At 39.6% G+C, this 72,089-nt stretch overlaps 1 protein-coding gene and 1 non-coding gene across 2 annotated transcripts; both read right to left on the bottom strand.

The window, feature by feature from the left end:
- Positions 1-30,657: 30,657 nt before the first annotated feature.
- LOC121983037 (receptor kinase-like protein Xa21) lies at positions 30,658-34,088 on the bottom strand. Its single transcript, XM_042536028.1, has 2 exons — positions 31,634-34,088; positions 30,658-31,165 (listed from the first exon to the last, which is right to left on the bottom strand). The coding sequence occupies exons 1-2, from the start codon at positions 33,738-33,740 to the stop codon at positions 30,786-30,788; spliced, it is 2,487 nt and encodes an 828-aa protein (XP_042391962.1). The 5' UTR covers positions 33,741-34,088; the 3' UTR covers positions 30,658-30,785.
- Positions 34,089-44,822: 10,734 nt separating this feature from the next.
- LOC121994338 lies at positions 44,823-44,928 on the bottom strand. Its single transcript, XR_006115687.1, has one exon. It is a non-coding gene; the product is annotated as a small nucleolar RNA R71 (small nucleolar RNA).
- Positions 44,929-72,089: the final 27,161 nt, after the last annotated feature.

The raw sequence follows: 72,089 nt of genomic DNA, 5'->3' as shown, positions 1-72,089 counted from the left end.
CTATTCTTGATGTGGGACAAGAATAGATGTTTGGGAGATTATTGGTGCAACCGTAGGTCAAGGTTGACCTGGTTGACCTGATTCGGGAAAAGTCCAAGTATGAAGACTTGGCACGGAAAAGTCCAAGCAGGGAGCTTGGCACTGGAAAAGTCCAAGTATGGAGACTTGGCACGGAAAAGTCCAAGCAGGGAGCTTGGCACGCGAAAAGTCCAAGTATGGAGACTTGGCACTGGAAAAGTCCAAGTATGGAGACTTGGCACTGGGAAAGTCCAAACAGGGAGTTTGGCACGGGGAAAAGTCCTGGTGAGTGAAGCCAGGCAGTCGGGAAATCCTGGTGAGTGAGAAGTCCTGGTGAGTGAGTGAAGCGTGAAAATCCTAGTGAGTGAAGCTAGGTGAATGAGAAAGTCCTAACTGGGATGTTAGGCGGTGTGGAAAGTCCCGTGAGTGAAGCCAATGGGAAAGTCCTAACGGGATGTTAGGCGGTGTGGAAATCGTGAGTGAAGCGGTGAAAGTCCCGTGAGTGAAGCCGGAGGGAAAATCCAGATGGATCGGGGATGATCGGACTTTTGGTGTTGGAAAGTCCAAGTAGGTCAAAGGGATTGACCGACACTTGGCGGGGAGTTCTAGCAGTCAAGGGAGTGACCAGATGCTAGGGATGAAGTACCAATAGGTCAAGGTTGACCGGATATTGGTTTGAAGTCTTGGGACTTGGTTTGGGCAAAAACCAAGCTCGGATCGATCACCGCACCGATCCGGATACTGTTGCTCGATCGGTCGGTGACCGATCGATACCGAAGCTCTTCGTCGATTCGATCGGCGGTGACCGATCAGATAATTCTGATCGGCCGCCGCATCGGACAACGATCGAGGCGCAAAGAACCGGAGAAGAAGCTCGATCGGTCTCACGACCGATCAGAGGTTCCCGACCGATCAGGGACGACCAGCTTCTGATCGGTCCATGGACCGATCGGGACAGAAGCGAAGTTAGGGAATGGATCGGTCCGTGGACCGATCCACATGGAGCCCGATCGGTCCACGCATCGATTCAGTACCAGCCGCATGCGACACAACGCCAGATTTCTTCTGTTTTCTTCGCTTTCTTGCAGTTATAAAGGAGGGCCGCGAGCCTCCTCCTTCTTCAACTTCTTCTTCCTCCTTCCTGTTTGTTCTTGTGCTTGAGCTTTGTTGAGCTCGTCCAAAGCTTCGCGTGAGCTTCCCGACTGGAACAACTGCTGCTGTTAGAGTTTTTCCTCCAGTCGACGAGAAAGCAAGATTGGTAGAGTGCTTGAGTATTCTTATTGTATTTCTTGCTTATTCTTTGTACTTGTACTCTTTGTTTGCTGTTGCAAACGTTTGTGGCGAGGTTTCTCCACCCACAAGGAGTATATTGTATTAGCCGGTTCTCCGGGGACTCATCCACCGACGGATTGACTGGACTCGTCCACCTTACGGACACGCCGAGGAGTAGGAGCCCTAATCTCCGAACCTCGTTACATCCTTGCGTTGAGGTTTGATTTCTTCTCCTGTTTTCGTTTCTATTTCTATTTCCGCTGCACTAACCTAATCGTAGGAAGAAACGAGTAATTTGGGGTCGGCTATTCACACCCCCCTCTCTAGCCGCCTACGAAGGATCCTAACAACGACCTCTAATGGTCCTACTCAATACACTCTAAGTGTACTAGTGTAATTATATAGTTAAGATAAACTACTACCTAATTACACTACGACCTTCCAATGGTTTGTTCCTTTCCATCTTGGTCGTGAGCTACTGTTTATAATTTATAAGGAACCGATAACATGATCTTCTGTGTGTGACACCACACACCATGTTATCTACAATATAAATTAATTGAACAACTACATTTATCATAAATGTAGACATTTGACCAATGTGATTCTTATTTCTAGATAAATGTTTATACCAAAAGCTAGACTTTTAGTATACATCCTAACAGCTTTCACTTCAAGTGTACTTCAAAGCTGTAATTCTTCTTGCGATACTATAGTTGCTGTCCACTAAAAGCGGTCAACGACCGCGGGCCTTCGAGTAGGAGTCGAGATAGGCTCCGAACGAAGTAACCTCTCGTGTCTTCTATGTGTTTGTGCATTTTACTATTTCCGCTGCTTTATTACTTGTGTTTTATGAAATCGACTGTGAAAGCCACGAGCGCTATTCACCCCCCCCCCCCTCTAGCGCTTTCGATCCAACAGATTTTAGAGATCTTAACAAGGTCTTCTCAAAAGACTATTATATGCTCTCTCGCATCGATCAGGTGGTGGATTCCACTTCTAGGTGCAAGTTTATCTGTATGTTGAACGCATACCAGGGATATCACCAAGTTTCACTCACCAAGGATGACTAGGAGAAGGTTAGTTTCAAAACTACTGAGGGCACTTATTATTATAATGTTATGTCATTCAAACTGAAAAATGCAGGGGCTACCTACTAACGGCTCATGAATAAGGTCTTTCAGAAGCAGATCGAGTGAAATATAGAGCTGTACATGGATGACTTTCTCATTAAGTCTGTTCGAGCGGCTGATTTATGTGTGGATGTAGAAGAAACTTGTAAAACTCTAAGGCAGTATGGATTGAAGCTTAACTCCAACAAGTGCCTATTTGGAGCCAAGAGCAAGAAGTTCCTGTGATATATTATGACTAAGCGGGGATAAAGGCTAACCCGAACAAGGTACAGGCACTTCAGGACATGACTCCTCCATACAATCTGAAGGAGACACAAAGATTGACCAGCTGAATCACTGCTCTATCTCGCTTCATCTCCCGATCAGCCGATCGAAGCCTACCTTTTTTCAAGATATTTCACCGAGCGACTAAGTTCTAATGGGATGCTAACTGTGATAAGACTTTTGAGGAGCTGAAGAATTACCTGTCTGCCATGACTATACTTATAAAGCCCATAGCAGGTGAGACACTATGGGTGTATCTATCAGCTAATGATCATGCGGCCAGGTCAGTATTAGTAAGACAAGAGGGGAAGGAGTAACAACCTGTATATTTTTTAAGTCATTTAATGAAAGGAACCGAGTGTCATTATACCACACTTGAGAAGTTAGCCTATGGATTAATTTTAGCTGCTCGGAGGTTACATCATTATTTCCTTTCTCATCCAATCATAGTACTCACTAACAGCGCTTTGGGTCGAGTACTTGTCAACCCCTAGGCCTCTAGAAGGTTGATCAAGTGGACCACCGAGCTCAGTGAGTATGATATATAGTATCAACCTCGAACAGCCATCAAGGCTCAAGCTTTAGCAGATTTTCTAACAGAGGTTCAAAATCCTGAGCTAGAGGAGACTTGAAAAATATATGTGGATGGATCCTCCACTCGACAGGGTAGTGAAATAGGTATTCTTATGATATCCCCCTGAGAAGATAGAATACAGTTGTCTGTTCGGTTGAATTACCAGGCCACCAACAATGAGGCTGAATATAAAGCATTGATAGATGGCTTGTAAGCCACAAGGCATGTGAGCATTGCTCGGGTTTTAATTTATTCAGACTTCCAACTAGCTGCACAACAGTTATCGGGCAATTTCAAAATTAATAACGAGTGGCTTAAGCTCTATGTGAAAGCATTTGAGAAACTTAGAGTCGAGTTCCAGGAGGTAGTTATCCAGAAGGTTTCTGATCAGAAAATCAAACGGAGGATGACCTGGCCAAGCTATCTTCCGCTATCATTCCCTGGAATATAGATAGGCCAGTAGAGCAGATACTGTTAGTAGCCTGCATTGAAAGATAGGCCGACCTAGAGCTACAGAGTGATTGGAGAACTCTAATTATATTATTTCTACAGCAGGGCAGTTTACCAGCCGAGGGTGAGCATGCACATATGATTAAGAAGAGAGATAGTTAGTTTGCTTTGATTGGTGATTATCTTTATACGTGGGCTTTTTCATGTCCCTTGCTCAAGTTCATAGGGTCGGAGGACACACAATATTTTATAAGAAGTGCATCAAGATTCTTGCAAGAGTCATGCGAGCGATCAGTCTCTCGCTCGGAAGGTATTGTTAGCTAGGTATTTTTGGCCCACTCTGCAAGCCAACACTACTAAGCTAGTAAGAACCTATTTATCTTATCAGAAGCATTTGAACATCACTCATCACCCCCATAGAGTTGTTAAAAACTTCCATTATTTCCTGTCCATTTGATCAGTGGAGCATGGATATAGTAGGTCCTTTCCCCTTAGCATCTGCTCAGAGAAGATTTCTGTTGGTAGCGGTGAATTATTTCTCTAAATAGGTGGAAGCTGAGCCATTAGCCAAGATAATCGAACAGATGGTTATCAAATTCTTATGACAGCATATTATTTGCAGGTTTGAGATTCTACATAAATTAGTTTCAGATAATGGAAGACAATTCCAGGGCATAAAAAATTAAGAAATGGTGTTCAGGTTATGGTATCACACAAGCTTTTACATCTGTGGACTACCTTCAGAGTAATGGCCAGGCAAAGGTAGCCAACAAGGAGATCATCAGAGGTCTTAAAACTAAATTGGACCATGTTGGAGGAAGCTGGTGTAACGCCCGAAAATTCTCAAACTTGCATTAGAATTATTCTATGATTTTTCTGGAATTTTTAGATATTTTTCCGGAATTTTTCCGAGTAGCAGAAGTAGCAAAAATAATTAGAACCGCAAAATAGCTTAGGCGGGAATCGAACCCGAGACCTATGGTGTAAGGGATAATGTTAGTAACCAGTTGAACCCAGCAGGGCCGTGCTGAAAGAAGAGGGAATCAATTATATTTATAATTGATTTTTGGATGAATTAATTAGTAAATATAAATAAAGATTTAAGTGAGAAGTTTTAGATTATTTCTCACCGTAGTTTTTCCTCACCCGAAACCTAAAACCGCCGCACCTCTCTTCTTCCCCTCTTCCTCACGCACGGCACACCAAGCCAAGGGTCAAGGGAACATCTTCCGGCGACGACTCCAACACGAAAAAGGTTCTTCTCCGCGAGAGGAACGCGAGGACGTAAGCGGTTCGTCGAACGGAGCAGTTTTCCGGAAAACCTAGCGGATAGAATCGTAAGAAAATCTTGCGATTGAGGTAAGAAACCCCTCACCTGCAGTATAATTGCTCTCGCTTGTTAGTTTTGGCGTTAGTTCAGTAGTTTTACAGTTTTCAGTTTTAGGGTGTGCTTTTAGTGCACACCAAGCATTCGGTAGAATGCCCAGTTCAGAAGGATGCACCAGTAGGCGTCCTAACAGCATGTAAAATGTATTAAAAACATTTTACTCAGTTTATTATCAGTTATTACAGCTATATGGATCAGATATCTATTGGGTGGGCTCCCACAGTAGCCTCTAGGTTCAGATAACCTAGAACAGCAAAGTAAAATAAAACAGTATTCAGTATTTTACTTTTATTCAGTTGGCACTATACTTGGATCAGATATCCATGGGCTGGACTCCCACAGTCGTCCCTAGGTTCAGATAACCTAGTAACCCTGCTGGATTCGGAACTTGCAATCCCGGGTCTCGTAGGGATGCGCGCACAGTAAGTACAGTTGCCAGGGCCCCAACGGCATGTTTAGTATTTTCATCTATTATATGTATAGTTTTAAAATTTGAAACTAGTGATGAGAACACTAATTTAGCTTTCAGTTCAGTTCAGGTTCAGTTTACATGATTTGAGTTCATGTACAGATTTAGATATATGCATGACTAGTTCAGTTTCATACTCAGTTTATAAGTATGACATGTTCAGTTTAAAGCATGTCCAATTTATATGCTATACCATGTTTCAATTCCAGTTTATGCTTTTATATGCCATGCCATGTTGCCATGCTCAGTTCAGTTTTTCAACAGCATGTTTTAAAAACATAATCGCATCGTTGCATGTTTTTGTGAGGTAGATGGTTTCTTACTAAGCTCTTAGCTTACAGATGCTACTTTTCTTATACTGCAGATACCGGTAAAAGAAAAGTGGATTAGCGGAGGCTGGAGGGCGATGCTACGATGATGTGTGTGTGCAAGGGGTTTGGAATAAAGATCCTTGGGATCTATACACTTTTATTTCAGTTTTAGTACTTAACATGTCTAGTTTATAATTTAGTCTTGTTACTAGGTGTTACAGCTTAGTAAACTATGTCTTGTTTAGTTATCATGTTTAGAATGTTAGTATTTACATGCTAGAGTGCTTTTCATGTGTCTGGAGTTTGTGTATGTGATTTTTGGCACGAATCAGTGTTGGAAATCAGAAGTTCTGATTTCGTATCAGATTATCAGAACCTGGATCGGTCAGCAGACCGATCCAGTGCCATTCCTCCTCCTGGATCGGTCAGCCGACCGATCCATATGGATACAGTAGCCTACTGTATCTCCCTGGATCGGTCAGCCGACCGATCCATCCGCGAACAGAGAGTTCGGGACGAAATCAGCAGTCACTGATCGGTCAGCCGACCGATCAGTGAGCAGCTGGATCGGTCGGCAGACCGATCCAGCCAACGTTCCCGTGCGTGCCAGTGGATCGTTCCACGGACCGATCCAAAGCTCCAGTTTCACCTCCCCAGCATAGCTATGAATATCTAGAGGGTAGTTGAATATGAAATCTCACTCTCACAGTGTTAACAGAGGCAACTACAATAGTTTAGTAAAATTTTATTCTACCCAGTTTCCGCACAGTACAGCACAGTAGTTTCAGTAGTTAATGTAGTGATCCGGCTCACAGCTTAGTACCCAGGAGTTGGGTCGTTACAGCTGGGTCAATGAACTCCCCAGCGTAGTATGGGCATATCGCACGACCCCCTTGAGAGGTAACAGGTATCACCCATTTTCACCTGGTTTATGGTGGTGAAGTAGTGGTCCCGATTGAAGTGGGTGTGGAATCCGATCAGAGATGATTGTATGATGAAGATAATATCGGCCGACACTTAATGGAGCTCGATCTGAAAGAGGAAGTCAGAGACAAAGTGAGGGCTCGGTTAACAGTGTACCGGCAAATGATGAGATAAAATTATAATAGAAGAGTTATTCCTTGATTTTTTTTCATATTGGCGATCTAGTCTAGAAGTGGGTTAAGCTAGTTGGGAATGTAAATAAGTTAGAGCCACAGTGGGGAGGACCCTACAGAGTGGTGTAAAAACTCACCTCAGGCTCTTACTCCTTAAAGATGCAGAGGGTAAAAGATTAGACCAGCCTTGGAGTGTAAATCATTTACATCCCTACCGAAATTGACAAGTACGCCTATAATTTTCTTGTGTATTATGTAAAATTTCTTACAATTAATGAAGATGCAGGTAAACTTATCCGAAGATTCTTATAAGTTATAAATTATAGCCTCCGGCTTAAAGACCAGGTGAGTCCCAGATTCTCGAACCTTTCGGTCGAGTTATAAGCGAGCATGCTCTCGCGATTCAATTAAATCCAAATCGACTTAAAGGCCGAGCAAGTACTAGACTCCCGAACCATTTGGTATGGTAATAAGCGAGCATGCTCTTGCGGCTCAAATAAATCTAAAGCGGCTTAAAGACTGGGTTATAATAAACTTCTAAACCATTCGATCATGTTATAAGCAAGTATATGCTCGCGGCTCAGAAAAATCCAGAGCGGCTTAAAAATCGGGTTATGATAAACTCGTGAACCGTTTGGTTAGGTTATGAGAGAACATGCGCTCACAACTCAGAGAAATCTAGAGCAGCTTAAAGACTAGGTTATGATAAACTCTCGAACCATTCGGTCAGGTTATAAATGAGCATGCGCTTGCAACTCAGATAAATCTAGAGTGGCTTAAAGATCGTGTTGTGATAAACTCCCTAACCGTTTGGTTGAGTTATAAGCAAGCATGCACTTGTGGCTCAGATAAATCTAGAGATTATAACCTCTGGCTTAAAAATCGAATAGGTCTTAAAACTTTCAAATCGTCTAGCCTTGAATTTTCATTTAATATTAGTATCTTGTCCGATATTATAATTTGGCATGGCAAGTGAGGAAAATTATTAGTCCTTATGCCACAAGTCTCTGAGTCATTGTCTAGGTTATAAGTGAGCATATATTCCAGATAGATTTCAACTATAAGAATTTCATTATATTATCCGACCTAATTATTTTGCTCGATGTGGTTAAGTCGTCTGGCTTGAAAGTGCATTATACAAAATCATTCAGTGCCTTGCCTGGCTTATTATGCTGATCAATATATATTATATAGCGAATGCACAAAGAAGTTTATTCTATGAGAAGTACGGGTGGTTCTGAAGATATGCAAGAAAAACATGTGTCACTTAAACTTATTTAAGGCATATCTTGAAACAATCTAAATTCATATTTTAGAATATTTCAGTGATTAACTTTCGTTCCTTTCAACAATTACGTACGGTTACATGTTAGGGAACATAACATGGAAGGTATCAGTTAAATTTACTTAAAATATCCGTTGGAAGCTCGTTAAGAAATCAGTGCTGGTCTATAAATTCTCTAGAGGGTTCTGTTGATAAATAACCACATTCCCATAGTTGTTGAACAACTCCTTTGGCCGCATGATTGAGCGTACCTGAAAGTCACTGAGCTAAGTTTCTTTTAAATCCGATGGAATCTAGATATGCTCTCCTTCCAACTTCATGGCGTTTAGCTTCTCCTTCCTTATAATTGGCCAGCTCGGTCTGTACAAAGTTTAGTTGAGCCTGTAATGATCCTATATGAGTCACTCACATGTTTAGTTCCCCTTTTTGCTCCAGAAGCAATAAGTTCTTCTAGGATAGCTCCTGAGGCAAGTCCTCTGCCTAGTAACTGGCTAGTTCAGCTTTTTTAGAATTTAGTTCTGCTTGCAATAATCCTATTTGGGAGTTTCAAGCGCCCAATTCCCTTTGTTGTTCCAATATCAATAAGTTCTTCGCAGACAACTCTTGGAGCAGTTCAGGAGATTTGGACGTGAGTGAAAGGACCAATTCTTCTAGTAGAGTAGTTTTATGGGCTAAGTCAAAAAGAGTTTTGTCTCTCAGTGCGCTCTCTACTTAAAGCTTACACTCGATTGTAATAGGAATTCCAACCATTACTTATCTCTCTATTGAGAATCCACCAGTTGTTGAGACTCTTTCAAGGTCTGCTCCAATTATGAAAGAAGTCCATTTTAGGCTTCAACTTCTTTCTACCCAATTTCAACTTCTCTTTATAAGTTGATCATTACAGTGTTCGGAATGGAGGCGGTTGCCTCTAGCTCCTGTACTTGACCTTTTAGGATCTTCTTGGCTCACTCCAAGTCCATGACCAGTTGGCCCAAATGTAACCCAGAGGCATAAAACTAAATAGAATAATGATCAGTTATTGTTCACAAAGGTAATTTAAAAAGACTTAGTCATGGACTCACCACAGTAGCATTTTGAGTGTGTTCGTCAACACACTCTGATATGGTGGTCCCTTGTATTTGTCTGTGTACTTGCACCCATGACTCGGCTAAGGGACCCTTTAACTTAAGTATCCTTTAGGATGGGAAAGAAGTGGTATCCAGCCTTTGTTGGGATGGTAACCCATAAGATTGCTTGAAATGACATTGAGAGCTAGGTGAAGAAGTGGGCCTTGAAGGAAGAGCAAGAGGGATCCTAGGCGACTATGAAATGGGTAGCGATTCTGATATTTTCCTGACCGACCTAGGACTTTGCTCAGGTATTGATTGTTCGGATGCATGGCCGGTCGATATTGTACTAGAAGTCTGTTTGGATCAAGGGGTGGTTAAAGAAACACTCAAAGCTTGTGGCAGAATTGGTTGAGTAGGTAGAAGGGCTGGCATTGTCTTGATTGGCCTGATAATTAGGGTGGGGGAGGGGGGGTCGCATGAGACATAGGTATAAGAATGCCTAGCCTCATCATGACAATTGTAAAATGAGAACAACTATGTTTTTGAGATCCAGGCTCTTTACCTTGAGCTAAAGAGATCTCAGCCAAAGCAAAAGGATCCCGCTTGGTGATGGGTTACTCAAGTATATCTCGGCCTGCAACCTCTGCTTAGGGCTTTTTGTGCTTAATTATGAGAGGAGCATCTGAATTTGTAGAGATAGAGGAAGAGCTACCAGAAGGTTCTCCTGGAGGGAGTATACCAACAAAAGCGGAGGCTTGTTCAAACTGATGCTCTTTTAATAGGTTCTCGCCTATTCAGTTTAAAGCTTCTTTTGTTAGCTGAGTGTTTTTGAAGAGAAATGATGGAGTAATGATCTCCGCTATAAAAATAAGTGAGCGATTAGAAATCTTTATAATAGTTGTCTAGGAAATAATAAATGACTAAGGAAAGACAAGGATCTTTTCTTATCAAAGGTGGCGCTTAGCTCGAGATTAACCGGAGTGAGTCTAAAAATATATAATAAACCTTCTATAGTCAACTCGGGCAAACTAAACTTCAAACCTCTCAGTTGATCTAGGACTTGGTGAAGGATTGGGTCTGCGCGAAGGTTACCCAAGTCGGGAATAGGAGGAAGGTTTGACTGCTAGGTTGTGTGACAGGACAGAGAGTTCGGAAAGTGTATGAAAAAATATTTATCTCTCCACTCCTCTTGGGCTGGAATTCTATTGAACAAAATCGCTATAGGGCAAGCTTGAAAGTGAAATAGACCTTCCTCTACTTATCGAGGGAAGAAATTATAGTGGAACAGATGAGGAGAAAGAGGAACATTGAATAAGCGTAAAACAATGACCGCGCCACTTAAGATCCGAAGAGATTGGGGAATAAGTTGATTGAGTGATATGCCAAAATAATGGCTAACGTCAACAAAAAAAGAATGAAGGGGGAAGCAGAGTCCGACTATGACTTGTTCTCTGAAGATAGTAATGCTCCAGTGGGTGAAGATGAGGGCGAGCTTGGCCGGTAGGAATAACCATATAAGAAGGAAGCCCATAGTTGATGGTGAGGTAGTAGACATCCTCAATAGTAAAGTTGGAAGAGCATTGAGTGTACCACGAACAAGCTTCAACCATGGTGAACAAGAATATGAAAGATATAGTAAGTGTGAAAATACTGAGGAAGGAGAAGAAGTAGAAACCTTAGGGGTTTTCAAAATATTTTTATAGGAAGTTGTTAAGCTCACCTATCAAGCAGAGGCATTAGATGGTAATAGCAAAAAGGCGAACTATATTCTGGATCTTTGGATGATAAAGACAAAGCGGTAGGTATAGGGAAAGACACATACAAGTAATGATGATTGCACATGTGACACCAATCAGAAGCTTTCTATCGTAACTAATTTGACAGGCAGTTCTCTCGAAGCCTTGTTGCTCTTATCGAGGTAAATTTAGTTTTTTGTGCAACCTTTTTTATATCACGGCTGATCATAAGCATGTGTGAGCTTTTACGACTCTTTCAGGAGGATAATGAGTAGAGCAACCAGTTTGAGACTCTGAGTAAAGTGAGTATCGACTGACTTTCATTCTAGTCAGTCTGGCCTTAAAATTTAAACTCAAATGAATTTATGCCCAGTCGGTCACAAAGGTGGTCGGGTTTAGCTAGAAATGATTTATACACTATAATTCGTTCAGTCTTAAGGGTCGGACAAATTTTACTTAAAGGGGATCTAAGAGGATTAGTTTGCCCCTGACGTAGTTCTTGTTTCATCCTGCCTAGGTTCTTTCAGTCGGACTTATGTAATCTTTAGTATACACATAAATTATTTGACAACCAGAATGTATAGTAAAGACATTGAGAAGAAAGTCAAGCTATATTTAGGATGGGTATGCGCATCTGGTTCAGTAATTGGAAATAACACAAAAAAAACAACGTAAATTACACAAGGTTTGGAAATAGATCAGGTGGACCACTATCAGCTATCCTTTTGAGATCCAAAAAGTCGACGAGGCGATTGGAAGTTAAGTATCCATTTTCTATTAATTGCTCCATTGCACCCTTCACTCCAACGAGAAGTGCTCTGGTGATGGAGCGAGAGGTGCATTGAATTCGTGTGTCCCAAAGAGATCTTTTTTCTTCGCCTCAAATCGCTCATTCTCCCCAGCCTGATAGGTAGCCAACTCTGCCTAGGTAGCTATTAATCCAGTTTAAGTAGTCGCCAGATCCGAGCGTAAAGAGTCTCACTCAGTACACTGAGCTGTCAGCTTGGACTCTTTAGTAGCTAGCTCAGCATTATGTGTCGCTTGTAATTCTTGTAGCTGAGCAAACAATTGCGAGATCTTAGTAATTTGTTCATCCTGCTCCATTTGTATTTTCACTCGGAGAGTCATTTCTGATTGGAGTTTCTCTTCAGAAGTGTCTAGGGTGCTTTTTAGTTTAGTCGCTTTCTCAAGTTCAACTTTGGCAAGCTTTGGAGCTTCTTGAAGTTTAGCTTCTAACTCCTTGATATGCTCAGAAGCACACGTGGTAGCTGCTTCAGCAGCCTGCTGCTTTAGTGATTCATTTTCTTGTGCTAGGGTATATAATTGTTGAGTCACACTCATACTTATCGCCCAGTGCTGAAAGACGAACATCAATATGAGTATTTAATATGAGTGAAAAACAATCAAGTAAGTAACATTACCTTGGTTTGCTCATAGCAGTATTCATCTGCCATGTTCTTAGGGCCAAGTTCACAGAGTTGGTTTCCTGTATCCGCCCGTGTCTTTTAAACGGCCCTCCAGCAATATGGGGATGACAGGTGAATAGGGGGTCGTCGAAGTAACCACATCCTAGGCAAATGGTAAATTAAAGGTAACGGAGGAATGATGAGACCAACTTCCTGTAGTAGTAGTAGCCTTTGTACAGGGCGATGCAAAGAAGGTTGGCTCTAGAGAGTTGCCTGGTTGAGAAAGGGCCTCCTAAGTCAGGCTTGCTTCTAGAGTCGGATCGATAGAAAGACGAATAGATAAAGTTCATTCAGAAGATTACGCCTCCTCTCGGATGGTTTCTTCTTGGGCCGACGATGGAAGCAGAGAGGGTGTTTCTAAAGAAGACGCTCGTCGCTTAGGAGATGACGTAGGGGCGAGGGTAAGATTGCGCTCCTTGCATTTTTCTTGGGGGAAGCATCTTTCTTTGAAGGAAGATCCTCCAATATTGGGAGCGAATTAGGAGGTAGCTCCCCATAAGTGGTAGCTACAATGGACTCTACTGCATGACTTCGGAAGTCTCCCCGGATGAGGCGGTCAGGGGGAGACCTCGCTCGGCCAACAATTCTCGCTCCTTGGTGCGAAATTTTTCCCTAGTTAGTATAATTTCTTCATTGACCATGGATTTTAAAATAGCATTCATTTCACAAAATGAAAGAACACTTTAGTTAGCAATAATATAAGGATTAAATTACTAAAACTTACCGACTTAAACCGAAAAGATACAGAAAGCCTTCATTCAACCACTTATGGATGCGGGCATGTTGGTTGCTCAATTTGGGAAGGAAAGAAACAAAGGTAGGATCCCGTTTAAACTCTCCAGAGGAGGAAAGGAGGATTGTCATTCGATCGATCAAGTAGTCGGATCAGGCATTTCCATGAAGAAGAAATGGGATTTCCAGCCTTTGTTTGAAGCTGACATGTCTTCAAAGAAGACTGCTTTTGGTTGAGACTGGAAAAGAAAGGGCCCAGGCTCTGATTTTTTTTAGTTAAGAAAACGGATAAAGATTGCAAGGAGTAGGAGGAATGTCAAATAAATGAAACAACATAAACATCCCACACATATACTGAAAGACATTTGAGATGAAATGTTGTAAAGGGATATGGAAGTATTCGATTACTTCCAATAAAAAGGGATGGATAGAAAAATGAAGGCTGACTGCTAACTGCTAACTGATTGGAAAATAAGTTGATGTGATTAAGAGGGGGATGATGAGGACGATCATCCGACAAAGGAAGAGTAATATGGTAATTCTTGAGAATTGCATATCTAGAGTGTTGGTTGCTACTCGAAAAACCTATAGGTTCCACTGTACAAAAATTTTGTACAAAGGTCTGAACCTTTTCCTAGCTACCATGTGTTCTTTTAAATTAAATTTCGGATCGCCTGCGGAACTTAACACGTTTGATCCAAAACTTAATCTATTTGTTCTTTTAGGTTTTGACTTGGATCTCCTGCGGAACTTAACACGTTCGACCCAAGTCTCCTTAAGTTATTAATTCCATTAAATATTAATTTCCATAAAAGGTTCCCAGTACTGACGTGGCGAGGCACATGACCTTCTTGGATATGGGAGCAACCACCACCGACTAGACAAAACCTTTAATAGAAAGCTAATATTTAATTTCCTAAAATAACTTTAGGTTAACCAAAGAGAACAATCAAATCACAAGGAAAAGAAAGAAACAAAAGAACACAACTTCGAAAAAACATATTCGAAATTCTAGAACGTAAGCCTCTTGTATTTGGTATTATTTCCATAAATAACTAGCATGATGCGGAAATAAAATTTACTAGTTATACCTTGTAGAAAAACCTCTTGATCTTCTACCGTATTCCTCTTCTAACCTCGGACGTTGTGTGGGCAACGATCTTCCGAGACGAGAAACCACCAATCACCTTCTTCTCCTCCTAGCTATGTTCAGCAAACAAAGAGGAAGCTTCACCAAGGAAGAAAATCAAAATACTAACCAAGCTCCAAGAGATGCTAGCTTTCTCTCCTTCTTCTTCTTCTTCTCCGAGTAGTATCCGGCCACCACAAGAGCTCCAATAAAAGGGTAGGGTTCGGCCACCACAAGAGGAAGAGAGGGAGAGGTTGGCCGGCCACACCAAGGAACAAAAGAGGGAGAGGAATAATAGATGTTATGTCTTGTGAAGGCACCCTCACCCCTTCTTTTATATTCCTTGGCCTAGGCAAATTAGGAAATTTAATTACAATAAAATTTCCTTAATTTCCTTGACATGATTTAATTGAGAAAAATTAAATAAAATTTCCCAATTTAATCTCTAATGGTCGGCACTTCTAGAGGAAATAAATTAGACAAGTTTTAATCAACAAATTAAAACTTCCTAATTTGTTTCTGAAAATTTTAAAAATAAAATTTCTCTTTAAAAATCTCTTCATGGTTGATAAAGGAAATTTCTATAATTTTAATTTTATCAACATGTGGATAATTTTTAAAGAGAAAATAAAATAACTCATCAATCTACAAATAAGGAAAGAGATCTAATCTCTTTCTTTAATCTTTTGTAGATCTTTTACAAGAGAGATATTTTAATTTTAATTCTCTTTAAAAAATTATTTCTTCCACATAATAAAAACTAAAATTAAAATCCCTTTTTAATTTAATTTGGCCGGCCCCACTAGCTTGGGTTCAAGCTAGGGTCGGCCACCCAATAATATACCTAGGCCGGCCCTAGCTTGGTTCCCAAGCTAGCTTGGCCGGCCCCTTATTAGTGGGTATAGAAGGTGGGTATAGGTGGGTATTAAACTTCTACAAATAAGAGGCTACGATAGGGACCGAGAGGAGGAATTTGTTTTGGTCTCCCGATAAAATTAAGCATCCCGTGTTCGCCCCGAACACACAACTTAATTTTATCAATGATAATTCATTCCACTAGAGAATTATCATTGAACTACCGCACCAATCCCAAATTACATTTTTGGGCTCCTTCTTATTATGAGTGTGTTAGTCTCCCTGTGTTTAAGATATCAAATGTCCACTAATTAAGTGAGTTACTGACAACTCATTTAATTAATATCTAAGTCCAAGAGTAGTACCACTCAACCTTATTATCATGTCGGACTAAGTCCACCTGCAGGGTTTATCATGACAATCTTTATGAGCTCCTCTTGAGGACATTATCAACCTAGTATCTCTAGGACACAGTTTCCTTCTATAATCAACAACACACACTATAAGTGATACCATTTCCCAACTTATCTGGTTTATTGATTCAACGAACTAAATCTCACCCATTGATAAATTAAAGAAATAAATATCAAATATATGTGCTTGTTATTACATTAGGATTAAGAGCACACTTCCATAATAACCGAGGTCTTTGTTTCTTTATAAAGTCAGTATAAAAGAAACGACCTCAAATGGTCCTACTCAATACACTCTGAGTGTACTAGTGTAATTATATAGTCAAGATAAACTAATACCTAATTACACTACGACCTTCCAATGGTTTGTTCCTTTCCATCATGGTCGTGAGCTACTGTTTATAATTTATAAGCTACTGATAACATGATCTTCTGTGTGTGACACCACACACCATGTCATCTACAATATAAATTAATTGAACAACTACATTTATCATAAATGTAGACATTCGACCAATGTGATTCTTATTTCTAGATAAATGTTTATACCAAAAGCTAGGCTTTTAGTATACACTCCAACATAGAGAAGAGGAAATCTTTGTCGAAATCATCAAAGCTTGAACTAGTAAAGGTGTACCAGGGGTGAATGATTCTTGAGCCATAAGGAAGGAGAAGAGAAAATGAGTTACTGGATCTCTTAAGGCATGGGCGAAAAAAAGGTTGAGGAGGAAGGTTCGCCGGGAAAGAAGTCGAAGAAGATGAAGTGCAAAGTGCTAAGGGGCTTGACTGTTTAGGGTTTTTATAAGGACTAGTTTAATGGTGACCACTTGATTGAAATGGCATGTGCTTTGGCACACCATTGATTTGCAAAAAGTTGTGTCATTAAGTCATACAAAGTAGCGTGCATTAGAAGTTGTTTCGGAAAATGAAAAAAAGAGCCACGTGGCACTAACCAATAAACAAGCATTTATGATAGAGGTGACAACCATATTATTCCTCCAACCATGAACCTCTCCGCATAGCCTCGGTAATCTCGCTTGAAGGAACTGGTTGCGGATAGACAGTTTTTGAAAAAATTGCTAAGTCCTAAAGACTTAAAAGGAAGAGCGGATTACTAAAGGGTCTGCTGAGAAGGTTGAGCGGGCAAAAATAGGGCTTGGGTCTAGTCAGTAGGCTATACCTCATTCGACTAGATTTGAAGGGCAGGCTAGTAATATGGGTTATGATGAGTGGACCAGGAAGGTGATGTGGTAGAAGGAATCAAGATGACGGGGCGATTAAACTCGAAAAGAGTAATATCCCCTCATCTAGCATGGATTAATCGCCCAGTGCTAAGCTTCTTAGATTCCACCAGACCAACTTATAATTCAGTCGGGGTAGGATGATCAACCCTTAAGTCGAGCGAACCAAGGAACCTAGTTTCTCAGGGTCGGCTATATTTTAAGGCAACCATGAGCGAGATCGGCCAACCTTAAGGGTCGACCGGAACGATTGACTCATTCCACAACAGACCAACTACTGGCGAATAGAAGGTAGGCAAACTCGTCCGATTATACAGTTAGATAGACTTATATGTCTCGACCATACAAAAACTAGGGCAAGACAAATATAGCCCCGACCTGGTATGTTGATCAAGGCTCTCAGAGTGAAGCAAGCTTTCTCTAGATAACTTATTATATGCTTGGTCAGGTAAAGGGATGAATAGGCATATGACACTTATATTATTATCACCTGAACGGAATTCCAGCACAACATATATTATTATTAAAGAGATTTTCCAGGAGTATGATACACTTTATCATTCTCCAGCGAGTATCTTAATGCTATGCAGAATGTGGTTGAGCAGCTTAATATGATGTATAGCAGTGGAATATATAGAATGCAGCTGAACAACTCAATAAAAGCGATCGGTAGGATTATATTCAGCCATCAATATCATCTTAACAAATTGTTGGTGCAGTTTTGCACTAACGGTCTAACTCAAGTTTTGATTAATGACATGTAAGTTAAGTTAGGTTTTGTTGTGATCTAACTACTTGATTAAGTGTGCAGGAAATCCAACTAAGTCAACGGGCCGACCGGATAGCTGGTACGAAATCTAGCTAGGTCGACAGGTTGACTGGATAGCTGGTACAAAATCCAGCTATGTCGACGGGTCGACCGGATAGTTGGTACGAAGTCCAGCTAGGTCGACGACCCGATTGGATAGCTGGTACGAAGTCCAGATAGGTCGACGGGCTGATCGGATATATGACAAGAAGTCTAGCTAGGTCAACGGGCCGACTAGATAGCTAGCATGAAGTCCAGACAGATCGACGGGCTGACCGGATGTCTGGCAAATCAGTAAGTTAAGGTAAGTTATTAGAGGAAAGTGACCAAGTGAGGACGCATCCCGGTTGAATGGACAGTAGGCGTTGGTCCAGTTTAGGTCCATTTGGGATCTTTAAGCTGAGACCTTGACTAGTTCTTGGTCTTGGGGGGACATGAACTAATAACTACTCTGTATTATTATTAAATTGTCCTAATACTTGTTTTGCAAGGTATTTTGGACTAACATTGTTTTGCAGAGCAAAGAGAAGAAAATTGCCTTAGGATGAATAGTGTCCGAAGGCACCTTCAAGCTTGATGGAAGGTGCCTTCGTACTGGCTATGGAAGGTGCCTTTCGCGGGATAAAATTTGGCCAAAGTCATGGATAAGCACCAGGCTATTCGGGATCAAACTTGCCTCATTGGAAGCGCCTTCCATGGCTATGGAAGGCACCTTCCATGCCTTTTATAAGGTTGTCTCGAGAAAGCATTGAAGAACAACAATTATACGAGCTACTATGCGTTCATTTGAAGTCCTGATTGCTCCAAGCTCCTGCTACGACTCTACTGCAAAGTTATTGCACCCGACTACTGCTCTGAGGACTTCTGATCGCAATTGGCAGACCGACATCGACACGAGCACTCCCACTTTGATCTTTAAGTGTCGATAATTTTTCTTTGTAATTAAATACTGCAAAAGGACAAGTGCAGTGTGTTGCACTTGTTCAACCTTCTTGTACTCGATTCTCTTTTCCAAAGGTACTGAAAAAGGTTTTTAGTGGATTACCCATCGATAGGTCCACGGGACCTGGGTCTTGGAGTAGAGTCGCCGAAGGCTCTGAACCAAGTAAACTGACCGTGTCTATTTCTACTTCGCTTAATTATCTTTCTGATTTATGTTTTTCTTTTCCACTGCGTTCGTACTTTGATTTTAAAACCAAAAAGATAAGTTTTTGAAAACCACGTGATTCACCCCCCCCCCCCTCTCACATGCGTAATCGGTCCAACATATGGTATCAGAGTAGGTTCTTCTCTGAATTGGTGCAACCACCAATCAAGCTAGGGGAATCATTTTTAGATTTCTTTGTTTTTCGCATTCTATTTGAATTGGTAAAATTTTACCTGTTCAGATAATTTTTTTCGTTCGATTTTAATTTGAGATTGGTGCAACACCTCTCAAATTTTTCTACATTTTCAAATATATCTCAAATACTACTAATTCAAGACCAAGTCTTGGTACCTCATTTTAGTTTTTTTTTTTCTACAGCTATAAAATGGCACAACTTGAAGGGTATAACACAGTTCGTCCTCCCCTATTCAACGGTGATGACTTCTCGTATTGGAAGAAGTGGATGGAGGTGTACCTGAAGACCAATTTCGACCAGTGGTTCAGCATCACCAGAGGCTACAAAGCTCTCGTCGATAACGTCAAAATTCTAATGGATCTGGAACATTAGAATATGGAAATAAAGAAAAAGGTGCAGATCGATTTCCAAGCTCTCAACACAATTCAGTGCGGGCTAACAAAAGAAGAGCTGAGCCGCATCTGCCCACACAAAAACGCAAAGGAACTTTGGGACAAGCTCATAGAATTGCACGAGGGAACCAAGGACGCAAAGGTAACAAAAATAGATTTAATTTTAAATAAATTATTTAATGTCAAAATGCAGGAAGGTGAGACTGCCAGTCAGCTGCATGCGAGGATAAAGGACATCCTCAATGAATTCCACACAATCGACTACCAATTAGAGAACCAGGATCTGATAAGGTATGCCTTAAATGTATTTTCTCAAAATGCACTGTGGGCATCCATCGTGGATGCCTATAAGATTTCGAGGAACTTGTCAAAGTTAAAACTAGATGAATTATTCTGTGAACTAGAATTGCACGAACAGACTAATGCCAAATCTGAGAAAAGTCTTGCTCTTATTGCAGGGTCATCAAAAAACAAGTCCAAATCCAAGCCGGAACCTGAAGTCGAGTCTGACCCAGACTCAGATGATGAAGAACACCTGGTGAACTTAGTAAAAAAAATGTTCACCAGGAGAAAGAAGAACTTCACCAGCAAGGACTTGCAGAAGATCAGCTCCAACTCCAACTCTAACAACAAAAATGTGATGTGCTTTGGATGCAACAAGAATGGGCACTACAAGACTGACTGCCCGAATCTAAAGATGAAGAAGGCCCTTAAAGCGATGTGGGACGAATCGTTCGGAGATGAATCAGGCAGTGGAGAACTGAAGCACAGCAACTACCTCGCGCTGATGGCTTACGAATTAGAATCGGAGAGCGAATCGGAAGACAGGTCCGAACCCGAATCGAGCCACGAGTTCGTACTCATTTCTGAATGTTTCGATGAGGAACCCAAGTGGATATTGGTCAGTGGTTGCTCCAAACACATGACTGGGGATCACACTAAATTCACCCAATTAACATACAAAAACTTAGGAACAGTTGCCTTTGGAAACAACGACAAACTCAAGGTAATTGGAATAGGTAATATTGAACTTAGAACTGATTTTATTATTAAGAAAGTATTACTTGTTGAAAATCTCAAATATAATCTGCTTAGCATCAGTCAATTGTGTGATTCTGGATATAAGGTTAGGTTCTTATCCTCAGAATGCTTAATTAAGCACATAGATAACCCTACCATAAAACTAAAAGGGTTTAGAAAGGACAATATCTATGCAATTAACCTGACTAGATCCTCACTTAAGTGTCACTTGACACAAAAAGAAGAAACCTGACTATGGCATAGAAGAATGTCACACATAAACTTTAGAAACCTAAGTAAATTAAATGAATTAGTTAGAGGCTTACCAAAATTATCCAACTTAGACTTAACAATTTGTAATGTCTGTCAACAAGGAAAACAAACAAAGTCAACTCACAAATCAACTAATCAACTTTAAATAAATTCTATACTAGAACTATTACACTTGGACCTATTTGACTCCCATGAAATCAAATCAATAAATGGGAACCTTTACTGCCTAGTAATAATAGATGATTACTCTAGATTCACCTGGGTAAAATTTTAAAAAGTAAGGATGAAACATTTGAAGTATTTAGTAATTTTTGCAAACAAATTGAAAATGAAAAAGGCAGAAAAATTAAAAGAATCAGAAGTGATAACGGAAGTGAATTTAAAAATTATGACTTTAATCAATTCTGCCTTGAAAATGGATATCATCATAAATTTTCTTGCCCTAGGACACCCCAACAAAATAAAATAGTAGAAAGAAAAAATAGAACTCTACTTGAAGCCTCTAGGACAATGCTAAATGAGTGTAACCTGCCAAAATACTTTTAGGCAGAAGCTGTTAGTACAGTCTGCTATGTACAAAACAGGACAACTATAAACAAAACTCATAATAAAATATCATTTGAACTCTATTATAATAAACAACCTGATATTAAATACTTTAAAGTATTTGGATGCCCAGTCTATATACTAAATACAAGAGAATACTTAGGAAAATTTACGTCAAAAATAGAAAATTGAATCTTTGTAGGTTACTCACTAAACAGTAAAGGTTACAGAGTATATAACAAAGTTATACTAAGAATTGAAGAAACTTCAAATGTAAAATTTAAAGAGTCCAACCAAAACCTAGAACAAACCCAGAATCAAATAGTCGAATTTGTTCGAGGTACCACTAGTCAAGGGGGAGCAAGTGAAAACCTAAGTCACGAAGAAGAAGATCAGCTTTAACTGAATGAACCTAGTAGAACCATAAGAGTAAACCCAAATCATTCAATTGATCAAATAATTGGTGACTCAAACCTAAGAGTTCAGACTAAGTCATCCTTTAGAAATTTAAGTCAAATTACCTTGATCTCAAAAATTAAACCCAAAACGATAGAAGAATCCTTACTTGACCCAGACTAGATCATAGAAATGCAGGAAGAACTAGCCCAATTTGAAAGAAATGAAGTCTGGGACTTAGCACCACCACCTAACAATAAAAGGTAATAGAAACAAAATGGGTATTTAGAAATAAACTAAGTGAAAGTGGAGAAATTATTAGAAACAAGGCTAGACTAGTGGCTAAGGGATTTAGTCAAGTAGAAGGATTTGACTATGATGAAACACATACCCTAGTAGCTAGACTTGAATCTATCAGAATGCTACTTAGCTATGCAGCCCATAAATGATTTAAGCTTTATCAAATGGATGTAAAATCCTCCTTTTTAAATGGGCTAATAAAAGAAGAAGTTAATGTACATCAACTACCTGGGTTTGAGAGTCTAGACCATCCTGACCATATCTTTAAACTTAAGAAAGCATTGTATGGTCTTAAACAAGTACCTAGGACCTGATATGAAAGGTTGACCTCTTACCTAATTTCCAAAGGATTCAACCAAGGACAAATTGATCCAACTTTATTTGTAAAATCAATCAACCAAGATATCTTTATAGTCCAAGTATATGTAGACGACATAATCTTTGGTTCAACTAACTTAGAATTTTTATAAAAATTCATAACCTTAATGGAACAAGAATTTGAAATGAGCTTAGTAGGTAAACTAACTTACTTTTTAGGTCTACAAATTAAACAAATTAATGATGAAAATTATGTTTACCAACAAAAATATATTAAGGAATTACCTAAAAAAATTAGAATAGAAAACACCAAAGAAATAAAAACTCCAATGGAACTAACACAACCTTAGAAAATGATCCAAATAGAAAATCAGTTGACATAAAATACTATAGAAGTGTCATAGGTAGCCTTCTATACTTGACTGTAAGTTGACCTGATATTTTATTTGCAGTCAGTATGTGTGCTAGATACCAAACCTATGCTAAAGAATCTCACTTAACTAACGTAAAAAGAATTTTTAGATATCTATAAGGAATTTCAAATGTAGAAATTTGGTATCCTAGAACACCCAATTTTGAACTCATAGGTTACTCTGACTCAAACTATGCTGGCTGTAAACTAGACCGTAAAAGAATAAGTGGTGGATGTCAGTTACTTGGCCCATCACTTGTCAGCTGGTTTAGTAGAAAGCAACATTGTGTTGCCTTATCTACTACTGAGGCAGAATATATAGCAATAGGAGAATGTATTGCACAATTGTTATGGATAATGCATAGTCTAAAAGATTTTAATTTAAACTTTACAAAAATAAAAGTACTAATTGACAATATTAGCTCAATTAATTTAATAAAAAATCTTGTACATCATTCAAGAACCAAACACATTGAAATTAGACATCACTTTATCAGGGATCATGCCACTAAAGGTGACATTGAACTCAAGTACATTGAGTCGATGTCAAACTTAGCTGATATATTCACTAAACCCCTCCCTGAAATTGAATTTAGTAACTTACGATGTCAGTTAGGAATGTGTTTAATATACTAGGACCAATACTTTCAAAATTATTTTCAAAAATTTTTAAATTTTAGGATAAAAATTCTTTACTTATATTTTTCTCAAAATTTCCTTATTTTTAGAATTTTTAAAATCAGTTTTAGCCATAGTTTAGATCAAATCCATAGAAAACATGTTCCTATAGATCTAGGACTTGAGCATCTCACCAACATATTAGGCCTACTTTGTTTGTGATTGCCAAACTTAGAAAGGGGTGAGATGCATAGGCAGATTGTCTAGACTTATGATACTTATATCAGTGCATCAACATAAGTCTGAGCGTTAAATATCAAATCTATAACAATCAAGTTAAGTAATCTAGGTTAGTCAAACACTAATTGGATAAAATAACTTAATCTGACTAACCAAGTGAACACTGGTATCTTCTAATAGTCGGTTAGTAACTAACGGTTAGATAGTTAAGGATAATTTATAGTTGATTCTTTTATTTTAAAAACAAATATCAGGTTCAGGGGAAGGAACAATATCTCTAAAAATTATTCACAACTCAATAAATTTTCCTTCTAACAAGAACTTTTTTGTTTTGAAAAATTCTGGTACTTATCAAATCATATGTTTTGAAATATTATTTTGAAATCTGTTTCAATTTTTTCAAACTACTTTTAAAAAATTTTACAACACTTAGTATTTTATTTTTTTTAGTGAACTTTAACTTTAAATCCTTTAAGTTATTTTTAGAGAACTTAGCATTTTTAAAAAAAAATTAGAAAACTTTAAAGTTTCTAAAAATTAGTAGAGTTTAAAGTCTTTCCAACTTTATTAGCCTTGTGACAATGTTAATATACAGTGTGTTTAAATTTGTTTTGAAAGAGGTCTTTAAAATTTTTTTATTTTTTTTGAAAATCTACTTTACAAGATGTCTAGAAAACACTTTGAAAAAAAATTTGAAAAGGTTTTTTCAAAACTAATTTTTTTAATAAGTTATTTTCTTTATCAGTCTGAAATGCTAAGTGGTTTAAAAACTATCTTTGAATATACTTTAACATATGTTGAAAAACATTTTTATTTTGAAAAAAGGTTTATGGTTATAACATTTTTCCTCCCTCGAGTAATCCTGAGAATTATTTTATTGTAACAAATTTTTTTCTGTTTACTTTCCTTAGCACATTTTTTAAAAAAATATCTATTCATGTTTTTTGATAAATGTCAAAGGGGGAGAGGGTTAGGGGGGTTAAGTTGATTAAGTTAGCAAACTCTGAACCAACCAAATCGAAATCCGAATAACTTAAACCATACTATTTGTCTATTTTTATATTTTTTTTCCTAATTTAACCCAAGTTGTCATTGCATCAAAAAGGGAGAGATTGTTGGTGCAGTTTTGCACTAACGGTCTAACTCAGGTTTTGATGAATGACAAGTAAGTTAAGTTAAATTTTGTTGTGATCTAACCACTTGATTAAGTGTGCAGGAAATCTAGCTAGGTCAATAGGCCGACTGAATAGCTGGTATGAAATCCAGCTAGGTCGACGGGCCAACCAGATAGCTGGTACGAAATCCGGCTAGGTCGACGGGCTGATCGGATAGCTGGTACAAAGTCCAGCTAGGTCGACGGACCGACCAGATAGCTAGTACAAAGTTCAGATAGGTCGACGGGCTGATCGGATATCTGGCAAGAAGTCCAACTAGGTCAACGGGCCAACCGGATAGCTGGCATGAAGTACAGGCAGGTCGATAGGCTGATAGGATGTTTGGCAAACTGATAAGTTAAGGTAAATCACTGGAGGAGAGTGACCAAATGAGGACGTGTCCCGGTTGAAGGGACAGTAGACGTCGGCCCAGTTTAGGTCAATTTGGGATCCCTAAGCTGAGACCTTGACTAGTTCCTGATCTTGGGAGGACTGAAACTAATTACTACTCTGTATTATTATTAAGTTGTCCTAATACTTATTTTACAGGGTATTTTGGACTAACATTATTTTTCAAAGCTAAGAGAAGAAAATTACCTTCGGATGAACAATGTTCGAAGGAGCCTTCAAGCTTGATGGAAGACGCCTTCATACTTTTCATAGAAGGTGCCTTCCATGACTATGGAAGGCACCTTCCACGGGATAAAGTTAGTCGAAGTCGTGGATAAGTGTTGGACTGTTCGGGATTGAACTTGCCTCATTGGAAGCGTCTTCCATAGCTATGGAAGGCACCTTCCATGCCTTTTATAAAGCTCTCTCGAGAAGTCATTAAACACAACACATATTTGAGCTACTATGCATTCTTTTGAGGTTCTGATTGCTCCAAGCTCTTGCTACGACTCTGCTCCAAAGCTACTACACCTGACGACTGCTCCGAGGACTTCCGAACGTGGCCGAAAGACCGACATCGACACAAGCGCTCCCACTTTAATCTATAAGTGTCGGTAATTCACTCTTGTAATTAAATACTGCAAAAGGACAAGTGCAGTGTGTTGCACTTGTTCAACCTTCTTGTACTCAATTCTCTTTTTCAGAGGTATCGGGAAATATTTTTAGTGGATTACCCGTCGATAGGTCCACGGGACCTGAGTCTTGGAGTAGGAGTCGTTGAAGGCTCCGAATCAAGTAAACCGACTGTGTCTGTTTCTACTTCGCTTAATTATCTTTCTGATTTCTATTTTTCTTTTCTGCTGCATTCGTACTTTGATTTTAAAATCGAAAAAATGAGTTTTTGAAAACCACGTGATTCACCCCCTCTCACGTGTGTAATCGGTCCAACATAAAGCGACCAGCTTAAGGACCAGTCGGATTATATTCAGCCAATAGCATCATCCTAATAGGGCGGTCAACTTAAGGACCAGTCAGATTATATTCAGTTAACAACATCACCTCAACAAGATGACTGGCTTAAGAACCAATCGAATCATGGTCAGCAGACAATATCCCGACAACTTGTCATAATAGTAACTTTGTGTCAGAGAATATTAAAACTTCTTTAGGAACCATCATGTCTCCCATCAGCAGACCAATAATAATACCATATTCTGTCGACAACCTCAGTAATAACAAAAGAAGTTATAAATGATAAAAGGGGTATACATGTGAGTAAAATAAAGATTTCTCGGACGATTATGGTGAACTGCTTAACAAACTCTGACACATTTTGCCATCTTATGATTGCGGAGGTTACGTAAGGTGGTATATAGAAAGGGAGTTCTCTCCGTGACAAAGGTAGGCTCATTGACATCTACAACTCTACTCTCGCACATACGTTCTGACGGTTCTTCCATTTGTTCGGACAGGGACTGACTTGAGCATCGGAGAGTTTTCGTTAGGAACTCTCTTTGGTTTCTAAGCACTGATGTTTTGTTGGATCGTCTCCTTGTGTGTAGGATCAAAGGAGAAGCTTCTTTTGGAACCAAAGGTCTTCTGACGGTCAATCACTCAACCACCATGCTCAACGCGTCATCTCTGCAAGTCTCAGATAGGATTATACTCTATTACTCTACCAGGAATTGATCGATAGAGAATTTAGTGAGGTCTTGGAGTAGGAGTTATCAAAGACTCTAAACCAAGTAACCGATCGTTTTGTTTGTTATTATTTTCGATGTGCACTCATTTAAAAAAACAAAAGATAAGCTTTTAAAGTACACATAATTAGGGTTGCAAATGAGCCGAGCCGAGCTCGAGTGAATTTCATAATTCAAGCTCGAGCTCGACTCGAAAATGAATTTTAATGGAAAACAAGTTGTGGAAATTAAGATTTAAACCTTCAACCTCTAGCAACCCAATAGAACACTCTAGCCACAAACACCTTCTCAACTTATTAGATTATTTTAAATATTAGAATATTAAATTTTAGCCAGGCTCGATGAGCCCTTGAGTCAGTGTTAAATGAGCTCGAGCTCAGTCAAATTCGAGCTTTGACCAAGTCGCTCGGCTCATTTGCACCCCTACATCATCAGCCGGCTCACATAATTCAACCCCCACACACACACACACACCCAATGGTCCTACGTATATTTTTTGGGCCTAAACGGGCGTTACATGTTACACTCGATAATAAATATAGATATCTTAACGAACTTCAATTTGATATATTGTACATTCTATGGTTCAATCCTAGTCGAAAGTTATATCTATTCAAAGCTTAAGAAATAGTAGTTGCTATAACAAGCCAAGCTTTAGACAAGAAATATAGAATTCATAGTTGCTATAATGCGTCCCTAATTCAAGATTTAGATGGAAAATATAAGTGGAAAATAATAATAGTATAGTAAAGGGTACTTGTGTAATTGTATATAGGGAGGGAGCATTTTGGGGGGTCACCTGATTCCAAAAACTAAGAGCGGCCTTTTGAGTTTTGCTCTAAATATTATACCAGATGATGTCTTAATCATCTCTTGTTTCCGAACTATGATCTCGGACAACCATTTAACATTACTGATATGAAATAACGCAAGTTAGTTAGCATCAAAATCTTTCATTTTGATTATCATTGCTTAAGTTTTTATCCTGGTGCACCAATTTATTAACTGCGAATCACAAATATAACAGTCAATTGTGTTTTTTTTTATAGAAAGGCAAATTGATAATCTCCAATTAGTGAATTAATTACATTTTGCACGGACTCAATCACACGGTTTTGTAAGGCGATTAACTATTAGTTCTTCGCTGCGCTGACAAAAGAGCATTCGAATAATCTATGAAAATAAAATTAAGAAATTTTAAAATAAAATAAGTACTTGTCAAGGTTGTTGACACTTTTACATTTTATTAGAAATCAATATGGTCAAAAAAAGTTAATTTACTTTTTAAAAAATAGCCCAGAAATGGAGCATATAACTCCTAAATCCATTGATTTATTATCATCTCCATTAACAAACAAATATCCCAAAATAAAATTCCCTACAAAAATCTAATAGATGAAGGCTTGAGTCTCACTAATTCGACTATTTTTATTTCTCTTTTTTTTTTTTTGTCCCCCTCAGTCTCGAAACCTCCCGTGCTGATCCCTCTGTTGTTTTCTTTCGGAGTCCACCGTAAACGACTCACTCCAACAGGATCCAAAAGGTTGATCCTTGCATATTCAACTTTTCTGTCTGCGTCAATCTCTTACTCTACTAGTTCGTCGTCGCTTGAGGTATTTATCACTCATCTCATCCTAATCACATCTCTTCATACCTATCTATTATCTACGGTTTTATGGTGGATCCCCTCACTTTGTTATCACTATTTCTTCCGGTTTTGGATTTTTGTTCAACTTGTTCTTTTGGTTTTTGGTTTTCTTTCATTCACTTTCTTTGATTGAACTTCTTCCCCAATCTTGTGCATTTTACAGTCAAAATAATTCTTCTGAGCTCTGTTTCTTTTAAAAATTACTTGTTAGATTAATATTTGAAATCTCAGAAACAAATCATAGAAAGGATAAGGAAATTTTGTGAGCGTACGCTGTTTAGACCATAACTGATATAGGCCCTTTGCGTTCGGCCTTCTAGATAAGCAGTTTCATAAACAAATGTAAAATCATACTTTCCACATAGGTCAAGGTTGATGCATAGCTCATACATTATTTTCAAATTATAATCCTTTATTAACGAAAACAGATGAGCTATAAAAGCATCAGGTAATTCTAACGGGAAAAGAAAACTACAATTATATGGAATATCCACCATAGATCTATTCTGAAAGGTTCAAATAGGTAATGGCTTGTTGTTGATATCTTTCTTAAGGTCCTACAAATTTAAGTATGATTTTAGTTGGTATTTTTATATTGCATATATCCCATCAAGTATGCTGCTTGGTAGATCTATGATGCTCAAACAAGTAATGCCTTGCCATTGATGACTTCCTTAAGGTTCTAGAAGTTCATATGTAGTCTTAGCTACATTTTACACTGCATATAGTTTGTCAAAATAACTCACTTAAGTTAAAAATCTTTTTTAATGTAGATATAGCTCTCACTAATTTAATATTGCCCTTATTTGTCTAAAATAATAAAGTTTCAGCTTGAAAAATAAAAAAGAAAATAAATTGGTTTGTCAAGCTAAGCCTATTTTTTGACAAATTAAAAAGGAGCAGGTGAGAGATAAGACACCTTCTGAGAATTTAAAAAAATCACAGGGCATATTTCATTTAGGAAATTCTAGAAATATTTTAGAGTTGTTGGTTTGGTAAGGGGCATTTTGGGGACTACATATAGCAGTGTGCTTTGGGCATTTTGAAATTTCATAGTGCGTTGTTTCGGAAATACATCTTTAAATTTCATAGTGCGCATTTTGCAAATTGATTTACAGATCAATTTGCTACCTAAATACATCTTTAAATTTATTTTTTTGACATTTTTGGAGTCACAAATGCATGTTACAATTTGTGCTATTGTTAGAAACATAGAAAAATTTAGTGTGTCTAATTTTGGTCACAAGCTGATTTGCAAATCACCTTGTGACACCACTACATGCCAACATAATGTCAAGTTTTAGGTTGCAAATTGTTTTATATATCTGATTGTGTCCTATAAATTTAAGATTTGTAAGATTTCTAGAGTCACAAGCTCATCTATGATTTATGTTGAAATCAGAAATTTAAAAAAAATAAAAAATTATGATCTTATAAAATTCAACTCCGAGTTGTTTTGCTAATGAACTTGCATTATAAAAGTTGATACTACTTTCAAACAAAATGGTTGTAAGTCCATTTGTAAAGAGGTTGCTATTGAATTTTTGAAAGATTTGGATTTTTTAGGGTTTGGCTTCAATACAAGTCATAGCATGAGCTAGTAATTTTGATAAATATTCTTGTTGAAATTATAAGACTCAAGCTGATTTGTAAAATAGCTTGCACTATGAAACTTAGCATTGTGTTGGCACAAAATGACTATTGAAATTTGAGGCACAATAACTTTTTTTTTTGACTTTAACACAAAGCATAATGTGTTTGTCACTCCAAAAATATTAAAAAATTTGAACTTTTAGGTCCTCAGCTTGCGCCTTGGAGATACCAAACGAGTTAGAATTTTTTACTGGAGGAGGGTATTTTGACAACTGAGTAAACCACATGACCCAATGGCTTGACAAATTTACTCATTGATCTGGTTTTAAAAACATTGTTCTGGAGAAACAAATTAGTGTGAAGAAATATGTCACTGCTAAGTTTAAGAAATGATGTACCAAGGTTCTTCATAATGGTTTGGCCTTTGACTATGCAATCTCTTAATAAATTATATATCAATACTATCCGGATAGGTTATTTTTTCTCTATAGCTCTAAAGTAATTTCATCTTCGTTTACCAAAAAAAACAGATGGCTTTTAGCAATGCATCACATCATTCAAATAACGGAAGTAGAATAATTTTCCCAAAAAACAGTGATGACATACAATAACCAAAGGTTTGAAATTTTCTGGCCTTAAATTTTGCTTCAATCTATGTATTGAATATTATAAAAAAAATCACATCATGGATGAAAATCTAATGATTGGAAATAATAGCTTATAGAATGTTGCAAGCTACGAGCCTATACTTTAAACAGCCAACCTTAGAAATGCATCTTTGATGTTGATTAATTCGTTCATGGCATCTTCCATACGCGGTCGATCTTTTGGTGATTCCTTGGAGCACAAAATGCCAACTCTAAACACTGAAGTAGAGCACTCTAGCATTCTCATTTTTGATTCATTTGTTGATACATCAGTGCCACTGGATTCTTCCATCTCCATCAAGAGGTATGGGTCTATTATCTCAGCGATTCGAGTAGGAAGTGCCATTTCAACAAATTTGTGGAGGTTAATTCCTTCTTTGAAGGTATCACTAGTAGGCCCCTTTCCAGTAAACATCTCCAGTAGAAGTATTCCGAAGCTGTATACGTCTGCTTTAGTTGAAACTTTAGTGGTCATTCCGTATTCTGAAATGTATATAGAGCAGTGAGCATGTTTTTGAAAGATAAAACTAGATGGACAATAAAAAATTCAGTTGAAAGTTCAAGTTTTCCAAAGTCTTAATAAGATGCCACGAAACACAACCTATTGTATGCATCCTGAAAAATATAGAATGTTAAAAAAAATTCATATGGAGGAGCATGAATACGAGCAAACTCAAACATTGTAGAACTCTACTAAGTAGTGGATTCCTATGAAATAATTATACTAAAGATAATATTCATGGATTGTAACAAATGATGATGATCTATACCAGTGATTTTGTTCAAGACAATAATAAATAAACAGAGTAAGATTGTATTGACTAGGAGCATGTTGCTCTTTTGTTGAGATTATTCTTAGTAAAATCAGAACACAGAATAAGGAAATTAACATATTGTCTAGTTTTGATGGCTGCCAATGTTCTTGAATCAAAGGGTAATTGAGAAACAAACCTGGAGCAACATATCCTATGGTCCCTTTCAATGTGGCTGAATTTGTCTGACTCAGGCTTGATGAACTTGCAGTTTTGACAAGAAATTTGGACAATCCAAAGTCACCCACATGTGCAACCATGTCATGATCCAAAAGGACATTGCTTGGTTTCAGATCACAATGGATCATAGGGGTGGCGCCATGATGATGGAGGTATGTTAAAGCTGAAGCCACATCTATAGATATGTTCAGTCTTTGGTTGAGACTTAACCTTGGTAGTGTGCCCTCGTTGGCTTTAGGATAGATCCAATTCTCTAGGCTGCCATTTGGTAATAATTCAAACACTAAAGCTTTGAAATCATTCTCTTGGAAGTCAATACTTGAACATGATGTTAAAATCTTGATGAGATTTCGATGCTTGATATTTCTTAAAGCTTCACATTCGGACATGAAGCTTTTTAAAGCCCCTTTTTGCTGGAGGTTGAGTACCTTCACTGCAATTTCCTCGTGGTCTTCCCAATCTATTTTCCCTTTGTATACAGATCCAAAGCTTCCTTTGCCGATTAGATTTGCAGGTGAGAATCCTTCTGTGGCCCTGAACAGCTCAGCAAAAGTAACCATCCTATATTGCTCCATGATGTTTGAGTTGACATCAGAAAAGCCTCTTGACTTTTGAAGCCTACGACAAATTGCAAACAAACAGAGAAGAAGCATGATGCAAAAAAACACTCCCGATACAGAAATGACTACAATTAACTTTTTGGTTAGATGTTTGCTCTTCTGGGTGCATGATGGCAAGCTAAGCTCTGGGAGGCCTCCACAAAGTTGACTGTTTCCTGAGACTGAAAATGCTGTAAGATTTTGGAAAACCCCTCTTACTGGTACTTCCCCTTCAAAATAGTTGTTGGAGAGATTAAGAAAAGACATAGTGTTAAATAATGGTATGCGCCCAGTTAATTTGTTGCATGAAATGTCCAACACTTGAAGGCCTAATTCACTGAATGACAGTGGGATTGATCCCTGGAAAAGGTTTTTTTGCATGTAAAGATACTGCAGGAGTTGACATCCAAGGATTGTGCTAGGCAAGTCACCAGACAGCCTGTTATTTGAGACATCTATAGTTCTGAGGTTTATCAAGTTTCCAATTTCTAAAGGCAGTGTTCCTGTCAAATAATTGTTTGAAACATTGAAGAGGATGGAGAGGTTGGGGATAGAGAAGATTTCTTTTGGTACACTACCACTTATGTTGTTGGCTGCAAGGCTTAAGACATTTAACGGGCACTTTCTGAGGCTATGAGGTATTGGACCATGCAATTTATTGGTGTCGAGGACCAAGAAAAACAATTTGGTAAGATTGCCAATTTCTGTAGGGATTTCTCCAGTCAAGAAGTTGCTACTCAGGTTTATTATTTCTAACCTGCTGATGCTTCCCAGTTCTTTAGGAATGGTACCATTGAGACGGTTGGACCGCATCTCAATTATTGATAAGTTAAGATTTCCAATTTCTGCAGGAAGGCTTCCAGCAATTTGGTTTCCAGTGAAGTCAAGCCCTTCAAGATTTTTTGACAAATTGCCTATGGATTTGGGGAGCATGCCACCTAAATTATTGCTGTGCAGTTCCAAAATTCTAAGGCGTGTGCAGTTGCTTAAAGCATCAATAAAACTCCACTCGGCAAGACTTGTTGCTTCAAGCTGATTACCACCAAGAGTAAGTTTAACTAGATTTTTCAAGAGGCCCAAGCTTTTAGGAATGATCCCAGTAAGATGATTGGCCTCCAGCCTTAGAAATCGCATATTGACAAGCTTTGTGATCTCTTGTGGGATAGTGCCGGTGAGATTATTGAAATGCAGAAAGAGTTTAGTCAGGCTGCTAAGATTTCCGATGCTGGATGGGATGGTACCTGAAAGTTGATTACTTGACAGGGAAAGGTCAACAAGGGATGAAAGATTACCTATTTCGGAAGGAATTGGGCCTCTGAATTTGTTGCCAGATAATGAAAGTATTGTCAAGCTTGAAAGGTTCCCAATCTCAGGAGGAATTCTTCCGTTGAGATTATTATGCCATATGTTGAGCTCCTGAAGCTTTGGGAGAGAATAGATATCACTTGGGATCTCTCCTTCAAACATATTTTTTTCCAATCTAATGAATTGTAGGTCTAAACAGTTGCTAAGGTTTCCTGGGATGGTCCCATGCAAACTGTTGACACTCAAGTTGAAGTTTTGGAGATTAGAACAATTCTGAAACAGAGACAACGGAATCACATCTTCAAGAGAATTTACGCTCAGATCGAGACTTTGAAGATGAGAAAGAAAGCCAAGCTCCTGCGGAATGGGACCTTTAAGTTGGTTCTCACGGAGATGGAGCTTCTCGAGAAAAGTGAGGTTGGCTAATGATGCAGATATTGGACCTGCTAAGGTGAGGTTCTCCAGCTCTAAAGCTGTGACTCTAGGTTCACCTCCAAGGTTATGACATGTGACTCCTTTCCAATGGCAAAAATGGATGGAAGTGTTCTCCCAGGAAGCTAATGCTTCGGATGGATAAGAGAGGAGAGACTTGAAGGAGATGAGAGCATGCTGATCAATGGCTACTTGGGAGGAGGGGCTCACGAACTGGGAGATAGTTAAATATGCAAAAGAAAAGAGCAAGAGGAGAAAAAGGATGGGGCATGGCCATAGAGAAGATGGAGTGGTTAAGCATTTCACTCTTCTCGCCATGCAGATCGATGATATATCTCCTGAAATATGAAATTTTGTAAGAGATGGTAGAGGGACGCAATGATTCGGATTGCTTGAAGCATGGACAGTCCTGCCTTATATAAGTCACTTGATTTATGCAGTGGTGTACAGTTTGTAGATACGTACATGCCTTCTAAACGATCCCGGTCACCGATTCGTTATCGCTGCATTAAATAAAAATAAAGTCAAAGTGATATTATATTATCCAAAAGAAAAAGAACAGTCAAGCGTTCAGCACCCGGGCATTAGAATTTTCTATACTACCACACCGGAATTGATCTGCTGAACGGGAGCCCCATCCTCAGTGTCAAATCCATTGATTGTCGCATTTAATGTGAGTTTGAGCGATCATGTGAGTTTGAGGGATCGTTCGGTGTTAATTGAAATAATTAATTTGATTAATTCAATTTTAATAAAATTTTAATTTAATTCAATTAATTAATATTAAATTAATTTTTAATTAATTCAATTAATTTATAGATCAAATTAACGAAGGCTCACTCTTAGATATAAATATAAAGGACACGGTATCACAATGTCATTTGCTTGAAGAGGTTATAGAAGAAACCAAAATATACTTAGGCAAATAATATTGGTATATGATAGAAAGAGAAATATAATAAAACTATTGGCAAATAATGAAGGTAGGGTACAAGATGTGATATGTTGAGAGAAAGAACATTAAGACAATTGTGATTTATGATTCGGCATACTTCTCGCTTGCAAGTTGCAGGTTGGAATTAATGCTGGTATAAAAGGTCAAATCACTTGTCCTGTACAGAAATTATAAATATGAAGCATTATCCAAAATTATGTGAACAACTACAAGTTGGAACCCTCAATATAAATATAAATCGCTACACACTATCCTCGTGTTCAAGTCGAGGGCGAAAGTTCTACCTCAGTATAATTATAAATTGGTGTTCAAGCGAGGGGGAAAGTTTAATAAAGTTGTAATCTGTGTGCGGCAAAAAGATGAACTTATCGTAATAACGGTCCTTTCAGATGAACTCATATTTTTTAAAAAAGAGATAAATCAAGAGACATTTCATTCTATTATTATTATTATTATTATTATTATTATTATTATTATAATAATAATAATAATAATAATAATAATAATAATAATAATAATAATAATACATGCTGGAGAAGAGACAATCAATAAGATATTTCATATCTATTAAAAATCGATCGCACTTATTTATGATAACATCTTTGTATGAACTATCTATATCAATATATGGGGGCAACAATAAGATTGTTATCGGTAAAAAGTAAAATCGTCACCCTAGCGACTCCCTGACCCTGGCCCCACAAGATTCCAGAGGGAACAAATCACGATTAATACTAGGCAGGATAGGTGACTGGGGGTTGAAGGAATTTTTGGCGCAGTAGACCAGAGTTTTATCCTCGAGTACAACTGACGATCTTTGACCCCACAACTTCATTGACAAATTACATACACTTAACCAGCTGATCAGCTCGTGGGGACACAATAAGATTGCTATCGTTAGCATGGTAGGAGGTCATAGAGGAGTTGGAAAAATGTTCGGAAAAGTAAAGAAAAGCAAGTATAGTATTGCAAAAGACAAAGTTAGGAAGGATCATCAGCATAAAATAATCCTCAATAACTATTATTCCAATATATAAAAAGTTTCAATAGATATATTGTCTTTCCTTTGATAATATTTTTTATTATTATTGTTTATTGTTTATTTTTTATTTTACAATTCTGTCATTTCAAACTGCGAATATTCAAAACCGTGTTTTTATCTCATCATGAGCTAGCAAATATTTTCTCGCTTTGCCTGCACGTACAATATCTTATAAGCCGTCTAGTTTACTTTCACAATTTCTCATATTGTAATTGTGCAGTCATTTAATTTCCTATGTAATTTTTTATGCATTATCGTTCTAAACTTAACTTGATGTTGATTTCGTTTCATTTTGTCAAATATCTTAATCTAGCTACTACGAGGCACTTAAATATAAATAAGTTGGATTTTTTTTTCTCTTTTCCAATTGTTTATGCCATTAGGAATTAGGATAAGTAGTTAACTTTAAATTATCTATGAACATATGATGCATCTGAACCAATTCATATCCATATTATCTATAGATTTAATTTTAGTCATCTAGATGATGTAATAGCTTCTTAATTTATATCGATAAAAACATTTTATTGAATAGGAGTCGTCACCCTCCATGAAAAAAAAATAAATTTAATTTTAGTCTCTCTCATTGACAAAATACTGTTATCTGTCTTCAAGCAAACTTGACGTGACTTGTCCTTGAGACAAGTCAGAAGACATGTGCTAATAATTAAAGGGATTACAACAGGGATTAATAGAGCATTAATATGGTACCGTCGTTCAAAATTGGACGTGTCTAAATATATTTTTTTTATATTTTAAACATTTACTAATAATTAATATTCATTTATAATTTATCTTTTTTCCTATTAACTTAAAAATAGATGGATAAAAACACTAGTAATAAATAAATTATCGTTTATGATATTAATATGGTACGTCATATTAACAATCCCTTACTAGTGTCCAACACAGAGTTCAACAAAAAAATCAAATAGATAAGTACATGATGGGACCAACAAAGATGATAAAATTCTATGTCAAATTTTGACCATCCACCACTATAACCATTATCTCACATACGTATCAAAATTAATAGACCATTAATAATATTTCTGATGTGGTATATCTTGTGAAAATATAGCAAAACTTTGCTGCTTATTTTTCTCCTTTGAGAATTTTCAACTACTGATCTCAATCCATGGATATTGAACGTACTGACTGAAGAGTGAGCTCGCAAGATGGTCCACTGATCAAGACTTAAATTTGTTTTGCCTTGGAGCAAATAGTATATATGATGTAATTTGTCCCATAGAAAATTATAAAGAATTTGGCTGCACTTACTCGAAGAAAACTAATTAGTCTCGCCCTGTGTTCGGGAGGCCACTGCAGGTCTCACACTGTGCTGACGAGGCCGGCTGCAGCCTGACTATGTGCTAGCAATGCCGGCCGTAGGTTTGCCCCACCTCTCACCCTGTTCTGGCTACGAGCTTAGCCTTGGTTGTGCAGCCGGAAAGGCGTGGGCGGCCGGGCAACATGGACCTCTAGGTAAGCGGGCAGCCGTGGCGCCCAAGCGGCCAAACGGCTGGATAGCTGTGGGTGGCTAGGCGGCTGAGCCAGCGTGGATGTTTAGCTTCTCCTAAAAGTGAAAAAGAAGCTAGCTTTAGCTTCAGACTACAAGAAAAGAAATTATTTGTTTAATTGAATTTAATGACAAATAATTACAGGGCTCAGATACAATTTAATTTGATTATATTCTACTGGTGGTGAACCACAATCAGGATTGCTTGTTTTTCTTGTACTTAAGGATGTTAGGTAGAATAGCTATGGACTAAGGAATGCTTCCGTGCCAAGTAAACTTTAGCTACCAAAAGTTTAAGAAAACTGCCAAATGATACAAATTCTTAGTAAAATTTTTAAGGACAACTCTTGATCACTCTTCATTAGGATCTCATTCTAATTTGATGTATTATTAATTTTGACTTAATGAACGCTTGTACTGAAACGAATTAAGGTGTTAAGAATTTTATGATGGTGATTATGAAAAAGCATATGCGGAGATGAGTTGAAACTGAGCAGTAGCTTTCTCATGTGGAAAACAATTCAGTGGTGGGTCTTAAAGCTTGAGAAGTTGGACTAAGTGGCACAGGATTTCATTCATAAAAAGCTTTTGTACATGTCCCTGGGTTTTCCCTTGTACTAATTGAACAAGTAAATGATGAAGACATCTTTTAGGAAAACAATTAATAATTGTTCGTTAAAGAAAGTGAAATATCTTCTATCCTTAGTGAGTTCCGAGATCATGGCTCGATGTAAGCTTTATGATGTGCATAATCTATAATTACCCATATGAATTTTTAAAGGAGCTCCTAGGCTTGCTTCTAGAGCAATTGATAGAATTTGCTGTTGACTTGCTTCATGACACAACTCCAATATCAAAAGCATTGTATCGGATGCAACTAAGAGAGTTAGAAGAACTAAAGGTTGAACTATAGAAATTACTTAATAAAAATTTTATCCATCCTAGTGTTTCTTAGTGAGATGTGTTGACCCTTTTGTTAAAAAGAAAGAAACAATTTTAAGATTTTTATATTGATTATAGGTAGTTGTATATTGTCATCATCAACGACCAGATCCTCTACATAGGATACATGTCTTGTTTAATCAGCTTAGCTTAGGGGTACTTGTCCGCACTTGAAGATTGACATGAGATATGACTACCATGAGTTGGAAGCCAAAAGATGAAGATATATATAAAATTGCTTTTCATACCAATGTAGATATTATGAGTTCTTCCATAATATTATTATTCTGATTTACTTTTCATCTCATTAGTTCTACCATATAAATTATTATTGTTCTGATTTGATTATTATTTGAAATGTGTATGTATTATAATGTTATTTTGTATGCATATTCATATTAGATGTTGAAGTAGTACACGGTGGCCAGATTATGTTAAGAATTGTTAGAGATTGATAAGTATTAATGTTATTAGTAATTATAATTTATCTAGTCTTTTATTTATTATATATAAAAAATTGAAACTTTTTTCATGCAATTTTACTTGTGATGGTCATAGTGTATCTTCTTACATAATCAAAAAAATTTAAAGAGTGTTAGTGCACTTCTAGTTCTATATGGAGGCAAGTATTCCAAGATCTTAAAGTTTTTTATTATTAAAAATTTTTATAAGTAATTTGAATATTATTATTACTGTATAATATGTTGGAACTCCAAAGTTGTTTTGATGTGATCAATAAGTTAAGTTAGGTTCTGTGGTGTTTTAACCTTGTGTCTAAGTATGCAGGAGCTTAGGAGCACAGGAAGTCGAGCAAAAAATGCAGCTAGCGAGAAGGACGACACAGGAGAGAGCCGACGGGTCCGGTGCATCCGAGGGACAAGGTGCTGCAGAAGAGTACGCGGGCATACGAGAAGGAGGCGCACGGTGTTTCCGAGGGACTAGAAGCCAGAGCGGAAGGTTGCTCGAGAAGGCCGGAAGTTGGGTTCGGGTGAGCCCTATTCCGGATGGCCGAGATCATCCAAACGAGCAGAGCCGGAGCGGAAGACTCGGACCAAGGCGAGCTGAACCGGAGAAGAGGGTCCGGATAAAAAAAGTCAACGAGGTTGACTTTAAGGGTCGGCGCGCCCAGACCTATTCCGAGCGCCCAAAACCTCAAGCTTATCAATATCGAGGTGGACGTTGACCGTCGCGTCGGGGATAAAGTTTTATCCCCTCCCAAGCGCCTGGAACCCTTCCAGGCGCCCCGACTAAGGCTATAAATATAGTCTTGGTCCAGAAGCTTCATAACAGAACAAAAATTAGCAATACAACACTTGTGAGCTTCCATTTTTAATTTAGCTTCTCTTTTTGCTCTTTTACTGCTGTAAGAGGCTTCTCCGGCTGAAGGAGATCTTTTTAATGTGTGATTCATTCCTTGGATTAACAACCTCCTCGGTTGTAACCAAGTCAAGTCTGTGAGCCACTTCTTTTAGTTTATTGCTTTCTTTATTTAATTTTATGCAAGTGTTTAGGTTATAAGTTCAAGAAGGGTATTTTGTGTTTGTGTTTTTTAGGGCTATTCAATCCCCTTCTAGCCAGCCAACACGGTCCAACAAGTGATATCAGAGCCAGGACGCTTCAAGAGGACTAACCGCCGATCGAAGCAAAGATGATGGCCAGACCAAGCATATACCCGTCAAAATTCGAGGGAGAGTTCGCTAGCTGGAAAAAGCGAATGCATGTATTTTTCAAAACGGATTTTGATTTACTTTTGATAATGGAGTTCGGTTTTACAGCACCGGAAGAGAAAGAAAAATACCAGTGGACGAAAAAGGAGCAGGCCGATTACATGGCAAACGGCAAAGCAGAGTTCCATCTGCTGAGCGTCCTTCCGCCACAAGAAGTCAACCGGATCGGCAACTATGACTCAGCAAAGGAACTGTGGGAAAAGTTCCTTAAGCTACACGAAGGGGTGTCGGAAGCCAAGATCGCAAGATGAGATTTACTTCGCAACCAGCTCACTAGCCTGAGACTTGAAGAAGACGAAATAGTTGCGCATCTGCACTCGAGAATTAAGGATCTTATCACCGGACTTTCGAATCTCGGAGAAAAGGTAAGTAACCAAGATTCGCTAAGGTACGCACTCAATTCATTTCCTAGAAATACTAAATGGGCATCACTAGTAGATGTGTTTTATATATCTAAGGACTTAGAAACTATTTCCTTAGAAGAATTATTTTCCACATTTGAAGTGCATGAATCAAGATATGCAGGTACGAAGGAGCCGAAGCACAACATCACCCTAAAGGCAACAAGAGACGAACAAGAGTTAGAATCCTCTCTCGACGATGAAGAAATGGTAATGATGGTAAGGCGATTTAAGAAATTAGGTAAGTCTAGAAAAATTAACCATCCGTAGGGTAGAAGGAAAAGGACGATCCGATGCTACCACTGCAACAAAAAAGGGCACATTAAAGACAACTGCCCCAAGCTAAGGAACAAGGACAAGGACAAAGGAATGAAGTGATAGATCGGATGCGAGCAATAGAGGGGGGGGTGAATATTGCTTCTTTTAAAACTTTTCTTTTACTTTTTAAATCAGAATCGTGCAGCGGAAATAAGAAAAGAGACAAAGTCGTTTTACTTCGTTCGGAGCCTAGCTCGACTCCTACTTGAAGGATCGCGGTCCTCGACCGCACCGATGGGCAAAGCACTAAAACCTTTCTTTCCGAAATCTTCGGAAAGAAGCAGATCGTACAAGTACAATGAAATAAGATAGTAACACTCCTACTATCTTATTTTAATTTAAGTGCAATATGAAAATATACCGACAATCGTATACGTAGGATGTAGCTTGGTCGGTACTTTCGGACGAAGTGACTTGCTCAACTGTTGAAGATGTGTAGCACAATTTGTACTCGAAGAAGAGCTTTTTAGATGATCAGAAGAGTTGTTCTGGCCTCAGACTTCGAGCCTCATTTTATAGGTGCCTTGGGCGTTCGGTCAACCGATCTCTCTGTTCGGTCGACTGAACCCGCTCCCTTCATTCCTGACTGGAGTTTGATGCTGGCTCGATCTCAAGCAATCAATGCTCTTTAAGGGTTCGGTCGACCGATCATGCCTTTCAGTCAACCGAATAGGATCTTTTCCCTGTTCGTCACAATTAGCTGAGATCTTCTTTTAATGCTGTATTTAATGCTGATTGGATCGGTCGACCGGTCCTCCGGTTCGATCGACCGATCAGCCTTTTTTCCTTCTTCTGCTGATCGGTGCTATTGAGCTGGCCAGTGCTGAGTCACCATGGATCGGTCGACCGATCTTACTGTTCGATCGACCGATCAAACTTTGATCATCTGTTCTGGTCTAATCTAAATGATATTCTGATTTTGCCTGGTTCGGTCGACCGATACTACTGTTCGGTCGACCGATCCAGCCGGACCTGCAAAACAGTATTAAGATAAAAAATCTCCTGGAAAACAGATGTTAGAACAATAATAAAGCAAGAGTAATATGAAAGATAGTAGAACTGTCTTGATCTCAACTTGGAAATCTTCTCGGTTTCTTCAGTTGGATCAACGACCTAAGGTTGTTCCTGTAACGACCCACCTTCTGGGTACTGGCTGTAAGGCCGGTCGCTACAATTATGCTAAACTATACTGTGCGGAAAGCTGGGCTAATTAAAATTTTACTAATCTAATTACGGATACAACTGCTAAAAAAAAAGTCTAAAGACCTTCTTTGCTGGTGTACATATGCTAAGGAGGGGAAACTGAACATCCCAACTGGGCTAGGGACTAGAAACTAAACTTCCCAACTAACTACAGACCTGCCGATCGATCCGCAGATCGATTGAAGCTATGGGGCATTCGGTTCCCAACTGGATCGGTCGGGCAGACCGATCCATGTGTGGCTGGATCGGTCGGCAGAGCGATCCAGGTGTGGCTGGATCGGTCGGCCGACCGATCCAGGCACCCGAAACTCCTGGAACGCTACTGTATCGTGCTGGATCGGTCGACTGACCGATCCAGGAGGATACATGATGTGCGTAGATTATATACTCTTTTATGCATGTTTTTACGCACATTTACATACTTTGAGCATGCTTGATCTATGCATTTTTATACTTCCAGCTTTTCTTTTAGCATATTTACTCTTTTGGTTCGGAGATCTGCTTTTTGTGCATTTTCTGTACACAGGAGTCGATTTGGTGAAGAATCTACATCTTTGGGCAAGCATTGGAGGAAACAAAGGGAGAAAGCACCGGGCCGTGTACCTCACACGGCCCTGCACTGGTATGGAGCTCGGGTCGTGTGATGACATGGCCGTGTGAACTTCACACGGCCGTGTCAAGATTTGAAGCCAACAAGAGCAGAAGCCTTACATGGCCGTGTGGATCTACACGGTCGTGTGAGGTTTCCATAGACTAAGCAGGCTGTGGCCGTGTGCACCACACGGCCGTGTAGCATTTCCAGAGACTAAGCAGGCTGTGGCCGTGTGAACCACACGGCCGTGCAGTTTTGGTAGAGAAGGAACTGGACATGGCCGTGTGAATCTCACACGGCCGTGTGGCGCCCGATTCCCTCCTCTATTTAAACCCTCCTTCATGAATTGAAAGGGGATCTCTCCCCCTTTGGGAGAAGGCAAGATTTGGTGGTTTCCTCCCATTCTTGGGAGGATTTCTGGGTGATTCAAGGGGAGTTCTTGGCGATTCCGGCTCCGGAGCGAGGATTGGATCCGAAGACGAAGCTTCTTCGTAGATAAGTTTTCTCTTTCCCCCTTTTCTTGGTTTCTTGGATTGGGGATTTAAGGAATGCTTGTATTCTCTATTTCTTCGGGTTTTCTTCCTCGATTCATGGAGTAGATCTTGTATTCTAGGATGAAGGGAGTATTTGTATAATGGATTGATGTAATCTCTTATGGATTTACCATTTTCTTGTTTCAATGACATTATCTTTCTTGTATCAATTAGATCTTGAATGATTAAAGGTGATTCGTGCTTAATTCTCATTCTTGATTAATTGTTTGGATTTCTTATGAACTTTATAAAGATAAACTCTCACTCGATCATCCGAGGGATCCACGTGATAGGTGCAAGCCCGTGTAAGGACGTTTGAGAGACAATCTTGAAGAGGAAATAGGAATATTCAAGAGAGTAGGATGGATTTTGTGATTAGTTTCTTGTATCTTGATAGATTGATAAGTCGTGGGCTTCTACGTTGATATCCGAGGAAGGCATAATAATAGGTGCACTTCTGTGTAAGGACAACATAGGTTCATGTCTAATTAATCCTATTTAGATACATTTCTCAGTCCTTAGCCGGTTGTCTATTGCAAGAGAGAACCGGCAACTTTCTACATGTTTGGCAAATGAGGGATAAGAATTGGTGAACCATTTACATTCGAGAAATCCTACAAAGAAACCGAAACTCCTAGAATCTCCCGTTATCATAACCCAAAACACTAAACTCTTGTTTGTTGATCTTTAAGATTAGATTTGTTTACCTTACTTTGTTTTTGAAACGATTGGATAGTTGTTTGGATAATTCGCATTGAGACATTTCTAGTGCTTATTCCAGTCCCTGTGGATACGATAATCTTTTATATTACTTGCGACATTTCCGTACACTTGCGGAGAGCGAACAAGTTTTTGGCGCCGTTGCCGGGGACTGCGCTATAACATTAGGAATTATCAATTGAGTTAGACTAAACATAACATTTGTTTTTCTTTCATATTGCATAGTTGTAACTAATCATTAGATTTCTGTTTTTACTTTCTTGTATAACTCTTACTTCTTGCTAATTCTTTTTGTACAAATTCAATTCTGCATTTTTGATTCTTTTATTTTTCTTTTTTTGTTGAATTGCCATTTGCCATCTTGTTCTTGTGTATGCGAAGATCTAACTTTGCAGGGGAATTCTTTCCTTTTGACCCTGAGATTGATAGAACTTTCCATAAAAGAAGAATTCTGCAAAGGCAAATTGAAGAACAGGAACATTTGAACATGGCAAATAGACCACTTAAGGATTATGCAGCACCCTATGCAAGAGGTTTTCGATCTAGTATTTCAAGACCTTCAGTGGAAGCTAACAACTTTGAGATCAAACCCACAATCATATCTATGGTGCAGCAGAACCAATTTGGTGGAGGACCTCATGAAGACCCCAATCAACACTTAGAGGTCTTTTATGAAATATATGGGACCATGAAAATGAATGGAGTTCCTTCAGATGCAGTTAGATTATTATTATTTGGATTTTCTCTAAGAGATAGGGCAAAGCAATGGCTGAATTCTTTGGCCCCTAATAGCATCACCACTTGGGAGCAGTGTGAGCAACAGTTTCTTGATAAGTTCTATCCACCAAGTAAAACAGCTCATATGAGGAATTTAATTGCAAGTTTCAAGCAAATTGACTCAGAATCTCTTTTTGAAGCATGGGATAGATATAATAGTATGCTCAGACAATGCCCACATCATGGGTTGGAAAGATGGTTAGTGTTGCATACCTTTTATAATGGTATCAATTATCATACCAAAGTGTCCCTTGATTCAGCTGCTGGAGGGGCACTTATGAACAAAAGCTTAGATGAAACCGAAGAAATCATCGAAAGTGTAGCACAAAATCATCATCAATGGGCAAATGAAAGAAGTGGTGGCTATTCCTCTGTAAACCCAACAATTAAAGCATCAGGGAAGTTTGATGTAGATGCAGTCACTCTTTTGTCTGCAAAATTGGACGCTCTTACAAAGAAATTTGAGAATATGGGGACTAGTGCTAATATGATCAATGCTATTAGTACATCTTGTGAAGTATGTGGGAGTTCAGAGCACTCAAATGACTCATGTCCATTGGGAGCTATCACTGCACAAATCAATCAACTTGAACAATGTGATGCAATCATGAGTTACAATCAAAGGCAGAACAACCCATACTCAAATACTTATAACCCTGGATGGAAGAGTCATCCAAATTTTTCTTACAGAAACAATCAAGATCAAGGACAATCTATGGGGGCAAGACCAAATTTTCAAGCTGGGCAACAAAATTTTCAACATCTATCTTCTCAAGGCTTACCAAAGTCAAATGTTGAAAAGATGCTTGAAGAAATTATCTCAAGTCAGAATGAAATGAAGCAAGATTTAGCAAAGCTCATTCAGAGAATGGATAATTCTGAAAAGCATCAAAAGATCCAGGATAGTCAAATCGCCCAACTAGCTTCCTCATCATCCAGAGCACCAGGACAGCTTCCAGGAAAACCTGATGTGAATCCTATGGAGCATTGCAATAGGATTGAGCTTATGAGCGGACGGACCTTGGGAGACTCCCAAGTGACAGCTTCAAAAGGGATACAAAAAGAAGAAGAGCTCTCTCCTCCTATACCAAATCAGATTCAAGCTAATGAGGAGAGTACCATTGAGGTTGAAGAGACTCTTCCACTGAACCATTAGAGCAAAGCTGTCCCTTTTCCTCAGAGACTTACAATGCTCAAGAAGGATGAAGAATTTGACAAGTTTTTAGAAAAAGTTAAGGAAATTTGTGTAGAGGTACCTCTTATTGATGATATTCTACAAATGCCTAGATTTGCCAAATTCCTGAAGGATCTCATGTCAAATAAGAGAAGAAGAGGAGAGGTCGAGACCATTGCGCTTAGTGAGGAATGTAGTGCTATTTTTGAAAAGAACACTTCTCCAAAATTGAAGGACCCAGGGAGCTTTTATATTCCTTGCAACATAGGAAAAGAATTTTTTGAAAAAGCTTTTTGTGATTTGGGGGCGAGTGTTAGCCTCATTCCCTATTCAATTTGTAATAAATTAGGTCTCAAAAATATTAAACTTACTACTATGACACTTCAACTTGCCGATCATTCCTGCAGGTACCCTTTGGGTTTAGGGTTTAGGGTTTAGGGTTTATAGAAGATGTGCCAGTAGAGGTGGATGGGAATGTTATTCCCACAGACTTTGTCGTGTTGGACATGGAAGAGGACCCTAGGATTCCTATCATATTAGGAAGACCTTTCCTTGTTACAGCTGGAGCTATAATTGATGTCAAAAATCATAAGCTTTCTTTGGTAATTGGTAAGGAAAAGTTGGAATATGATTTATCTAATATCTCTAACCATGTCTCGTCTCTTTTAAATGCTTGTAGCAGGACAAGCATTTATAAACTTGAGGAATGGAATTTCCATCCTCATGGAAGGCCACCAAATGAAGGAGACAATGTGGTGGAAGATGTTGGGAGAAGATCTCCCAACAAAAATGAAAAGTATATCTGTCCTCCAAGGGCGAGGAAAAGAAGCGAATGATAAAGTTTGGTCGAGCTAAAGACCTTAAACAAGCGCTTCTTGGGAGGTAACCCAAGGGTTCTTTTAGTTAGTTTTGATTTGTATTGTAATTTCTTTTAGTTTGATGCATTCTTTTGATTTTGTTTTCAGGTTAGGTGCAAAACAGAGTCAGGCCGTGTGCTATACACGGCCAGGCAAAGGTTGCAGAGAAGGGAAAGTGCTTGGGCCGTGTCATCCAGACACGGCCGTGTGGGATCTCCCGAGGAGAAAAAGGTATAGGCCGTGTCCTAGACACGGCCGTGTAAAGAATCCCGAGAGGAAAGATGGAGGGGTCGTGTCCCAGACACGGTCGTGCGAGGAATCCAGAGAAGGAAGAGGGGGAGGCCGTGTAGATCTACACGGCCCGTGTAGGAGAACTATTAAAGTCTTTTTCCTACCTCGCACGACCAGATCTTGCCCGTGTTCCGCACACCCCCAGCTCTCCAAAACATATCTTTCTCTCCCAATCTCTTAAAAACTCCTCTCTAATCTCTCGAGATCTCTTAGATCCGATTTTCCTCCTCTCTAAGACTTGGGCTTTTTGTTCTCTTAACCTAAGATCTTTTGTTCTTTGAAGTTTTGTTCTTTGAGTTCCACAACTCTAGATAATACTTCCCCTCTCTAAACTCATCAAGATGTCCAATATTTTGAAGAGACTTCACAAAGGAGGTGGTGGATCTAGTGGAGACAAAGAGAAGGAGCCATCAAGAGACAAAGGAAAACAACCAGTGAAGGGCAAAGGCAAGAGGACTTCACGCAACGAAGGTAATGACAATAAATTCAATATTGTGTTCAGAAATGATGATCAAGTAACTAGATTTGCAATTCTTGTCAATAGAAAGATAGTGTGTACTAGATATATGGACCCAACTGTTCTTGATATGCTTGGAATTAGGGAAGATGTGGATTTGATGATTGGGTTTTTGGATTGGAGTGATATTATGTACACACATTTGCCTACATATCCTCGTCTTGTCTTGGAATTTTTAAGTTCATTGGATGTCCATTTTACTAATGAAGATGATTATTTTGGAAAAATCTCTTTTAGATTAATGAATCAAGAATTTCTATGGGCATTTAGTGACTTTAATTCTTGCTTTGGAATAACCACCGGTAGCCCTCGTAGGTTTGATCCAAGGTTTAATTGGAATCATTTTTGGAATGCAATAACTGGGTTAGATCAACCTTATGAGCCTTCAAGAGCTAAGGCCTCCCATATGCAAAACCCCATCTTTAGGTATCTGCATAGAGTCATGAGTAAAACTATTTTTGGTAGGGGAGAGAGTGATGGGGTGGTTAAGAAGATAGAGCTTTATGCTTTATGGGCTATGCTTTATAAGGTTGAATTTGACTCTGGTTTTCATTTTGTTCAAACCTTATTGAGATCGGCTAGGGCATCATCGGGATCAATTGTTTTTGGTGGTTTGATTACCCGAATAGCTTGTAATTTAAATCTTGATGTTGATGGGTTGGAAATAATTCATGGTAATGACATGATTGACATTGATACATGTCTTGCTATGAAAATGATCGTTCGGGATGAGAATGGTTTCGCGTTTCCTAGGAGGAGTGGTTCTCCTTTGCCCCTTCCTTTTCCTGAACGAACTACTATTCGTAATCGGGCTAATTGGGTAATTTCTGAGTTAGATTTTGAGGATAACCCTTCTATACCGGGAGACACTGAGCCACATCATGAACCCTCGTCATCTGGACATACGCAGCCTTCTAGTTTTATGGAGCCTGCTAGGCATTCTTTTGCATATGGCACGAGATCTTCTAGGTTTGATTTTTCAGATTTTCGTACGTCTCTAGAATCACTTCATGAGAAGCAAGATTCCCAACGAAAAATGTTGGAGGGGCGCTTCTCTTTATCTGATGATCAGTTTAGGGAGGTACAAAATCATTTTCAGTTTACGAGGAATTTTCAAGGTCAAGTGGCTAAGTTTGTGCAGGATTATGATACTGATCAGGCTAGGATGAGAGATTTTATGCAGAGTATGACGCTTATTAACCAACAAGTTGATGCTTTATATGAGTATCATAGATCCTTAGGTGAGATTCCAGGTTTTCCTAGTTTTCCTATTGGCCAACCACGTCGTAGACCTCCTTTCCCTCGTCCACCTCCACCTCCTCCACCGTACTGATTTCATCGGGACGATGAAAAGTTTGAGTCTGGGGGGTGTCATGTATTGTTTAGTGTGGTTTTCAGTTTTTTGTTTTTGTTAGTTTTTCATGTTGGTTCTTTTTTTCATTACTTGTTGCTTTATTTTGCTTGTTTTTTGAAATAATCATGGCAAAAAAATTGAGAACATCAAATCTTCACTTTTATACTTTCTTGTCTTCAAGATAAAATGTTAGCACGATTATTGTCTTGATTCATGATGTTCGAATGATGCTAGTAGTAAACTTTATGTACTTCTTTTCTCTATCTTGGGTAGCATGAAACAAGCTAAGAATCTTATGGTGATGAGTTTTAGTTTTGGTTCAACCTTAAGGATTTTATCTTCACTACACTTGTGCTTGATGCTTGAATAGTTGATGTCATTGAAATAGTCATGATTCATCTTGTTTGCTTAGTACTTGGTTTCCATGGTGATTTCTCAACTTTCATTTTGATTACTGGATGAGGCTCAAATCATTAAAGCTCATTTGGAAAAATCAAAATATCCCAACATGTGTGCTAAAAGTACATTTGTGAATAAGTTTTGCACAATGCAAACATTCAAAAAAATAAATAAATAAGGGATATAAAAAACAGTTGTCATGAGTGGAATCTAGCAAGTCACCCCTTTGAGACCGAGTTAGGTTACTGGGGAAATGACTGCTTAGCTTCCTTTGAGATTGAGCACACCTTTGAGACCTTGGTTAGTTGAGAAATATGAACCAAGTGAAAGGTGAGTAAGTGCCTATCACTGGTTACTTGTCTTTCACTAGAAACACTAGGAATTCAAATTTGATGACGACTTGACTAGGACATGGATTGAAACTTAAAGAGTGTTGAGTTACTTCTACACTGTGCACAAGATTCTTATGCTTGAACCATACTTTACTTGTTTCTATGATCATGCTTTCTAATGAAACTTTTTGATAGAGTTAGGAAAGTGCACTAGGTTTTATGAATGTGTTGTAGAACATATGAATTTAGAATGCGACATTTTGCTTGAGGACAAGCAAAAGTTTAAGTCTGGGGGTGTGATGTGCGTAGATTATATACTCTTTTATGCATGTTTTTACGTACATTTACATACTTTGAGCATGCTTGATCTATGCATTTTTATACTTCCAGCTTTCCTTTTAGCATATTTACTCTTTTGGTTCGGAGATCTGCTTTTTGTGCATTTTCTGTACACAGGAGTCGATTTGGTGAAGAATCTACATCTTTGGGCAAGCATTGGAGGAAACAAAGGGAGAAAGCACCGGGCCGTGTACCTCACACGGCCCTGCACTGGTATGGAGCTCGGGCCGTGTGGAGTTTGGCACCAACAGAAGTGGAGAATGACATGGCCGTGTGAACTTCACACGGCCGTGTCAAGATTTGAAGCCAACCAGAGCAGAAGCCTTACATGGCCGTGTGGATCTACAGTGTGAGGTTTCGAGACTAAGCGGTGTGGTGTGTGCACCATGTAGCATTTCCAGAGACTAAGCAGGTTGTGGCCGTGTGAACCACACGACCGTGCAGTTTTGGCAGAGAAGGAACTGGACATGGCCGTGTGAATCTCACACGGCCGTGTCACGGGGCCGTGTGGCGCCCGATTCCCTCCTCTATTTAAACCCTCCTTCATGAATTGAAAGGGGATCTCTCCCCCTTTGGGAGAAGGCAAGATTTGGTGGTTTCCTCCCATTCTTGGGAGGATTTCTGGGCGATTCAAGGGTAGTTCTTGACGATTTCGACTCCAGAGCGAGGATTGGATCCGAAGACGAAGCTTCTTCGTAGATAAGTTTTCTCTTTCCCCCTTTTCTTGGTTTCTTGGATTGGGGATTTAAGAAATGCTTGTATTCTCTATTTCTTCGGGTTTTCTTCCTCGATTCATGGAGTAGATCTTGTATTCTAGGATGAAGGGAGTATTTGTATGATGGATTGATGTAATCTCTTATGGATTTGCCATTTTCTTGTTTCAATGACATTATCTTGCTTGTATCAATTAGATCTTGAATAATTAAAGGTGATTCGTGCTTAATTCTCATTCTTGATTAATTGTTTGGATTTCTTATGGACTTTGTAAAGATAAACTCTCACTCGATCATCCGAGGGATCCACGTGACAGGTGCAAGCCCGTGTAAGGACGTTTGAGAGACAATCTTGAAGAGGAAATAGGAATATTCAAGAGAGTAGGATGGATTTTGTGATTAATTTCTTGTATCTTGATAGATTGATAAGTCGTGGGCTTCTACGTTGATATCCGAGGAAGGCATAATAATAGGTGCACTTCTGTGTAAGGACAACATAGGTTCATGTCTAATTAATCCTATTTAGATACATTTCTCAGTCCTTAGCCGGTTGTCTATTGCAAGAGAGAACCGACAACTTTCTACATGTTTGGCAAATGAGGGATAAGAATTGGTGAACCATTTACATTCGAGAAATCCTACAAAGAAACCGAAACTCCTAGAATCTCCCTTTATCATAACCCAAAACACTAAACTCTTGTTTGTTGATCTTTAAGATTAGATTTGTTTACCTTACTTTGTTTTTGAAACGATTGGATAGTTGTTTGGATAATTCGCATTGAGACATTTCTAGTGCTTATTCCAGTCCCTGTGGATACGATAATCTTTTATATTACTTGCGACATTTCCGTACACTTGCGGAGAGCGAACAATACAGTAGCATACTGTATCTGTCGGCTGACCGATCCAGAAGCCTGGTACACTACTGGATCGGTCGGCAGACCGATCCAACGTCTGATTTCCTGATTACGAAATCAGAGATGCTGATTTCGACACTTTGACGTGCCAAAACCACCTGCAACAACTCTAAACCAATGCAAATCATACTAATATAAACTTACTAATATTCTAACCCTGGCATACTACATAGTGCATGGTTTACTATTTCATAACACTTAACAAATCAAAAACTGAATAATAAAACTGAAAACGCTAATGGCTAATACTGAAGTAAAACTGTTTAGATCCCAAAGGTCTTTGTTCCAACTCCTGCCCACACACATCCTGATAGCATTGCCCTCCAGCCTCCGCTACTGGTCCACTTTTCTTTTACCTGTATCTGCAGTATAAGAAAAGTAGCATCTGTAAGCTAAAAAGATTAGTAAGAAACCATCTACCTCACAAAAACATGCATACGATGCAGATATGATTTTTAAAGCATGCTATTTGAAATATACTGACTAGGCTAAACATGGCATGGCATGTGATCATACAAGCATAACAATCAAGAACTGAACATAAGCTATCATACTTTCAAAAATAGAGCTGAGCATGAAAACTGAAACTGAAAACAAATCATGGAACTGAACTAAAATGATCATGATCTGTACTAAACTAACTGAGCTGGTACTGAAACTAAACTGAACTCACATAACTGATTGTGAATTTGAAAAGCTATACATATAATAAGTGAAAATACTAAACATGCTGCTGAGGGGCCCTAGCAACTGTACTCGCTGTGCGCGCATCCCTATCTAAACCCGGGATTGCAAGTTCCGAATCTAGTAGGGTTTACTAGGTTAGCTAAACCTTGGGACGACTATGGGAGTCCAGCCCAGTGGATATCTAATCCAGTACAGTGCCACTGCTGAAAGTAAAATACTGAATGCTATATACTTGTTTTGCTGAATCTAAGTTATCTGAACCTAGAACTAGGTTGTCTGAACCTAGAGGCTACTGTGGGAGCCCACCCATTGGACTGTAGTCCACATAAGTTGAAATAAAACTAATTTGCTGTTTTAAATGCTTCTAGTGCATTAAATAAGTTAATTAAACTGTCTATTACTGAGCTAGACCTTTAATCGAGCGCCTAGGATGCTCTAACTCCTCTCCCTATTAGGAAGACCACCTCCAGGCACCTGACAACGTCTAACCTCCTATCTGAAGAGGGAAAACGTGCCCGGCCCATCTAGAGGTGCTCAACTAGATCCCTAATCCGCGAAGAGAGTTAAATACACCCTAGATATCGATAAAAATCTGCATACATCCTAACTAAAGCATAAAACTCAAACGGAAGCTATTATACTGCAGGTGAGGGGTTTCTTACCTCGTACGCTAGTTTCCTTACGGTTCTAGTCGCTAGGTTTCCGGAGGAGACGATCCTTTCGATAGTTCTCTTGCGCCAACACGTTCCTCTCGCGAAGGGGAGCGTCCTGGTGTCAGAGCCGCTGCCGGAAGATATCCTTGGGGGCCTAGCCTTGGTGCACCGAGAGAAAGAGGAGGAAGAGAGGTTGGCGTCGGTGAAGGAGGAGAGGGAGGATCTGCGGGATTAGGTTGAGGGAGAAGTTGCCGAACCCAAAATAATTAAACCAACCCAACATAAGTTCATATTTATATTAAGTGGATGATTGAACCCAACTCTAATATAAATATAATTGGTTTCTCTTTCTTTCAGCATGGCCCTGCTGGGTTCACCGGTTACTAAGGCTAACTAAAGGTTTAGCGGACCCGAGAGGTCCCGGGTTCGATTCCCGCTTAAACCATTTTGCTTATCTAATTACTTTTGCTACTCCCGCTACTCGGGAAATTCCGGAAAAATATCTAAAAATTCCAGAAAAATCATAGAATAATTTTAATGCAAGTTTGAGAATTTTCGGGCGTTACAATCCCCCATACCTTATAAAAAGTTCGTCCTCGAACTTAGAACAATTCTGGGTACTTCTGTCTCATGCTGGCTTCTGTCTCCCAGGTTGCCTTTTCTGCTGTGTGACTGTGTCATATCACTTTGACTAATGGTACTTCCTTGTTCTGCAATTTCTTAACTGCTCGGTCTATTATCTGAATAGGCCGACTATCATAGCTGAGGTCTTCGCGGATCTGTACCGACTAGGGCTCAATCACCTGGGTGGCGTCTGGGGCATGCTTCTTCAGCATAGAGACATGAAATACATTGTGGACAGCTGACATTTCCTGGGGTAGCTCTAGTTCATATGCTACCTTGCCCACTCTTCTGCTGATAAGGTATGGTCCCACATATCTGGGACTAAGCTTGCCCTTCTTCCCAAAACGCATCACTCCCTTCATAGGAGCTACTCTAAGGAACACTGTATCCCCGACTGAAAACTCTAAGGGTCTGCGTCGTGTATCAGCATAGCTTTTCTGGCGGCTCTGTGCTGTCTCTATCCTCTGGCGGATCTGCTGTATAGCTGCTGTGGTATCTGCCACTAGATCTGTCTGAAGTTCTAGTTCTTTCTGTTCACCACTCTCATACCAGCAGATTGGAGATTTACACCTCCGCCCATAGAGAGCCTCGTAAGGTGCCATGCCGATGGTGGCCTGATAGCTGTTGTTGTATGCAAATTCTGCTAAGCTCAGATATTTGCACCAACTTCCCTTGAAGTCTTGGGCACACGCTCGGAGCATATCTTCGAGTACCTAATTTACTCGCTCCGTCTGACCATCTGTCTGAGGATGGAATGCTGTGCTGAACTTTAACTTCGTGCCCAATGCCGACTGTACACACTCCCAGAAGTGTGATGTAAATCTGCTGTCTCTGTCTGAAATAATGGTACGTGGGACTCCATGAAGTCTGACGATCTCCTGGAGATACAACTGAGCTAGCTTCTCCATGGAGTAGGATATCTTGATGGCTAAAAGGTGGGCTGATTTAGTCAACCTGTCGACTATTACCCAGATGGCATCAAAACCATTCGTGGTTCTGGGTAGTCCCACTATGAAGTCCATAGAGATATCCTCCCACTTCCATTCTGGAATCTGTATAGGCTGTAGAACTCCTCCTGGTCACTGATGTTCTGCCTTGACCCTCTGACAGGTGAGGCAGATGCTAACATATCTGGCGATGTCTCGCTTCATCCCGGGCCACCAAAAATGTTTCTTCATGTCTTGATACATTTTAGTGGAACCTGGATGCATCGCATAGGGAGTCTTGTGAGCCTCATCTAAAATCTGTCTCCGTAGCTCCTCCTGATCTGGAACATAGAGTCTGTCACCAAAATACAACACCCCGCTATCGAACACTCTGAATTCTCTACCTTCTGATTCTGCTAGCCCTTGCTTGATTTTCTGAATTTCAGGGTCCTGCTCCTGAGCTGACTGAATATCACCAAGCAAGGTAGACTCTAAGGTCATAGTAGAGAGCTGTCCAACGATGAGTTCAAGACCGAAATCTACGATCTCCTTCTGTAGGGGCGGTGACATGGCTGTAAGAGATAATAAGGTAGCACTGGATTTTCTGCTAAGTGCGTCGGCTACCTTATTGGCTTTCCCTGGATGGTAGAGGATGTCTATATCATAGTCTTTGACCAGCTCAAGCCATCTGCGCTGTCGCATATTCAGATCCTTCTGAGTGAAGAAGTACTTCAGACTCTGATGATCTATATACACTCTGCACTGAGCTCCATATAAGTAATGTCTCCAAATTTTGAGAGCGAACACTACTGCTGCAAGCTCAAGGTCATGAGTAGGGTAATTCTTCTCATAATCCTTGAGTTGTCTGGAGGCATAGGCGATCACCTTGCCGTTTTGCATCAGTACTGCTCCTAGTCCCAACTTAGAGGCATCACTATAGATGTCAAAGCTGCTGGTGTTGTCTGGTAGAGCCAAAATGGGAGCACTGGTCAATCTCCTTTTAGCTCGCTGCTGTCCACCGAAATTTCCTGTTCTTTTTGGTAAGAGTTGCAATGGGGAGGCTATCTGGAGAAGTCCTCTACAAACTTTCGTAATATCCTGCTAATCCCGAAAGCTCCGATTTCTTTGGCGTTCTTAGGTCTCTTCCAGTTACTTCTATCTTGCTGGGATCTACTATAATACCATCCTTTGAGATGATGTGACCCAGGAAGGACACCTGATCTAGCCAAAATTCACATTTCGTGAACTTGGCGTATAGCTGATTCTGCTGAAGGGTCTGCAATACTAGTTTTAGGTGCTCTGAGTGTTCTTCCTGAGTTCCTGAGTAGATAAGAATGTCATCGATAAACACAATAACAAACTTATCTAAATACTCCCTGAATACTCTGTTCATGAGATCCATGAATGTAGCTGGAGTATTGGTCACGCCAAAGGGCATGACTACGAACTCGTAGTGTCCGTATCTGGTTCTGAATGCTGTCTTGGGTATATCCCCTTCTTTAACCTTCACCTGATGATAACCTGATCTGAGATCTATCTTAGAGAACACTGCTGCTCCCTTCAGCTGGTCGAACAGGTCATCGATTCTGGGAAGGGGATACCTGTTCTTGATTGTGACTTGGTTCAGTGATCAGTAATCTATGCACAGTCTCATGCTTCCATCCTTCTTCTTCACGAACAATACAGGCGCTCCCCATGGTGAGTGACTCGGGCGTATGAAACCCTTGTCAAGCAGCTCCTGTAGTTGCTCCTGAAGTTCCTTCAGTTCTGCTGGAGCCATGCGGTAAGGCGCTTTGGAGATAGGATTTGTACCGGGAATGAGCTCTATCTCAAAATCAATCTCCCTGTCTGGTGCTAAACCTGGTAACTCTTCAAGGAAGACTGCTGGGTAGTCACATACGACTCGAACCTCTGCTAGCTGTTGATTCTTGTCCTGGCTGGCGTTGACTACGTGTGCTAGAAATTCTGTACATCCTGAATCCAGTAACTTCTGTGCTTTCATAGCTGAAAGAAACTTCTTGGCCTTTCTCTTTGGTTCTCCGTTGTATTCAAATTGCACTGCTGCTTCAGGTTGGAAGATGACTTTCTGTTTACGGCACTCGATGGAGGCACCGTATTTGATCAAGAAATCCATCCCGAAGATGACATCGTAGTCAGTCATATTTAGCACTATCAGATCACAAAAGAGCTCTCTGTCTGCTATAATGACTGGCACTGCCCTAAGCCAGTGCGTGGATGTCATGATCTCTCCTGAAGGTAGTGTTATCAAAAACTGACCACTGAGTACCTCTGAGGGTATTTCTAATTTTTCGGAGAACATCCTGGCTATATATGAATGGGTTGCCCCAGTATCAAATAGAACAGTAGCACTATACTGTAAAATGCTAATCTGACCTGTGACAACTGTCGAGGCATTGGCTACGTCCTCTCTGGTGAGTGAGTAGATCCTCGTATTCGCCATGGCTGGAGGGGCTTCTAATCTGCCCTGGCTGATAAGTGGACCTTCTAGAGCGGCCTGCATTTGATATAACTGAGCTGTGGCTGAGGAAGACCGGTCTTGTTCGGGCACTGCTTGGCCATGTGCCCTTCTTGTCCACATTCAAAGCATCCTCGTGTGCCCTTGCGACAAACCCCTGGGTGGAATTTACCACAAGTAGCACACTTTGGATAACTGGGTCTCTTGCTAGATGGTCCTCCTTTTGGGTCACTCCCTGATTTGCGCTTGCTGTTGGAGTTCCCTTTCCAGTTAGAGCTGTGGCCTTGCTGTTTTTGAGTGTGAGAGTTTCCTTGGCCTTTGGACTCTGTGGAGACTTGCTTCTGCTGCTTTATGCTGTTCTGGTAGTGCTCTATGGTCAAGGCACTACTCACTAACTCCTCTGTGGTTTGTGGCCGATGTATGCCACCAGCCACGTTCACTGCTATCTCTGACCTCAGCATCTTGATCATCAACCGGATTCGCTCCTTCTCTGTGCTGACTAGCTCTGGGCATAGACGAGCCAACCTGTTGAATTTCTTCACGGCTTCCTCAACTGAAAGGTTGCCCTGACGAAACTCCGTGAACTCGTCATAGTGGCGGTTTGTAACCCGTATGTGAAAGAACTCCTCGAAGAATTCCTTCTCGAAGTCAGCCCATAACATCTGGTTCACTGGGCGCTTCGTTCTGATCCTTTCCCACCACATGCGTGCGTCTCCTGTCAGGTAGAAGGAGGCACACTTCACCTTCTCGTGTTCTGGCCAGTCCAGAAGCTCCATCGTGCTCTCCAGTGTTTTGAACCAGGCTTGTGCATCCCATGGTTCACTAGTGCCTGAGAAGTTCTCTGGCTTGACTCGCTGCCACTGGATCAGATAGGCTTCCTTTCTTGGCTCAGCTGCTGGGGCTGCTGGTGCTGGTGCTGGTGCTGTAGGCTGAGCTGGTGGAACCTCTAAGACTACCGGAGTCGTCAAATTCGGTTCCGGGGTGACTGTGGGGGTATTATGCTGATTAGCCTTTAAGGTGGCTATTTCCTGTTGCTGTTCAGCTAGCTGCTGCTGTAACTGAGAGGTCTGGAGGAGGCACTGAACTGCCTGCCTCTTGCTGGGGCTCAGTAGCTAGTGCCCTTCTAGCTGGGCGTCCTCGTGCCATTTCTAAAGACATAGAGAACATAACATAACTAATGTAATCACAGTTATATAACTACTGATATCATGTTTAAAACTATCACATACTAACAAGCAGTAGACATATAAACATGAACTGTAATAACAAAACAAGGAGCATAAATAAGGTAGAGGTATTCTTACTTGGAAGCTGTAGGTACAATGCTGATGTGTGTGTAGGAAGTATGGAACTTTGCTCTGATACCACTTTGTAACGACCCACCTTCTGGGTACTGGCTGTAAGGCCGGTCGCTACAATTATGCTAAACTATACTGTGCGGAAAGATGAGCTAATTAAAATTTTACTAATCTAATTACGGATACAACTGCTAAAAGAAAAGTCTAAAGACCTTCTTTGCTGGTGTACATATGCTAAGGAGGGGACACTGAACATCCCAACTGGGCTAGGGACTAGAAACTAAACTTCCCAACTAACTACAGACCTGCCGATCGATCCGCAGATCGATCGAAGCTATGGGGCATTCGGTTCCCAACTGGATCGGCCGATCGATCCATGTGATGCTGATCGATCCAGAGCGATTCGGGTGGCTGGATCGGTTGGCCGACCGATCCAGCCACACTCTGGAATGCTCTATGTATCGTGCTGGATCGGTCAACTAACCGATCCAGGAGGATACAGTAGCTTACTGTCGATCGGCTGACCGATCCAGAAGCCTGGTACACTACTGGATCGGTCGGCAGACCGATCCAGCGTCTGATTTCCTGATTACGAAATCAGAGATGCTGATTTCGACACTTTGACGTGCCAAAACCACCTGTAACAACTCTAAACCAATGCAAAACATACTAATATAAACTTACTAATATTCTAACCCTGGCATACTACATAGTGCATGGTTAACTATTTCATAACACTTAACAAATCAAAAATTGAATAATAAAACTGAAAACGCTAATGGCTAATACTGAAGTAAAATTGTTTAGATCCCAAAGGTCTTTGTTCCAACTCCTGCCCACACACATCCTGATAACATTGCCCTCCAGCATCCGCTACTGGTCCACTTTTCTTTTACCTGTATCTGCAGTATAAGAAAAGTAGCATCTGTAAACTAAAAAGCTTAGTAAGAAACCATCTACCTCACAAAAACATGCATACGATGCAGATATGATTTTTAAAGCATGCTATTTGAAATATACTGACTAGGCTAAACATGGCATGGCATGTGATCATACAAGCATAACAATCAAGAACTGAACATAAGCTATCATACTTGCAAAAATAGAGTTGAGCATGAAAACTGAAACTGAAAACAAATCATGGAACTGAACTAAACTGATCATGATCTGTACTAAACTAACTGAGCTGGTACTGAAACTAAACTAAACTCACATAACTGATTGTGAATTTGAAAAGCTATACATATAATAAGTGAAAATACTAAACATGCTGTTGAGGGGCCCTAGCAACTGTACTCGCTGTGCGCGCATCCCTATCTAAACCCGGGATTGCAAGTTCCGAATCTAGTAGGGTTTACTAGGTTAGCTAAACCTAGGGACAACTATGGGAGTCCAGCCCAGTGGATATCTAATCCAGTACAGTGTCACTGCTGAAAGTAAAATACTGAATGCTATATACTTGTTTTGCTGAATCTAGGTTATCTGAACCTAGAACTAGGTTGTCTGAACCTAGAGGCTACTGTGGGAGCCCACCCATTGGACTGTAGTCCTACATAAGTTGAAATAAAACTAATTTACTGTTTTAAATGCTTCTAGTGCATTAAATAAGTTAATTAAACTGTCTATTACTGAGCTAGACCTTTAATCGAGCGCCTAGGATGCTCTAACTCCTCTCCCTATTAGGAAGACCACCTCCAGGCACCTGACAACGTCTAACCTCCTATCTGAAGAGGAAAAACGTGCCCGGCCCATCTAGAGGTGCTCAACTAGATCCCTAATCCGCGAAGAGAGTTAAATACACCCTAGATATCGATAAAAATCTGCATACATCCTAACTAAAGCATAAAACTCAAACGGAAGCTATTATACTACAGGTGAGGGGTTTCTTACCTCGTACACTAGTTTCCTTACGGTTCTAGTCGCTAGGTTTCCGGAGGAGACGATCCTTTCGATAGTTCTCTTGCGCCAACACGTTCCTCTCGCGAAGGGGAGCGTCCTGGTGTCGGAGCCGCTGCCGGAAGATGTCCTTGGGGGCCTAGCCTTGGTGCACTGAGAGAAAGAGGAGGAAGAGAGGTTGGCGTCGGTGAAGGAGGAGAGGGAGGATCGGCGGGATTAGGTTGAGGGAGAAGTTGCCGAACCCAAAATAATTAAACCAACCCAACATAAGTTCATATTTATATTAAGTGGATGATTGAACCCAACTCTAATATAAATATAATTGGTTCCTCTTTCTTTCAGCACGGCCCTGCTTGGTTCACCGGTTACTAAGGCTAACTAAAGGTTTAGCGGACCCGAGAGGTCCCGGGTTCGATTCCCGCTTAAACCATTTTGCTTATCTAATTACTTTTGCTACTCCCGCTACTCGGAAAATTCCAGAAAAATATCTAAAAATTCCAGAAAAATCATAGAATAATTCTAATGCAAGTTTGAGAATTTTCGGGCGTTACAGTTCCCTTCGGGAACCCGACCTCACTGTCGCTCCTCCAGTTTGTTTACCTCAACCTACCTGCCAAATTTTGATCCTCCAGATCTAGTTTGAACTTTTCACTCAACCTTGATCGGCTCCCCAGGACTTTTCTCTTGATCTTCGGTCCTCCAGACCTCTCTATCACACTACCAAGCTTCGGGTCTCCTCGACCTACTTGGACTTGCACCTGGGTTCCACAATCTGCTAAGATTTCTCCCAACTAGCCTCCAACTAGGTCTTTCCCAGTTGAGTAAACATTCTGCACACTCAGTCAACTTGTTAGATCATAACAAGACTTAACTTGAACCTTTGACAACATCAAAACTTAGGTTTGATTCTGGTGCAACTTGCACCAATAATCTCCCCCTTTTTGATGTTTGGCAACCAAGGTTCAAAGTTAAGTTAAAAATATGCAACAATCAACAATTAAATAAACAAGCAATTTAAATTTTAACTTTTAATACTCCCCCTGAGTTAAATAACTCCCCCTGAATTCACTATCTCTCCCCCTTTGACATACATCAAAAATAGGGGAAGACCAACAAACAGAAGGGTTGAAATGTATAATAATTTTAACTAAGTGTTCAAAGATTACTTGAAATGGAACAAAATAATTTTTAATTAAGTTTTAAAATTAAAAATTTTAAATAATTTTTTAATTAAGTTTTAAAATAATTTTTAATTAAGTTTTACAATAATAATTTTTAATTAAGTTTTAAAATAATTTGGTTTGGAATTTAACTAGGTTTGGAATTTAATTAGGTTTAGAATTTAATTAAGTTTGAAATTTAATTAAGTATGGAATTTAATTAGGTTTAGAATTTAATTAAGTTTGAAATTTAATTAAGTTTGAAATTTAATTAAGTATGGAATTTAATTAGGTTTAGAATTTAATTAGGTTTAGAATTTAATTAAATTAAGTTTAGAATTAGGTTTAGAATTTAATAGGTTTTTAAGTTTAATTAAGTTTAGAATTAGGTTTAGAATTTAATTAGGTTTAAGTTTAGAATTAGGTTTAGAATTTAATTAGGTTTAAGTTTAGAATTAGGTTTAGAATTTAATTAAGTTTAGAATTAGGTTTAGAATTTAATTAAGTTTGAAAAAGGTTATTGAATCCATGTTAGATTCAAACTTAGCTTTGGGTTAATCAAGCAGGCTTCATAAGGATAAGCTTTCAGCTCAGTGGCGAGGCATATGACCTTCTTGTGTATCAACGGTGGACCACTTGCTGAACACTTTCCAAACTGTTCCCGCCCAACAAATTTAATACTAAATTTTGGTCTAACTAGCCCATGTTTGACTGGGGTAGCTTCGGTCAGATCCACTAAGTCTAGTGCACTAGGTAGAATTCCATATTCAGCCTAGACATGCCTTCGACAAAGTTTCCTAGACGTACTATCATCCCAATCCATTCTGATGCTATGTTGTAGGGTTTGGTAAACCTTGTTCATCTAACCATTCTAAGCAAAAAGTAAACCTAATCCTAAGTGTATGAGTTTGGTTAATCAAGTTGGTTGAATTGTTTCTCTAATTGCTCCCCTTGAGTCATAGCTTAGATAAGGTCTATCTAAGTAATGGATTTGACTCTTAGGGACCAAGTAGAGGTTTGGTTTAATTGATTTGATTAAATGTTTTGTTTGGATCCATGCTTGGACTTGACTTCTAACTTTTTGACTAATTAAAGACATATGATTTGTTTGTTTGCTTAGGGTTATAGCCAAGTCTTGATTTGTTGTACATGACTCGTTGCGACCCAAGTACTATATTTAGACACTTGGATCTTAGTTCGAACATTTCCAACGTTTTCTTGAGTCGCTCGACTTGTCCTTTCAAGTCGGAATTTTCTTCCTCATGTTTTTCAACTTGAGTTGAAGTTCTGACTTGAACTTGGTTAGTCGAGTCACTCAAGTTAACTTGTTTCTTAAGGTGGTCTATTTCCTTAAGTAATAAGTCATTTTGTTTTCCCGATTTTGATAATTTTTTAAACAAACATTTAACTACTTTAAGCAAATTAGATTTAGAATAAATTGTTACCATATTTGGATCTTCCGATCTGGGGCTTCTCTCGGAATCGAGGTCGATCTCGGACTCGTACTCTTCATCGGACTCGGAGTCAGAATCTTCGTTTCTTGCCATAAATGCAAGATGGCTTGAGTGTTTCGTTTGCTCCTTGTCGAATTCGTCAGAAGAAGTCTCATCCCAAGTTGCTTGAAGAGCCTTCTTTCGTCTTGTCGATTTGGGCTTTTCTTCCTTCCGGTTCGGGCAATCGATTTTGAAATGTCCATTTTTGTTGCACCCGTAACAAATCACTTTTGATTTGTTTTGGGTCTAGTTGAGTGGAGTCTGCTTGACATTTCTTCTGAACTTCTTCTTCGTCAGAAGTCTCCGCACCATGTTGACCAACTCTTCTTCATTTGTTGAGTCAGAGTCTGACTCGCCTTCAGACTCGATCTTGGTTTTTGATTTTGTCTCCTTGCTTGGACCTGCATACAGAGCTACACCTTTCTCGACATGGCTTATATTAGATTGTTCGTGTAATTCCAATTCATAGAATAACTCGTCTAACTTAAGAATTGAAAGATCCTTGGAGACTTTGTACGCATCTACAATTGATGCCCACAAAGCATTCCTCGGAAAGGCATTTAAGGCGTACCTTATCGTGTCGCGGTTTTCCAGGTTATGTCCGATCAGGTGGAGGCCATTAAGTATGTCCTTCAGTCGAGCGTGTAGTTGCGAGGCCATCTCTCCAGGAAATATTTTTATATTAAATAAATTATTTAAAAGTAAGTCCCGTTTAGTTACCTTCGAGTCGTAAATTCCTTTGTGTAGTTTGACTAGAGAGTCCCACAATTCTTTAGCATTGTCGTAGGGGCCGACTCGATTCAATTCTTCCATTGTAAGCCCGCACTGAATGGTGTTGATTGCCTTGTTGTTCAGTTGCGCCTTCTTGATTATTGGGGGAGTCCAATCTTCAGGTTCAAGAGGTGTTCCATCTTTTGTCGGGGGAGTGTAGCCTTTCAAGATTGTGAACTAGAGCTCGATGTCGGACTTCAAATAACACTCCATTCTATTCTTCCAATAACTGAAATTTTCTCCTTTGAATAGTTGAGGTCGGACAGTACTATATGCTTCTTGATACGAGTTCGACATCCTTGCAAGACAAAAATTAAAAGAAAAGTATTTCCAAGACTTTTCATCTTGGGATTAGCAGTGCTTGAGAGGATAAGGAAAAACAAAAAAAATATTCTAAATTAAAGAAAAGAGAAAGTTTAAAAAAAAATGCTTTGAAAAACGGTTAAGTTATTTCAGAGCTAACGAGGCTCTAATACCAATTGATAGATCGGATGCTAGTGATAGATGGGGGAGGGGGGGGGGGGGGTGAATATCGCTTCTTTTAAAACTTTTCTTTTACTTTTTAAATCAGAATCGTGCAGCGAAAATCAGTAAAGAGACAAAGTCGTATACTTCGTTCGGAGCCTAGCTCGACTCCTACTCGAAGGCCCGCGGTCCTCGACCGCACCAATGGGCAAAGCACTAAAACCCTTCTTTCTGAAATCTTCAAAAAGAAGCAGATCGTACAAGTACAATGAAATAAGATAGTAACACTCCTACTATCTTATTTTAATTTAAGTGCAATATGAAAATATACCGACAATCGTATACGTAGGATGTAGCTTGGTCGGTACTTCCGGACGAAGTGACTTGCTGAGCTGTTGAAGATGTGTAGCACAATCCGTACGTGAAGAAGAGCTTTTTCGATGATTAGAAGAGTTGTTCTGGCCTCAGACTTCGAGCCTCATTTTATAGGTGCCTTGGGCGTTCGATCGACCGATCCCTCTGTTTGGTCGACCGAACCCACTCCCTTCCTTCCTGGGTGGAGTCTGATGCTGGCTCAATCTCCGACAATCAATACTCTTTAAGGGTTCGGTCGACCGAACAGGATCTTTTCCCTGTTCGTCATAATTAGTTGAGATCTTCTTTTAGTGATGTATTTAATGCTGATTGGATTGGTCGACCGGTCCTCCGATTTGGTCGACCGATCAGCCTTTTTTCCTTCTGCTGTTGATCGGTGCTATTGAGATGGCCAGTGCTGAGTCACCATGGATCGGTCGACCGATCTTACTGTTCGGTCGACCGATCAAACTTTGATCATCTGTTCTCGTCTAATCTGAATGCTGTTCTGATTTTGCCTGGTTCGGTCGATCGATACTACTGTTCGGTCGACCGATTCAGCCTGACCTGCAAAATAGTATTAAGACAAAAAATCTCCTGCAAAACAAATGTTAGAACAATAAGAAAGCAAGAGTAATATGAAAGACAGTAAAACTATCTTGATCTCAACTTGGAAACCTTCCCGGTTTCTTCAGTTGGATCAGCGACCTAAGGTTATTCCCTTTGGAAACCCGACCTCACTGCCGCTCCTACAGTTTGTTTACCTCAACCTACCTGTCAAACTTTGATCCTCCAGATCTAGTTTGGACTTTTTACTCAGCCTTGATCGGCTCCCCAGGACTTTTCTCTTGATCTTCGGTCCTCCAGACCTCTCGATCACACTGCCAAGCTTTGAGTCTCCTCGACCTACTTGGACTTGCACCTGGGTTCCACGATCTACTAAGATTTCTCCTGACTAACCTCCAACTAGGTCTTTCCCGGTTGAGTAAACATCATGCATACTCAGTTAACTTGTTAGATCATAATAAGACTTAACTTGAACCTTTGACAACATCAAAACTTAGGTTTGATTCTGGTGCAACTTGCATCAACAATCTCCCCCTTTTTGATGTTTGGCAACCAAGGTTCAAAGTTAAGTTAAAAATATGCAACAATCAACAATTAAATAAACAAGCAATTTAACTTTTAACTTTTAATACTCCCCCTGAGTTAAACAACTCCACCTGAATTCACTATCTCTCCCCCTTTGACACATATCAAAAATAGGGAAGAGCAACAAACCAGAAGGGTTGAAATGTATAACAATTTTAACTAAGTGTTCAAAAATTACTTGAATTGAAAAAATAATTTTTTATTAAGTTTTAAAATAATTTTTAATTAAGTTTTAAAATAATTTTTTAATTAAGTTTTAAAATATTTTTTAATTATTTTAAAATAATTTTTACTTATGTTTTAAAATGATTTTTTAATTAAGTTTTAAAAAAAAATTTAATTAAGTTTTAAAATAATTTTTAATTAAGTTTTACAATAATAATTTTTAATTAAGTTTTAAAATAATTTTTAATTAAGTTTTAAAATAATTTGGTTTGGAATTTAACTAGGTTTAGAATTTAATTAGGTTTAGAATTTAATTAAGTTTGAAATTTAATTAAGTATGAAATTTAATTAGGTTTGGAATTTAATTAGGTTTAGAATTTAATTTAATTAAGTTTAGAATTAGGTTTAGAATTTAATAGGTTTAGAAGTTTAATTAAGTTTAGAATTAGGTTTAGAATTTAATTAGGTTTAAGTTTAGAATTAGGTTTAGAATTTAATTAGGTTTAGAAATTTAATTATGTTTAGAATTTAATTAAGTTTAGAATTTAATTAAGTTTAGAATTAGGTTTCGAATTTAATTAAGTTTGAAAAAGGTTATTGAACTCATGTTAGATTCAAACTTAGCTTTGGGTTAATCAAGCAGGCTTCATAAGGATAAGCTTTTAGTTCAGTAGCGAGGCATATGACCTTCTTGTGTATCAACGGTGGACCACTTGTTGAAGACTTTCCAAACTGTTCCCGCCCAAAAAAATTAATACTAAATTTTGGTCTAACTAGCCCATGTTTGACTGGGGTAGCTTCGGTCAGATCCACTAAGTCTAGCACCAGGTAGAATTCCATATTCAGCCTAGACATGCCTTCGACAAATTTTCCTTGATGTACTATCATCCCAATCCATTCCGATGCTATGTTGTAGGGTTTGGTAAAATTTTTTCGTCTAACCATTCTAAGCAGAAAGTAAACCTAATCCTAAGTTATTGAGTTTGGTTAATCAAGTTGGTTGAATTGCTTTTCTAATTGCTCCCCCTGAGTCATCGCTTAGATAAGGTTTATCTAAGTAATGGATTTGACTCTTAGGGACCAAGTAGAGGTTTGGTTTAATTGATTTGATTAAATGTTTTGTTTGGATCCATGCTTAGACTTGACTTCTAACTTTTTATATGATTTGTTTGTTTGCTTAGGGTTGTAGCCAAGTCCTGATTTGTTGTACACAGCTCGTTGCGACCCAAGTACCATATTTAGACACTTGGATCCCAGTTCAAACTTTTCCAACGTTTTCTTGAGTCGCTTGACTTATCCTTTCAAGTCAGAATTTTCTTCCTCAAGTTTTTCAACTTGAGTTGAAGTTATGACTTGAACTTGGTTAGTCGAGTCACTCAAGTTAACTTGTTGCTTAAGGTGGTCTATTTCCTTAAGTAACAAGTCATTTTGTTTTTCCGATTTTGATAATTTTTTAAACAAACACTTAACTACTTTAAGCAAATTAGATTTAGAATAAATTGTTACCATATTTGGATCTTCCGATCTGGGGCTTCTCTCGGAATCGAGGTCAATCTCGGACTCGTACTCTTCATCGTACTCGGAGTCAGAATCTTCGTTTCTTGCCATAAATGCAAGATGGCTTGAGTGCTTTGTTTGCTCCTTGTCGGATTCGTCGGAAGAAGTCTCGTCCCAAGTTGCTTGAAGTGCCTTCTTTCATCTTGTCGATTTGGGCTTTTCTTCCTTCTAGTTCGGGCAATCGATTTTGAAATGTCCATTTTTGTTGCACCCGTAACAAATCACTTCTAATTTGTTTTGGGTCTAGTTGAGTGAAGTTGTAACGCCTGAAAATTCTCAAACTTATTTTAGAAATATTCTATAATTTTTCTGGAATTTTAGAGTATTTTTATGGAATTTTTAGAGTAGCTGAAGTAGCAAAAATAAATAGGACCGTAAAATAGCCTACGCGAGAATTGAACCCGAGACCTATTGGGTCCTATGACTTATGGTGAACCATGGTAACCAAGTGAACCCAGCAGGGCCGTGCTGAAAGGAAAAGGGATCAATTATATTTATGTTTATGTTGGGCCGAAATACCCACTAGATATAAATAGGGAATTAATTAGTGAGGAGATAATTTTTAACGAGACTTCTCTTCTCCTCAACCTAATTCCGCCAACCCCTCTCCCTTTTCTTCCTCTCTCGGCGCCAACCACAAGCAAGGCTAGGGTTCCACCCAAGGGCACTTTCCGGCGACGACTTCGACACGAGGACGCTCCCCTCTGCGAGAAGAGCACGTAGACGCAGGAGGATCGTCGAGGAGATCGTTCTTCCGGGGAAAACTAGCGATTAGAATCGTAAGAAACTTTGAGCAGGAGGTAAGAAACCCCTCACCTGCAGTATAAGTAGCTTTTCGTTTGATTGTATGTCTTTAGATTAGCTATATGCAGTCTTTTCGACACCTAGGGTGTATTTAACCCACTTCACGGTTTTAGGGACTTAGTGAGCACCTCTAGATGTGCCGGACACGTCCTTCCCCTACAGTTGGAGGATGTAGATGCTGTCGGGTGTCTAGAGATGGTCTCCCTAATAGAGGGGAGGGTTAGAGCACACTAAGTGTTCGATAAAAGTGCTTAGAACAACAAAATGCAACTTAGGCATTTTAACAGCCCAGCTAAATGCAATAGAAGCATTTATTTAGTACAGTTAGTTTATTACAGCTTATAGGGGACTACGGTCCAATGGGTGGGCTCCCACAGTCGCCTCTAGATTCAGACAACCTAGCTCTAGGTTCAGATAACCTAGAAATAGCAGGATAAGCAGTAACTAGCTATATTCAGTATTTTACTTTCTCAGTGGCACTGTACTGGATTAGATATCCATTGGGTTGGGCTCCCACAGTCATCCCTAGGTTCAGATAACTTGGTAACCCTACTAAATTCGGGACTTGCAAACCCGGGTCTAGTTAGGGATGCGCGCATAACACGTACAGTTGTCGAGCCCAACAGCAGCATGATTATGTATTTTCACATATTATGTAATTAGTTTTCAAAACTTCATAAATAGCTATGTGAGTACAGTACAGCTTAGCACCAGATCAGTAATAGTTTAGCTCAGCTTTTACATCAGTTTAGCTCTTTCTTATGGATACACAGGTTAGCTTATGAGTAGCTTTTATTGCTATGTTAAGCTTCTTAGTTCTATGTGTTGTATGCCATGCCATGCCATGTTTAGTAAAGTTCAGCATATGTTTTAAATAGCATTCTTTAAAAACATGAATTGCATCGTATGCATATTTTTGTGAGGTAGATGGTTTCTTACTAAGCGAAAGCTTACAGATACTTTTCCTTATACTGCAGATAAAGGTAAAGGAAAGATGGACTAGCGGAGGCTGGAGGGCAATGCTACGAAGATGTGTGTGGATGGAACTTGGAATAGAGATCTTAGGGAATTTCAACAAGCTTGTTTAAGCACTAGAACTTTTTAGCATTTGGTTATTTTGCACCTTAGCATGTTAAATGTTATGAATTAGTTAATCAAGCATCCTATCATGTTTAGAATACTATTTTTGTGATGTTAGAATGTTTGGCATTTAGTTTAGAAATGTTATAGGTGATTTTGGCACGAACAAGTGCTGAAATCAGACCCTTGGTTGAAATCAGAAACTCGAATCGATCAGCTGCTCGATTCGAGGGTTCCCAATCGATCAGCTGATCGATTGGGCAAGTTGTTCCGCGAACAGTAGGCCTCTGGATCAATCAGCCGATCGATCTAGCAATTTCTGTCGCGAATAGAAGGCTCTGGGATCGATCACTGGATCGATTGGCCAGACTGGATCGATCAGCCGATCGATCCAGAATATTGCCCGAGCACAGTAGCGTGCTGGATCGATCACTGGATCGATCCAACCTGAGTCCCGCATACAGTAGCCGGCTGAATCGATCACTGGATCGATTCAACCATTCCAATCGATCTGTGGATCGATTGGGAGGCCTGGAATTTGCTGGGAAGCCTTTAGTTCAGTTCCTTGACCATGGGGGAGGTAAAGTATGACATGAATAGTTAGATTACACCCCTTAGCATGCATAAAATCATGAAATATTAGTAGTTTAGCAACTCATTAATTAGTATAGCTTCCGCACCTAGATTAATGATGGTCTTGGAATAGTTTAGTACAACATATTGTAACGATCGACCTCGCAGCCTTGTCAGTAGAGGGCGGGTCATTACAGAGTGGTATCAAATCAGCTTCCATACTTCCTACCCACACATCAGCATTGAACCTGCAGCTTCCAAGTAAGAACGTCTCTCACTTTCTCTATGTTTCTTGTTTCCATGTTCAGATATAACTAAAGCATGCTTGTTTATGATAGTAGTTAATATGATAACAGTAGTTGCTCTATCAAGATTGTATTAGTCATATATGCCTCTATGTCTCTAGAATGGCACGAGGGCGCCCAGCTAGAAGGGCACCAACTACCGAGCCCCAGCATGAGGCAGGCAGTTCAGTGCCTACCCCATACCTTACAGCATTAGTGGCTCAGTTACAGCAGCAGCTAGCTGAACAGCAACAGGAGATAGCCACCTTAAAAGCTAATCAACAGAATACTCCCACCGTCACCCCGGAACCAAACTTAGCAACGCCAGTAGTCTTAGAGGTTCCCCCAGTCCAGCCTACAGTACCAGTAGCCCCAGCAGCAGAGGCAAGGAGAGAAGCCTATCTGATCTAGTGGCAGAGAGTCAAGCCCGAGAACTTCTCAGGCACCAGTGAACCATGGGATGCTCAAGCCTAGTTCAAAATACTGGAGAGTACGATGGAGCTTCTGGATTGGCCAGAACATGAAAAGGTGAAGTGCGCCTCCTTCTGCTTGACAGGAGATGCACGTATGTGGTGGGAGAGAATTAGAGCGAAGCGCCCAGTGAACCAGATGACATGGGCTGACTTCGAGAAAGAGTTCTTCGAGGAGTTCTTTCACATGCGGGTCACAAACCGTCACTATGACGAGTTCACTGAGTTTCGTCAGGGCAACCTATCAGTTGAGGAAGCCGTGAAGAAATTCAATAGACTGGCTCGTCTATGCCCCGAACTAGTCAGCACCGAAAAAGAACGAGTCCGGTTGATGCTCAAGATGCTGAGGCCGGAAATAGCGATGAACGTGGCTGGCGGCGTTCATAGGCCGCAAACCACCGAAGAACTAGTCAGCAGTGCTCTGACCACCGAGCACTACCAGAATAGTATCAAGCAGCAGAAGCAAGTTCTCTCAGAGTCGAAAGGGCAAGGAGGCTCAGGCACTCAGAAACAACAGGGCCACAGATCCAACTGGAAAGGGATCTCCAGCAACAAGCGCAAGCCAGGAAGTTACCCAAAAGGAGGACCAGCCAGCAAACAGCCTAGTTATCCCAAATGTGCTACTTGTGGGAAATTTCACCCAGGAGTTTGTCGCAAGGGCACACGAGGATGCTTTGAATGTGGACAAGAAGGGCATATGGCTAAGCAATGCCCGAACAAGACAAGTCTTCCTCAACCACCGCCGATACAGTATGGAGGCCAGCCAGCACAGTTATATCAGATGCAGGCCGTTTTAGATGGTCCACACATCAGCCAGGGCATATTAGAAGCCCCTCCAGCTACGACCAATGCGAGGATGCATTCACTGACCAGAGAGGACGTAGCAAATACCTCGACAGTTGTTACAGGTTAGATTAGTATTTTACAGCAAAGTACAACTGTCTTATTCGATACTGGGGCAACCCATTCTTATGTATCCCGGGTATTTTTCGAAAAGTTGACAGTACCCGCAGAGGTATTCAATGGTCAGTTTCTGACGACATTACCTTCGGGAGAATTTATGGCGTCCACGCACTGGCTCAGAGCAGTGCCAGTCATTATAGCAGACAGAGAACTCTTTTGTGATCTGATAGTGTTAAACATGACTGACTACGATGTCATCCCCGGAATGGACTTCTTGATCAGATACGGTGCCTCTATAGAGTGTCGTAAACAGAAAGTCATATTCCAACCTGAAGCAGAAGTGCAATTCGAGTTTATCGGAGAATCCAAGAGAAAAGCCAAGAAATTTCTTTCAGCTATGAAGGCACAGAGATTAATGGATTTAGGATGTATGGGATTTTTAGCACACGTAGTCAGTACTAGTCAGGACGAGGACCGACAGCTAGCAGAGGTCTGAGTCGTATGTGACTACCCAGCAGTCTTCCCTGAAGAGTTATCAGGCCTAGCACCAGACAGGGAGATTGAATTTGAGATAGAACTCATTCCCGGTACAAATCCTATCTCCAAAGCGCCTTACCGCATGGCTCCAGCAGAACTGAAAGAACTTCATGAGCAAGTACAGGAGCT

Source organism: Zingiber officinale, chromosome 1B, assembly GCF_018446385.1.
Source record: "Zingiber officinale cultivar Zhangliang chromosome 1B, Zo_v1.1, whole genome shotgun sequence".
Classification (NCBI taxonomy): Eukaryota; Viridiplantae; Streptophyta; class Magnoliopsida; order Zingiberales; family Zingiberaceae; genus Zingiber; species Zingiber officinale.
The sequence above is the reverse complement of the archived record's forward strand: the minus strand, read 5'-3'. Positions and strand labels throughout refer to the sequence as shown.

Coding starts and splice junctions, on each gene's coding strand:
- LOC121983037 (XM_042536028.1), bottom strand. CDS start 33,740: ATGTTTGAAGGAGAGATCCCAAGTGATATCTATTCTCTCCCAAAGCTT. Junction 31,166..31,633: donor CATAGGATATGTTGCTCCAG/GTTTGTTTCTCA, acceptor TATACATTTCAG/AATACGGAATGACCACTAAA.